This window comes from Moschus berezovskii, chromosome 11 (assembly GCF_049115385.1).
Source record: "Moschus berezovskii isolate FMDL1 chromosome 11, NW_MosBer_1.0, whole genome shotgun sequence".
NCBI classification, from domain to species: Eukaryota; Metazoa; Chordata; class Mammalia; order Artiodactyla; family Moschidae; genus Moschus; species Moschus berezovskii.
In genome coordinates, this window is record NC_142470.1 from 58,119,444 (window position 1) to 58,187,188 (window position 67,745).

Below are 67,745 nucleotides of genomic sequence, written 5' to 3' on the forward strand. Positions count from 1 at the left end.
GGCATAACCAAAAAGTAAATAAACAAATAAATAAAAATAATGAACAATTAATAAATAAAAATGTAAAATACATGAACAAATTCTTCTTTAATAGTGTAAAAATTTGTATGAGTCCTTTTTCTCTGTGAATTCCAATCTACTTCCTCAGAAGAATTTCTGAGGAATTGTATACTGATGTAATATATTTTATATTTTATCTTGAAAGTCTTTTATTGATCACCTTATCATTTATTCTGTACCAAAATATGCATATAAAATGAAATATATATATTAGAAAATGTTTATTATTACTGTAAGTTTCTCAGAGTTAGCAAAATTTCCTTTGGCTTTCTCAGGCGAGTTTATTTCCCTTGGTTCTGTCTCGTCACAACAAATATTTGGAGTGACGGACATTAAAGCCCTCAGCGTGTCACAGCTCTCAGGTCTCGAACAGACTGTGTTATAGCTCTTAGACAAATCGGTGTTATAGCTCCACGTTACAGCTCTGTTTTATTTAGATAATAGCAGGAAAATCCATCCTCGAGGCATGAGGGCATGTCGACCCAAAGACACGAAGAGAAGAGCACCCCAGCGTGCGGGAGAGAGAGAGAGCGCGCTTTGGCTCCTCTTTTTATATGTCATTTTTTCCCGCTGGGCCTGCCCTGTTTAAATTGGGCTAGCCAGGAGTGTTGTTTGTTCTACCCGAGGTCCTCACTCCGGTCCTTGGACCTTCCTTTGTTCTATTTTCACGGGCTTTTCTTTTAGCCACCGCCATTCTGGACTCCTGTTTCCTATACTAACTACCTAACAGCTTGATTTATTAATATAATAATCAGTATACAACTGATCAAAATAAATATTAATATATTCTAATTTTTTATACTTATCCATCAGAAAAGGAAAAATATATAAACATACACATGTATACATATTTTTAGGTAGTTAGAATAGGAAACAGGAGTCCAGAATGGCGGTGGCTAAAAGACAAGGAAGGGAAAAACCCGCGAAAATAGAACAAAGGAAGGTCCGAGGACCTGAGTGAGGACCTCAGGTAGAACAAACAACACTCCTGGCTAGACCAATTTACATAGGGCAGGCTCAGGGGGAGAAAAAAACATATAAAAAGAGGAGCCAAAGGGCTGGGGGTCTCTCTCTCCCCTGCGCGCTGGGGTACTCTTCTCTTCACGTTTTTGGGTCGACATGCCCTCATGCCTTGAGGATGGACTTTCCTGCTATTATCTAAATAAAATAGAGCTGTAACACAGAGCTGTAACACTGATTTGTCTAAGAGCTATAACACGGTCTGTTCGAGACCTGAGAGCTATAACACGGTCTGTCCAAGACCCAAGAGCTGTGACACGCTGAGGGCTTTAATGTTCGTCACTTCAAATCTTTGTTGTGACGAGACAGAACTGAGGAGTATACACTCTCCTGACATATTGATACACTAGTTTAAGATCCATGAAAGAATATTACTTACTGCTAGGAGGGACAGGCTATATTACTGATCTATTTTTCATTTTTATAGATATAAACACTAAGTAACCTTGTTTATATAAGCAAGTAAATAGGGAAGGGATTTTGTTAGGGCAATTTTACTACATATCTTCAATTCTTTTTGAGTTAAATGCCCCCAAAATAAACAATCAAAAACCACATAAGGATATATTATCAAAAAAAAAAACCTGAAAGCTCCACTAAAGGCCAAACTAATGGGGGAGCTAGAGACGGAGCTTCCTGTTATTTAAATTCTTCCTTCTACCTTCCCCTTCCACACAGCTTGGTTGTTCTAAATTCACTATGCAAATGAATTAATCCATTTCCCTATCAACGAAGTTGAACATCTTTTCATATGTCTACATTTCCTCCTGGGTGAATCACTCACCTATACTCTTCTTCCTAGTTTTCCTAGCCATTCCAAAATGGCTGTTTATAGTTTTCTTATTAGTTGGTGCTCTTTTTCATATGTCTTGAAATGTTTTTACTTCTACAGTTTGTCTTTGAAATTTACTTGTACAGTATTTTTTAATTTTTATGTAGTTGAATCTATCAGTCTTTTCCTTGGTGGTTTCCAGATATTATCTAGAACGGTAGGAATGTGAGTTTCAACAGCCACTTGGAAAATAACCTGGCTGTAATTACTAACATGTAAAAATATACATATCCTTTGTCTCAGCAATCCCACTTTGAGATAATTTTTTCACAAAAAACAAAAATACTGCTTCACAAAGGTATATGTACAAAGATGTTACTTTCATCAGAATTTTGTGTAGGGCAAAATTGAGAAACAAGTTGAATGTCAACCGGTAAGGCAACAGCTGAATGAATTATATGGTAGAATCATACTATAGTATGTTTCATTGTTATAAAAGAATGATTTTACAGAACACTGTGAATGTTCTTAATTCCAAAGAATTGCATGCTTTAAAATGTCCAAAATAGTAAATGCTAAGTTTATTTTACCAAAATTTTTTAAAAAGAGAAAAAAAGTAAAACGATTTCTATTTTTACATAGTGTCCTGGAGAAATGGCCATGAAAATTGTTAAGAAAAAAATCCATGTTTCAGGTAAAATGTGTGTGTGTGGTGTGTTCATAGAAAGAGGTATAGATGGATACAAACCAAATTTTGTGGTTAATTACCTCAGTTCAGTTCAGTCACTCAGTTGTGTCCGACTGTTTGCAAGCCCATGAACCACAGCACGCCAGGCCTCCCTGTCCATCACCAACTCCTGGAGTTTACCTAAACCCATGTCCATTGAGTCGGTGATGCCATCCAGCCATCTCATCCTCTGTCGTCCCCTTTTCCTACTGCCCTCAATCTTTCCCAGCATCAGGGTCTTTTCCAATGAGTCAGCTCTTCACATCAGGTGGCCAAAGTACTGGAGTTTCAGCTTCAGCATCAGTCCTGCCAGTGAACACCCAGGACTGATCTCCTTTAGGATGGACTGGTTGGATCTCCTTGCAGTCCAAGGGACTCTCAAGAGTCTTCTTCAACACCACAGTTCAAAAGCATCAATTCTCCAGCGCTCAATTTTCTTTATAGTCCAACTCTCACATCCATACATAACCACTGGAAAAACCATAGCCTTGACTAGACAGACCTTTGTTGACAAAGTTAATTACCTCAGGGAGTGTGAAATATCTATCTTTTGATATGTAACAAAGAAGCGTGAATTCAGAGCTCAGATCCAGGCTCAAGTCCACTACCTGGGTGAATTACATGTCAGTTTTTTCATGTATAAAACAGGAAGAGAAACAGCATCTGTCTCATTGGAATTGTAAGGCACAGAACTGGAATTCCTCGTCGGAATTGTAAGGCACAGAAAAGATGCTAGAACGGTGCTTGTCACAATAAATTATAGATGCTGTCATCATTAGAGTATTGTCTCCATCAGTGTTTTCTCCATTGTACCCTATGCATTCTTCCATCTTTCACTACTTAATAGGATTGTCAAAAGATTTGATTATCAGAAGAGAAAAACAGAGAAACAAAAACAGGTTACGGGAAGCCTCACACCGAGGGGAGTCACATAGTACTGGACTGGCCAAAAAAGTTCATTTGGGTTTCTCTGTAAGATGTTACAGCAAAACCTGAACAAACTTCTTGGCCAACCCAATATTTGTTTCAGAACCCATTAGAGTTTCCCAGGTGGCACAGTGGTAAAGAATCTGCCAGCCAATACAGCAGACGCAAGAGACACGTGTTTGATCCCTGGGTCAGGAAGATCCCCTGGAGTAGGAAATAGCAACCCACTTCAGTATTCTTGCCTGGAAAGTCCCACAGACAGAGGAGCCTGGCGGGCTGCAGTCCACGGGGACTCAAAGAATTTGATGCAACTGAGCACATGAGCAGAGCAGAGTTAGTTTGCTTCTGAGGCAATGTCTGAGTTTTGGTCCTAAAGAACTGGCACCATTTTGGAGATAGCTGGCCTAGATTTCCTCCTTCTTTGCCTGTTATCACATAGAAGGTAGTCTGGAGCTCTCTTCTCAACATCGCACCTTCACTATTGCTTTTTGATACACACAGTATCATCTCCCTCTCTTTTCCTGCCAAATCAACAGCTTCTTGCACTACAAATACTTTCTCTTCCTTACTGGTACTCTCTCTTTGACTGGCAGATGGATAAGACCTGGAGTCATTATATCTGCTGTCTAGGTTGTCTACCCACCGGTTTTGCCTCTTTCGTGGAACTCCTGCTACATTAATGTTCTTAAGGTTGAGATCTGGAGCCTTTAGGTGATTAAATTTTTCTATGTGCTTTACATTTCACATTCAACAAATTTCATTCACGTTGAATATGAAATAAACCAGCAACTCCTGGTTTATTTAGCCTTGGAACACTAACTTACGCATGCATACATGCATGCTCAGTGGCGTCCAACTCTTTGGGACACCATAGACTGTAGCCTGCCAGGCTCCTCTGTCCATGGGATTTCCCAGGCAAGAATACTGGAGTGGGTTGCCATTTTCTCCGCCACAGGATTGACCCAACCCAGGGATTGAACCCATGTCTCCTGCAGCTTCTGCACTGCAGCCAGATTCTTCACCATTGAGCCACTCAGGAAGTCCACTAATGTATAGAATCAGAAATTTCACTCCTCTCAGAACAGGATGGCAATGAGCTCCCCTGTCAATAAAGAGCTTTCAGTGTTATTAATTACAATTCTGGTGACTAAAAAAAGCAGCAGCTCTTTTCATTGATTTTACATGATCCCTGGGTTTGTCTATTTCCCCACCTCTTTGTGCCATTCCTTATATTCATCCTTTCGTCTCTTTCTCTTTCTCCCTCTCTGTCCTTCTCCTCACATATACATTCTTAAACACCTTCTATGAATCAGACTCTCAGTGATAAAGCCTGAGCAAAACCAACCACCTTCTTATTGTCATGGGACTTACAAATCTAACTGGGAGTTGAGACATTCATCAAACAATCCCCAAATCTGTAATTTCAAAGAGCACTGAGTGTCATGTAGGAAAGCACAGGACCCTGTGAGAAATCTGTGTAAGTGAACATTTCGTCCAGAAAGAGGCAGCTGAAGGCTACATCCAGGAAACAGCAGCTGAACTGAGATGGGAATGATGGGGAACAATTAGCCAGACATCTCCCCTCATATAGAGCTCTGGGTGGGCAGAGACCAGGACTGTCAAAGCACCAATCCTGGGTCCGCTGGACAGAAATGCTCATAAATATTTGTGGGAAGAAAGGACCGTGTGAAAAATATAAATCAGTGGAAATGTGCTCTGTTTTGTTCTGAGTGTAAACAATTAAGAAATTTAACTGTTAATAGTTCTAAGAAATTCAAAGCAGAAGACAGAGAGGAGAAAGTGGCACAAATGAGGTTAAAGAAAGAGCAGCTAAATCACACTGAGGCCTGTAAGGGTAGGTAAGTATTTGGGTCTTTATCCTCACACAACAATTGGAAGCCACTGAAGGGTTATTTTTTTTTTACTGCTGTGCTAAAGACTTTACTTGCATGATTTTGTTTAATCCTTGATGCAATTCTATGATAGCACAATTATTACCCCAATTTTACAGTCTGAGGACTCTGAGGTATAGAGAAGGTAAGTTGTTTGCTCAACACTGTTAATAAGTGGCAGAGGCTTGACTCCAAAACCCCTACTCTTAACCATTAAAGTACAGATGCTAAGAACAAGAATGAGGAGGTAAGCAAGTATGAACAGCTGATTCTAATCTCCTTGGAAGGAATAGTCTCACTGTGGAGTTGGTATGGTAGCACAGGGGTATATAAAGGCTTAATGACCTAATCACTGAATTTAATCCCCTTGTTCTGACTCCATATTAATCAAATAACTTTCTAATTATATTCTAGATTCCCCTATAGATTCTTCTGCTGGAAGATCATGCACTGACCGGCCTACACAGGCAACTTGTTTCTGTTGGAAATTTTATTACACATTGTAAGCTAATTGGGATTCTGCTTTAAAAAAAAAGGTGAAATACTCTAAAACAAACAATAAATTATGAAGGTCTTACAGTTTATTTTTCCAAGAAGTTAGTTTGAAAAATATAAACCAATAAAACAGCATATATATTGCCTCTTTGTGATTTAGCCTTTTCTTGTTTCCTGCTTTGAGGGAACATGGATGTGGTCACAAAGTCTAAAGATAAGCCCTTTTTTTAAGTTCTTTGTCAGAATCCCTAATGCTTCCATTGTTTCCCAAACAGCAAACCGCACCCCCCTTGCCTCTCGCAAGGCAAGAGAGGATTATTCTTCCGAATTTCCCTAATTCTCTGAGCTATAAGCAGCTGGAGCTGCTGCAAGGGGTCTTATTCATCTCCCAAGGGTAACGAGCATCCTATCCTAGGAGCAGGCGGTTTCCTAATAACATCATTAAACCCAATGTTCACGCTCTCGGGGCCACCGCAACAGCAGCAGCCACCCCTCACCCCCACCCATCCTCGGCCCCCTCCCGGCCCTGCACCGTGTCCGCCGCCCCAAGGGCGGGAGGAAGTGATACGGGCCCACCCGCCACTTGTGGGTCTTTCTAAACGGGAGCCATGAAGCCTGTCCCCGACTCCCTGCTCCTCGCTGGCTCAAGTTTGGTTTTGTTCTTTTTTCTTTCCCTAGAATTCCTTTAATGGGCAAAATTGGCACACACGCATGTGGACATTATATAAAGTGAAAGCTTCGGGAAACAGACCATTCGTTTCACCTTGATCTGCTGAATCACATACAAGGGCGAAATAGGCTCCCTCCGCCCCCACCCCTCACACGCACCGATATTCAACAGTCTCTTACACAGAAAACTGAAACGACCCTCTAGACATCGACTCTTTTTGTCCCCTCCAAGACATTAAAGTCAGCAGGTGCAAGGTCAGCCTCGTGAGCAGCCTCCTTTCTCGGAGGACAGGCTGGAGCCAAAGAGGCCGAGTGCAACCTCTGCCGTAGGGTCTGCAAAGGGTAAGGCCTCTCTCCGAAACTCTAGCGCGGGGAGCGGCAGCCGTTGAAATTGATGCCAGAACTCTCGTTATTCCGTTTTCCGGCCATTTTCATCACAGAACCATTATCTAAGACATTGCTAGCAACTGGACGACCCCCCGCAAGACTGCCAGCCGCCGGCAGCGCGCAGGGAGGGGAGGCACAAGGCCGCGCGAAGGCTCGTACGCTGACCAGCCAAGATGGCCACTTTCACGTGGCTGTGGGCCACCGGGCTCCCCGTCACCCGGGCATCCCCAGGCAGGGCAGTCGGAAAGACCCTCGGGCAGAGCCAGAGGACAAAACGCCCGTCGATTCCCTAGGCCACCGCTGGGGGACGCGACCTTGTGGCCAGACAGCCGGGCCAACGGTCGGGAGGGAGGTGCCATGTCACAGCACAGGGGAGCAGGCCCATAAAGTCCTTGTCTGTCTTCCTCCCCGTGGCTCACGGAAGCGTACGGTGACCCTGTATTCTTGTCTTTCCCCTCACCGCTTGTTATTAGTGCTTAAGATGGCGAATATTCGCAGGAGGGGCGCGTCACCCCCGCTCCCTCCCCCTGCCCGGGACAGTGGTTCAGCCCGAGCTCCTCTCTGCGCACCGCCCCTTCCCTCTTCCCGCGTCCCCGCGCGAGTGGCGCATTGGCGCCGGGCGCCGAGGGGCGGGGCTCGGCTCGGGCGCGCGCGGGCCCCGTGTATAAATACTGGGCCGCGCCGCCCGCCGCCTCGTTCGCTCCGCGCCGCCCGCCTGAGCTAGATAGACCGCCGTCTTCTGCTCGCGCACTTCGCCGCCGCCTTGCCGCTCCTTTTTCTCCTCTACGCCACTTTGACTTACCACCACCGCCATGAACGGGCAGCTCAACGGCTTCCACGACGCGTTCATCGAGGAGGGCACGTTCCTCTTTACCTCCGAGTCCGTGGGGGAAGGCCACCCAGGTGAGGTGACGGGCCCTGGAGCGAAGTGAGGGGCGGGGCGCGGGATCGGGCCTGCCTGGTAGGACCCGCTAGCCGCGGTGTCCACGCCAGTGACCCTCTCCCGGCTGGTGGTGGGAAGAGCGGCGGCCGCGCGCCTTCCTCGTCGCGCCGCCGGTGCCGAGCGCGTGGCTGCAGCTCCCCCCGCCCCGCTCCCTCCCCCGCTCCTCTTCCCCTCTTCCCATCCGGCCGCGCGCCCCGGCATGCGGAAGATTCCAGAAAACGAGAAGGGCGGGGGCCGCGGCAGCTCGTGCTCCTGCCGAGGAGGGCACTATTTCCTCCTCTCCGCCCTGCGCGCCGAGCCACCTCGAGTGGGCGACCCTGCCCGCGTGCTCGCGTCCGGCCCACGGGAGCGCGCGCCCCGCATTGCAGCCGCAACCACGTGTCTGCCGCATGTGGCTTCTGGGCGAGGGAGCCGGCCGGTTTGCAGAGCGCGGCCTGGGCCTCGGGGCGTCCGCGCTCCCCATTAATTCCTTGGCTACCGTAAAGGATACGGCATGCCCTTAGCCGGTATATGGTCTGGCGTCAAGGTGACAGCCTCCAACTAAATATAGCGCTTGTCGGAGGAGCCCTGCCTTATTTGGATCGCGCGTGAAAAGGACAGGAAGCATGAATTGAGTGCGAGACGCCATTGCCATGGGGCTGACCGTTAAGCAGGGTTTTACTCCACACGTCCTACGGGCTTTGTCCAGCGGTCCGCCATTACGGGGATCAATTTACACGCGAAGGAGTGAAGCAATACCAAGGAACTTTCGGTCTCAGCCTGAAAACCTCGTATGGTGAAGATCACTATTTTACTAGTCTGATCCAGACCTTCCTTAGGATGACCGCAATGACAGATGTCGTCTGATGGCTTAAGGAGCCATTTCTCTCTAGTAAGCCTACTGTGCCGATGGTGAAACACCACGAGCAACCTAGTGGTCTACGCGAGGACAGACCCTGAGGTCCTAGTGAGTGACGGTCAGATGTGGTGTGGCGGTTTTGTTTGTATTCTCAAATAGTGCTGGGAACGTGTGTGTTTGACCCATCTTTTATTAAGTTAAAGCCGCAGGCATTCGGAAATGTTGGCCTATGGCATGAGTGCGGTACACGTTTTACTTAAGATTTTTTTGAATGGTTATAGAAAATTTAGGAAAGTAATATTTGGGGAGCTGTATAGATGAGGGGGATATCAAAGATTCAGAATACATTTGGGTATTTTCCAGCCTATTCAGCTCTTGATCCTGGATTACTCAACACAGAATCAAATTGTTGCCGATAATCAAATTGTTATCCCCTTTGTTCGTGAAGTGTTCTTGCTTTCATCATTTTATTCTTTAAGTGACATTTTCTCTCACTTCCCTAATTGGTGTTCCTTGGAGGATCATGGAGAAATTGATAAACAGACCACACTTTGCGTTAGATTTATATTGAGAATTTTAAACTTGGGGGATAAAATGTAAGTATTGTTGACTTTGAAAATTAATACGGTAAAGGTAAATGTTCCTAGTTTTGCTTTTGGTTGGAAGAAAGCCACTTTTTCTTTCTACTTTCATTTGAGTCTCTGTTATGTGGCTGTTCTGTATAACAATGAAAATTGTTTAGCCTGGGAACTTGAGTTTTTCAAAATGTTTGAAATAGTGGAAAGATGGTACTGATGTCTTTGTGAAAAGGTGTAAAGCGCATATATCACAATGAGCTTAAATGTGTTAAACATGCTAGGTGTTTTGCTGGCTTACCTGAATTGGTGATCTTGTACAGCAATATTAAAAAACCAAGGTGTCAAGTTTGGAAACGTGTCACTGTATCCAGCATTCTTCAGGAAAATGGTTTCTGCAGAAGGAATGCTTTACTTAGATGGCAGTTATGTATGCTGTTGAAAATGGTTAAATTGATAAATTTTTATGTTAAATAGATTTTGCCACAATTTGTAGGGGGTGGGGTGCTGTGCCAAGCAGCATGTGGGATAGAGCCTTTGCCCCCTCCTGTGGAATAGTGGAGTCCTAACCACTGTATGGAGGGAATCCCTGCCACAATTTTAGAAGAAAGCATTCACAAAGATCTTAATAGCTGTAGTTATAGGGAGGGAGGCATGGCATATTTATGTTAATAGTAGATTAAAGAAATTGAGCCAGGAATTTTTTTCCCCCCCCAGATAAGATCTGTGACCAGATCAGTGATGCTGTCCTTGATGCCCACCTTCAGCAGGACCCTGATGCCAAAGTCGCTTGTGGTAGGTTCAGAACACTTCTCACCTGAAGATAACATGAAAATTTTTATAAAGTGATGTTTGAGTGTGAACATCTCTTTTATTAGAAACTGTTGCTAAGACTGGAATGATCCTTCTTGCTGGGGAAATTACGTCCAGAGCTGCTGTTGACTACCAGAAAGTGGTTCGTGAAACCATTAAACACATTGGATATGATGATTCTTCCAAAGGTATGTTTTAATGAGTTGGCTTTCTAACCTCATTTTTCCAGATATTTTTTTCAGTTCTCTTTAGCTCTGTTTTCTAGAGTGTTCCTGGGAATATTTAGTTCCACCCGTATACTTTTACTGTCCTTTTGTTCTGGCCCTATGTTTTTCTCTAAAAGTACTACATTTAAGTATATTTTATTTCTTTTGCAGCATTTCGAATTCCAGATAATTGTTGTAAATATTAAAATATCGCTATGGCCCTTAAGAAAACACACATTGTTTTGTTTATAGGGTTTGACTACAAGACGTGTAATGTGCTAGTGGCCTTGGAGCAACAGTCACCAGATATTGCTCAAGGTGTTCATCTTGACCGAAACGAGGAAGACATTGGTGCAGGAGACCAGGTATTTTGGTATACATCTGTTTACATCTCTTCTTCTAACAATACATTTTGAAGCTTGGATTGATTGCATTGGTGACTTTTCCTTTTATAGGGTTTGATGTTTGGTTATGCCACTGATGAAACTGAGGAATGTATGCCTTTAACCATTGTCTTAGCACACAAGCTCAATGCCAAACTGGCTGAACTACGCCGGAATGGCACTTTGCCTTGGTTACGCCCAGATTCTAAAACTCAAGTAAGTGATGAACATCGTAAACCTACACCCATTACACTGGCACAGGACATCAGTAAGGTTGTTTAGTTAAAGCTAAGAGAAGAATAGCATTTGTTCTCTGTACTGTACTGTATTATAGGGTAAGGAACCAAGAGCAAAGCTATTGTTTGTAGACTGATGTTCTCATGTTTGGCTTTCAAGGTGACTGTGCAGTATATGCAGGATCGAGGTGCTGTGCTTCCCATCAGAGTCCACACAATTGTTATATCTGTTCAGCATGATGAAGAAGTTTGTCTTGATGAGATGAGAGATGCCCTAAAGGAGAAAGTCATCAAAGCTGTTGTACCTGCAAAGTACCTTGATGAGGACACAATCTATCATCTACAGCCAAGTGGCAGATTTGTTATTGGTGGGCCTCAGGTAAGGCCTTACAATTTCAGTTTTGCTTTTTTTTTTATCTGTCATGGTTACTTGGAAAAACCTGGCTACTTTCCACCTTTTTCCTAGGTTTTTTGAAGCCTGCGTGTGAATCTTCTGAGGATGTTTGCCAAGTGATACTGAATAAACATTTAACAGGCAGGCCTGATCTAGAACCACTGGAAAGGATTGGGCATAAAGTAACTTAAATTTTGTAAATTTCAGGGTGATGCTGGTTTGACTGGCCGGAAAATCATTGTGGACACTTACGGTGGCTGGGGAGCTCATGGAGGAGGTGCCTTTTCAGGAAAGGATTATACCAAGGTGGACCGTTCAGCTGCTTATGCTGCTCGTTGGGTGGCAAAATCCCTTGTTAAAGGAGGTCTGTGCAGAAGGGTTCTTGTTCAGGTATATATTTTTCTATTACTGGGTTCACTAAAAGGTGTGTAAGTGGGAGGATGTTTAGCAGTTAACTGTTTGTCTTTTTTTTATACCTGTCTGTTACACAGTGTGTGAGTCTTTTGCTCACTGACTCTTAATGATATTTAAATTCTTTCAGGTCTCTTATGCTATTGGAGTATCTCATCCATTGTCTATCTCCATTTTCCATTATGGCACCTCTCAGAAGAGTGAGAGAGAGCTATTAGAGATTGTGAAGAAGAATTTTGACCTCCGCCCTGGGGTCATTGTCAGGTAAAGATGGTAAAGCCTATTGCTAGTGAAAAACATTGAGGGTGTGGGTGTGTATATAAACTTGATAATATTCAAATCTCAGAAGGTGAAGGTGTGAAGGAAAACTCAAGTGGGGAAACATCTGAATTCCTAGAATGTGTTGATATCATCTTAGAAAATTGCCTCCAGTAGAGGCTTAAATTATTAGGAAGAATTAAAATTCTAGTGCTCCATGGCTTAGACTAATCACCCTAGTAGAGTTCTCCACATTTGATACAGACTTGTGTTCCTGTTACCTGAGGGGTGTTTACTTAAAAGAATTTTTAGTACAAATAAATGGGATGTACATGGCTGTTACAAAGAAAATAACCATGGTAGGGTGTGGGCATGGGACCTTGGTAAGTATTCCATGACTTTAGACGAGCTTTTGACACTTGAAATTTCTCCAAATAATGACAAGTTTTCATATTTGTTGAGCCAGGGACGGAAAAACGAGAACTATAGTTACTGATAAGGACTGTGCAAGGAGTTTTGGACATCAGGGAAGTAACAAACACTTTTGCCACAAACTTCTTTCCTAGCATACCCCAGAGAACTGAACTCATTTGCCAGAAGTCTTGAAAATGAGTCTTGCTGATTGTTTTGCTTTACTTTAATTGAATGCTACATATTAAGTTACGGACTTGTATATTCCAGGGATCTGGATCTGAAGAAGCCAATTTATCAGAGGACTGCAGCCTATGGCCACTTTGGTAGGGACAGCTTCCCATGGGAAGTGCCCAAAAAGCTTAAATATTGAAAGTGTTAGCCTTTTTTCCCCAGACTTGTTGGCGTAGGCTACAGAGAAGCCTTCAAGCTCTGCGGGAAAGGGCCCTTCTTCCTAAATTTTCCTGTCCTCTTTCAGCTCCTGATCAGTTGCAGTCACTCTATAGTCAATGACATGAATTTAGCTTGTGTGGGGGACTGTAAGTTGGGCTTGCTATTCTGTCCCTAGGTGTTTTGTTCACCATTATAATGAATTTAGTGAGCATAGGTGATCCGTGTAACTGCCTAGAAACAAATCAACAGCATTGTAGTAAATAATGCTTTGAAATTGAAACTTTGTGCCCCATCACCCAACGTTCTAAAATCCTAATTGCATTGACTTTCCCACCAAATGCTGAAAATGTCCTTGTAATGTGCACGTAAAGTACTTGTAGTTCCATTATAGCTTCTTGTCTGGCAATGCCACAGCCCTGTCAGCATGAATTTGTAATGTCTTGAGCTCTATTATGAATGTGAAGCCTTCCCTTATCCTCCCTATAACTTGATCCACTTCTAATTATGTAGCTCTTTGTCAGGGAGTGTTCCCTATCCAATCACTCTTGCATGTAACGCAAGTTCCAGTTGGAGCTCTAGCCTGACATAAGAAAAAAAAAGGCAGTTACCATTAAACCATCTCCCTGGTGCTTATGCTCTTAATCGCCATCTCTTAAACAGCACCAAATCAGAATCTCTCCACTTTCAGCTGTCTTTTGGAGGACGTACGTAATAAGGTTTTTATTTAGTAAACCAATCCTATGCATGGTTTCAGCACTAGCCAAACCACCAATTCCTAGCTCTAGAAAAACAGGCACTTGGCACCCTTGTGATGTCATACAGAGAAGTCACAGGGCAGTACCCGAGGGTCTGTAGGTTGCACACTTTGGTACCAGATAACTTTTTTTTTTTCTTTATAAGAAAGACTGAGTACTCCACACTGCACAAGAACTCCTCCCAGGGTTTTAACTTTGTTTTATTTTCAAAACCAGGTCCAATGAGCTTTCTGGACAGCTGGTGTAGCTACAGAGAAACCAGCTTCCTTCAGAGAGCAGTGCTTTTGGCGGGGAGGAGGAAATCCCTTCATACTTGAACATTTTCTAATTGCTTATTTATTGTATTCTGGGGTATGGCGTAAGTACAGAGAAGCCATCACCTCAGATGGCAGCTTTTAAAAGATTTTTTTTTTTCCTCAACACCATGATTCCTTTAACATGTTTCCAGCATTCCCAGGTAGGCCAAGGTGTCCTACAGAAAAACCTTGGGTTGGACCTACAGGGGTTCTGGCTGGTGTTAACAGAAGGGAGGGCAGAGCTGGTGCAGCTGGCCATGGAGAAAGCTGACTTGGCTGGTGTGGTACAGAGAAGCCAGCTTGTTTACATGCTTATTCCATGACTGCTTGCCCTAAGCAGAAAGTGCCTTTCAGGATCTATTTTCGGAGGTTTATTACGTATGTCTGGTTCTCAATTCCAACAGTTTAATGAAGATCTAAATAAAATGCTAGGTTCTACCTTACCTGTGTCCATTATTATTATTTGTATTCTGGTGGTATGTGGGATGGTTTCCCAACCAGGGATTGAATGTGGACCTCTGCTGTGAAAGCACTGAATCCTGGCCATCTGGGAACTCCTCCCTCCATTATTGTTTCAGTATGAGTATGAATTAAACATATTTTAACCCTGAGTAATTGTAATCCCACCCATGGTTTAGGGAAATCACTTCAACCTTAACTATAGGCCTTTAAAAGGTTCATAAACCGAATTCCTGACACTAAAAGTTCAAGGTTTGTCCAGCACTGCCTTTTTTGGCCAACACAGTGGGCAAAATTCACGTCTTTACTACAACAGCCATTTCTGCACTATCATCAGCAGTGCTTTAAGAAGAGTGATACTGTAAATTTTAAACTAATTTTCATTGTTTGTAAAAGCAATTTAATGCCTTACGTTCCCCTTCTGCATAAATGGGTTAAAGGCTAAAAGTTACCTAGTACAGTTTGAACTGTTCTTAAAACAGTAGTGAGGGGCTGGTGAGGATCCATCATACAATGGATAAACTAAAGACTGCAATGAGGATGTGTGTTCTGAATTTGTGGCAGTTAGCAACCAGCTCTTGAACCATCCTTTCTTGAGCTACATGGCCCATGTTTACACCAGCAAATACGAAATCAAATGGTTGAAATGCTTTACTCTTGCAAATGAGGCCCAAGCAATGCCTGCTTATATCTGTTTGCCTGGAGGGTTAAAAGTTTAGAAACAGGTTTGGGAGGAAAGGCAACGTTAAATCTTAGGGGCGTATGAACTCTTTTGACCTGCTGTGAAACTTGAGAACTTCAACTTTTCATGACATTGAAAAGCTCCAGAATACCAAAAAGCTTTTAGATGGACACTGCTGTTTAACCATGTTGGTCAAATAATGAGGGTGAGGATGTAGCATCTGTAGGCTGGTGAAGCAGCACCAGAGAAATAACGGCCTTGAGGTTTGGTTCAGCATTTATTAGGATGATGCCTGTTGTCAAGGAGCTTGCAGACTAAGAGTGACAAAGGTGGCTTGTCCTCTGCCTAGACCCAGGGTAGAGGTTGGGGGTTAACAAGCCCAGGGAGGCTAGCAGGTGCAAAGGCATGAAACGGTGACGGTGGTTAAAGCTTGAGAGTCAAAAGCATAAAGTGCTAATGAAAGGGAATGTGAAACGCGTTTAAGTTGAAAATCATAGTTTCCTAAGGGGGATGACACTGGTCAGGGACAAAACTCCTAAATGCTGGCCTATAGTAGGAAGCAAAGCCTTGTGCCTAAATAAACACTGATTACCAGGGTCTGAATACTGAAACCTGGAGAACCCAGATTTTCTCCAGTGAACAGCTTTTCTTAACAGTATTAAGTACCCACAACATCCATTGTCAATTGGAAAATGAAAAGTGGTACACAGTTGGGGGAAAGTAACATCCTTGCCTGTACAAAGATACTGTAAGAGTTCCCTTGAAAATGAACTACTTTTATTTTCACCAAGTAAAAAGGAGGGTGGGGCAGCAGTTATGGGGAAGGACACAGTGCCAAGGTATATTGTGTCTCTGAAGGGATCTGCAACAGGACTGAAAACCAGTTTCCCACGCATGGTTCTTAGCAAAGTGCCTGTGCCACAGCTATCTCTAACCCACAAATTGCCTTGTGTGAATCACAGGAACTTACTGCCAGGCTCCACTTGGATCCGTTGAGTGCGCTTAGGCCCAACCTGCCCAACTCCCTGGCAGCCCTGTTCTGATCTGTCTCTAACTGGATTCCAGTATAAAGGCTGAAAGGACAGAGGTAGGAGAGATGAATTCAACAGGTCCAAAAAGTAAGGTAGAACTGATGATGGGCCTTGAAATCTTAAGAAATGGAAGGAAAATGGAAGAATCAAACAGATGCCATTTGGTGATAAAGAAGCAGTTGTGAATGAACGCATCTTCTGTTTATGACAGTTAAAAACTCTGGGATAACCAAGTGGAGCTAGATAAACAGCTCTAGAGCACAGGAAAGAAATCTAAGCAGCGGCATCCCTGGAAACCATGGAGTGGACACAATCATCCCAAGTGTGTATGGTAAAAAGGCAGACGCCTAGGAAAGAACCCTGAGATTGGATGGAGTGGAGCATGGGAAAAGACTGAAAACAAATGCAATCCTTTATCAAAGTAATGGACTGCCAGCCTGCTGCCGCTGGTCTCTGCCTCCACACAGAGTTCCCAAACAGGGCCTGTTTTTTGTTTCTGTTGCTAATTATGCATTCTTACTTCCTAGCCCAGTGCCAGGCCTTTGAATTTTCACAGAATTGAGGATCTTCCTGAATCACATCCAAATTTTATACATCTTGACTGTAAACATCCCCTGATTTCATTACACTTGGTTAAATCTCACTTTACATCACCTCTTGCTCATTGAAAGCTAGAATAATGCTAAATACTAAGCTTATTTTTTAGATATATACCACTATTAATCATCTAAATTCTGTTATCAGTTTAACTTTCTGCTATTCTATGCTCATAACCCCTAGTGATAACCCCTAGTGAAAAACTGGCTGTATAAGTAATAGGAAAAAAAAAATCAAAATTGCAATGAAGAGAAAATTACGGTGCATCTAAAACCTGATCACCATCCTAATCACACTTTATAATCAGACAAGTTTTAAGCTATGTTATTTCAGAATTACTGTCAGTGATGGTGCAGGACTTAAGCCAAACAGACTTGAGGTTCAGCTCATCCCTTATTAGGTATATGTCTTTGAGTGAATTATACTACCCCTCAGCCTCAGTTTTCCCAACCACAAAATAGGGCTTATGGCTCTTAAGGAATAAGTGTAATAATGCTGGCACAGGGCTTCACACAGTGCCTGTATATGGCAAGCACTTAAGAACAGCAGCTGTTATTTTCATGGAACATTAACTCTCATTTGGCAAGGAGCAAGTCACTTTAAACCTGATTCTGACCCCTTGAAAGACATTTTCACATTGTTTTTTAACCCCACTGCCTAAGCCCCTCAACCTTGGAACTGATAAATCTTATCCTTGCTTTATTTCCTTGGTCCCTCTAATCTATCCCTTCTGAATTTATTACAGCTATGGATATGGAGGAAAAACAAAAAATCTGAAGTAGTTTTTTCACATGTCCACTGCCTAGGTAATGGTCCTGTGACTGGCTGCTGCCACAGCTGTAATCCACATCTGACATCCATCAGAACTCTGAGTGGACAGGGTGGGAATCCGGCTCGGGAGGGTTAGGATTTGAAGAATCTGTGTTTACAGGACTCGGCTCTCCCACTGGCTCAAAGGGTCGCAAGTTGGCGTAAGTCACCTCTTGGGCCAGCTGCTCCAGGGAAGGGCGGCCTAATGCCAGATTTCGAAGTGAGATACAAGTCATGAGAAAGCTGAAAAAGATTGGAAAAAACCAGCTGTCCAAACTCCCATTTCAACACAGGCAATCCTGCCAAAGCCCTCAGAGGACACCTGGTCATCTGGCCTCTCACACACAGATAAGAATCTCCCCCCAGACACCCCCATCCCAGCTGGAAGGGCACTCCACTCTTCACACAGTCTGACTGAGGATTCCAGGGTGGGGTAGGAATAACCCACAGGAAATAAACTGAGTCAGAACAAGACAGCGCCCATCAGACACACCATTTTCTCTCCCAACCAATCAGGGAGAGGAGCAAGGAGAGAGGAAAAAGGGAGAAGTTCAGCACTGGGATTGTCCTGGGAAAGAGTCCCTACTGTTAGTTATTCTCACCAGAGAACAGTGACCCAGCCTGCAAACATCCAATGACAAACACACGTACTATTGGGTAAAGCTTACCTGCGGCGAAAGATAAAGAGCTTTCGCAGCAAGAAGCGGACAAGTCGTTCATGGAAAGGGGCATTTCGCCGGCGTTCAATCTCCTGGAGCCTTTGCTGGCGTCTAAGGAAGGTCTGGACCAGTGGTGTTGGCTCAGGGCCGCCTTTGACTTCCCCTTCGAGCAGAGGTTGCAGCTCTGGAGGCAGAGGCCCTGTTTCTGTCCGGAAGAGGGCAAAAAGAGGAATCACTGAGAAAAGAGCATTCTCTCTTCTAGAACTCCTCTTTCCCCAGATAGACACTTCAAATTCATTCGTTAAGTGGGCAGATCCTCGATCATGACCCCAACTTCCTGTAAAGTGGGCTCTCTTAGCCCAAATCTTCAGACACTCACCACTTCCATTCTCTACCTTCTCCTTCAGTTCTTGAAGATACGCCAGGTCTTGCTCTAGTGCAACCTCTGTAGTGTTGACATAGATGTACATGTAGCAGGAAGGACTGGACGACACTGTGTACACCTTATGGTACTCACCAGCAGGCAACTGACAGGGGGGAAGAAATGGATCCCTCATCCTCTAGCCTTTCCCTAGCCAGCCTATGGCCTCCCTCCACTTCCCACCTCCATCTTTTTTCTTGTATTTTTGGAATCCAAAGGAACTGACCTCTAGAATCCTGAATGAGGTTCTTTATAGCCCCCAGGACCCTTGCTTTTTCAGTCCCACTGTACTGTTGTTATTTAGTCGCTAAGTCATGTCCAACTCTTTCGTGACCCCATGGACTGTAGCCCACCAGGCTCCTCTGTCCATGGGACTTTCCAGGCAAGAATGCTGGAGCGGGTTGCCACTTCCTTCTCCAGGGGATCTTCCTGACCCAAAGATTGAACCTGCATCTCCTGCAATTGGCAGGTGGATTCTTTACCAACAGCCACTAGGGAAGCCTCCCACTGCGTTACTGTTACGTAAAAGCATTTTGCATTTATACTAAATCAACTGCACTCATCAAAAATTTTTTATCATTGTTAATTCAAGCCAAACACCTGCATTTTTTCTCCCTCCTGAAGAGTCTGGTTCTTCTGTTCTGCCACCAGCTCCACGGTCACCTCCCCTTGCAGCAGCTGGATGCTAGTGTTGCCCAGGTCTTCGCTCACGAAGTTCTCCAGGTGAAGCCCTGCCAGGGGCAAGAGTTCCCATCCCACGCCAAGGTGGCGTGAACTCACTCCGAGTCAGAAGAGAGAAATCATACCTTCACCACCACCTCCACCTCAGGTTTCAAAAACCAGCCTCCACCAGAAGCAGACCCTCCCGGCTCCATCACACACTGTGTCCCTGGCCTAGGGGGCCAGAAGGGAGACAGCAAAGCCTTTGTGCTTTCTTCCATACCAGGGAAATCTGCAATGAAGACCACTTCGGTGTGGTTGTCCAGGCTGCTCTTGATCTCCTGTAGTTTAGTTCGCCAGGGAGACAGGTCCATCAGCAGTGGCTGCAGCCAAGGTGTACGCTGGAAGGGGGACCAGGCAGCCCGCACAATGTCCACACGAGGGTCAAAAATCCTTAGGGAAAGAAATCATGTTCTAAGGAGGCCACAGCCACCTACATACCGGAATTTCCAGTTCTGTTCATCACTGTTCCCGGATAGAACAAACAGGGTTTTCCAGAAAGAAGAAACAGCCTATGTCAGCATGTTACTGCCAGCTGGGGACAGAGACAGAAGAAGGGAAAGAGATTCTGGAGCACTGAGAAGAATGGGGGTTAGTGGCCGCCTGAGGAGAGTTAACAGCTTCTAAGAGAATGAGTTCCCTTTTCTTCGGGATGACGGTGCCCTCTGCTGGATGCAATCAGCTATGCCCACAACCAGGTCAACAGGGACATGCACCAGAGGACAGCCTTGCAAGCAAGACAACACTGAGTAGCACAGGCTAGTCATCTTGGCCAAAAAAAGCTGGACTTCACGTTTTCCCCCTTCTCTGCTCCCCTTGCCCACCTCTGCTGGAAGCGGTCATTGATGGAGACCCAAATATCAAAGTAGATCTGGGGCTCAGTGACATTGTACTTGGGCAGCAGGCGGCTCAGGCAAGTGGCATATTGCTTCAGCATGTCTGCATGGTCCTTCCAACGCCGGCTCTGTGTGAATACCTGCCCCAAACCCCCACATTAGTCCCACCTCGTTGTTATTGAGCTTCCAGACAGGTCATGCAGTGCCGAAGGCACAAAAAGATCCCTGCCTGCTGCCGGTTTTGACAGGGAAGAAAAAAAAAAGAGACCCAAAAACTATGTGGAAGAATTTCTTTCATCACTGGGCTAGTGGTACTCACCTTTCTTAAGTCTCATCTCACTCAGTTGAGGAACGTGAATGACACTGCCCCATTTCAACCCCCACAAAAGAAGGTTCCACCTGGCTCCAGAGAAAGGGCAAAGTGGACCCACAGAGACCAGACCCCAAAGCTCAAGGGGGCCTCTGAAGGCCAGGAAGTTAGTGGCATCTCACCCCAGGGTTGAGGTAGCCCAGCTCGCCGGTGCGGCCATCACGGTAGGTGATCTTCACGTGCTGGTGGGAGCGGGAGTGCACCATCATGTCCCAGGAGTAGCCGTATAGCCCATTGGTCCAGTTGTTGTACCCCTGAGGAGGCAGGGCGATGGGAATCAGCTCCATGCTCCTCATGTTAACGCCGTCCTCTGCCCAGAGAGGTCCCAGACCTGCCTGCTTCTCTCCTGAGCACTGTCCCCTCTGCCACTATCCAAGCGGACCCCAGCCCACATGCACCTGTGTGAGGAAGTGGGAATAGGGCAAGAAGAGCTGCTCCAGGAGGTAGAGCAGGGTGAAGGCAGTGCTCAGCTGGTGACGCAGCCCTGGCTTCTGACTGCCTCTGGCCCGGCTCCTCTTATACATGCAGGAAGTGCTGGGCTGAGGGGCAGTCTTGAGAGGTAGCAGCTCTTGCAGCTTTTTCGGGCAGTGAGCTACCAGCTTCCGAGGCCACTCAGGAGAGCAGAAGAGAGGGCTGCTGGCCAGCATGACGTAGGGGAACATGCCTAGAACAGCAGGGAGGAAACCAGCACTTCAGGAGTTTGGCTGGAAAACGTGGCTCATCCCCTCCACACCTCCCCTTCTCCTAGGCATCCTCTCCCAGGTATTTCACTTATGATGAAAGAAGTTCTCAACTGGAGCCTATTACTTCCCACAGAAACTTATTACAAAACATACTAGCTGAGCCAAAAAGCCCTGGGCCGCCTTCCCATTTGTTTCCATCTCTCAGAAATGACGTCCGGCTCAGCTTAGCTCCTGTTCCTGTCACCATCTCCCCCTGCCACATGGGCCTCTGGTTCGTCCCTCCCCTGCATACCTGTGGCTTCCTGTTTCCCACCAGATTATAGGAACTGACCAATGCTGAAAAGCTGGGAATTCATGCAGTGGAAGTAGGACACGAAGACGAAGCCGATGGGTCTTGAGGCATCAAAGAAGAGCAGGAAACCAGCTGAGAGGTCGAGCAGCAGTCCGCACCAGTGCACCACCAGTAGACTCGTCATCTCCTCGGACAACACAAGTCTGCAGACACCAGGGTCAAAGCTCAGGCACTAGCACGCATGGAATACTCACAGTTGAGGCACCTCTGCTACCTTCTCCATGCTGCATGATCCACCCTGGCAGGTGGGTAGAGAACACCACACAAAGACATCCTCTGGGAGGGTTTTCCAACCCCTTTTCTTTCCCACATAATTTAAGAGTGTTAGTTGCTCAGTCATGTCCAACTCTTTACGACCCTAGGGACTATAGCCCACCAGTCTACACTGTCCACGGGATTTTCCAACCCAGGTATTGAACCCGGGTCTCCTGCACTGCAGGCTGGTTCTTTACCATCTGAGCCACCAGGGACTCTCACATATTTCAGGTGTCCAATTTCTTTCAACATGCCCTAAGTACTAAGCAAGGGCAGAGCTCCCAGAGCAAAATTTGACTGAGCAGTGTGTGTGCTGTGCAGGGCAGGTTCTTCCTGGAGGTATACCAGAAGAGAAACTTTAAAAGGGGAACACCTGGCTGATATAATGATGTCAAACTTCCGGAACTGGGAGGTGTCAGAGCAGAGGGAAGAGTACAAAGTAAGATAAGAAGGGGGTTCCCTGGTGGTCCAGTGGTTAAGAATCTGCCTGCCAATGCAGGGGACACGGGTTCGATCCCTGGTCTGGGAAGATTCCACAGCCATGGAGGAACCAAGCCCACTCGCTGCAACCACTGAGCCCACACACCTGGAACCCGTGCTCTGCAACTAGAGCAGCCACAGTAATGAGAAGCCCACACTCCACAGCTAGACAGTAGCCCCTACTTGTCACAACTAGAGAAAGTCTATAGCAACAGAGACCCAGTGCAGCCAAAAGTAACATTAAAAAAAGGAAGGCAAAAGGAAGAAGAGATGGGAGGAAGAGAGAAGTCAGAGAGAAGCAGTTATTAACAATGGTTTTGTTGGGGAAGGGGAGCTGACTGTTCATCTTCTTGGCACGCTAGTTGAGGAATCTGGGCAAGAGGCTGGGGCAGCCACCCAAGGACAGAGGCCCCACCACAGCAACTGCTGTGACACTGACTCACTCTCCAAGTCACCTAGTGCTGGCACTTCCCTTTCCTTTATTTCTTTTCCCTTTGTTCCGGCCCATGCTGTAAGTCTCCCAGGGGCAGCTAAGCCTAGATCTTCTGACATCATCAACTCTGCCATCTGCTGAAGAGGGAGATGAGTGGACAGAGTGAAGCATGCAGCAAATTTAGGCAAAGTGGGAGCAGCAGCTGTGACTGTAGACCTGAAGGAGGTGAGCCCCCGAACCCTGCACCTGGCCGCTCTAGGCCTCTGCCCTGCTGCTCACTTGAAAGGGCTGAAGAGCCAGTGCCGCGACAGGTATTCCATAGAGTAGCCTTCCACCCAGTCTGCGTCCAGCTTCTTTATGCCCGCAATGAAGTACACGATGAAGATCTGCAAACACGATATGCAAAACGAATATTCAAACAAAGTCAGAACCTCACCCTCCACAGACAGTCACAAATCAGTTCTGACCTCAGTCCAGGGCCTGAGAGACGAGATCCACTCTATTCATTCATCTCAGATGTTCACTCATCTAACATCCTACAGATATCAGGCACAGTATTAGGCAAAGTCAGGACGGAAAACTCAGGCTTCCCTGGTGGCTCAGATGGTAAAGAATCTGACTATAATGCAGGAGACCTGGGTTCCATCTCTGAATTGGGAAGATCCCCCGGAGAAGGGAATGACAACCCACTCCAGTATTCTTGCTTGGAAAATTCCATGGACAGAGAAGCCTGGCGGACCACAGTCCACATGGTTGCAAAGAGTCGGTCAGGACTGAGCAACTAACACTTTCATTTTACTTTCACTTTTGAAGGAAAAGTCATGAAGGAAAAAGAAAGTCATGAAGCACAGAGGTTACTCTTTCCTCATGAGGATTCTAATCTAGTGGGAATAAAGCTCTATCTTTGTATGACAAGGTGAGAGACCCCAGAGATTAGGAAGTAGATTAGAGAACAGGGAGAAGCCAGGCCAGCTTTCCAGCAAAAAGGGAAAAAGAGGGATGTCCCTGGTGGTCCAGTAGATGAGAATCTACCTACCAATGCAAGGGACATGGCTTCAATGCCTGACGTAGGAAGATCCTACATGCTGAGGGGCAACTTAGCCCATGCGCCACACAACTAGTCAGCCCACGCTTTAGAGCCCACAAAACTCTCTTGCCTAGAGCCCATGCTCTGCAATCAGAGAAACCACCACAATGACAAACGGGGGCACAGCACTGAAGAGTAGCCCTGCTCTCCACAACTAAAGAGAGACTCATGTGCAGCAACGCATGCCCAGCATAGCCAAAAATAAAATCAATAAGTAAAAAAAAAAATTAAATAGTTGAATTTCAAAAAGGAGCGGGGAGGAGGAGAAGATTCAGGGAGGCCAAGCAGAGTGAAGTCTGGCAGTGGGCGGCCATGCTGCCAATGGCTGTGAAGAACACCCCCTCTCTCCTGCGATCTGGTACCTGGCCACGCAACACAGCATAGTTCCAAAGGGGCACATGGGCGTTCCGCTTCCGGGCACTCAGCAGGCCATCCACGGACCTGCAGTGACGAGGGAGAAGGGTGGAGGACGGGTTCTTAGTCCAGTCCCATTTCCACCTTGCTTTTTAAATGTAATCATCTCTCTATTCCAGGATATCTCTGTAATGATCTCTCTATTCTAGGATGTCTCCCACATCTTCTCAGTTCTCTGGGCTATTCTGAGGCCCTTTCGAATTATTTGAGCACCCTGTAACGATTATTTCAAGTCATAACAGAAACTACTAGTTGTGACAACTAGTGAGTTATAACAACAACAAAAAATTCAGTGTTTAACATCTGTTAGTTAGCAAATTAGTCTCTCCTCATAAAAAAAAAACAGGAAAAAGACTACAATGCTAGCACCAGAAGAAAGGGGCTGTAGACCCTCCATTCCCCACCCCATGGCCACAGGGCAGCTGGCAGTAAGACTAGCATACATTGACCTCCTGTTACCTCCATGAGGGAAGGTGTACTTCCCCCTGCTCCACCTGCCACCCCATCCACTGCATGGGAGAAAGGCATAAAGAATCACTGATATGCAAAAAAAAAAAAAGATTACAGTGCTAAAATAGGACTAAATTTGAAAAAGAAGGAATTTCAGGGAATGTTTGAAAAGCTGGCGTATCAAAATATACATAGTGCATTTAAAGCAAAGTTTCAGTTTTCAAGACAAACTGACATTTCACAGACCTGGATGCTAGGATCTAGGGCCAGGTTACCTAGGCTGAGAACTGACAAAACCAGGCTACTTAGATTAGATGTATTCTGGGGAGGCAGATGCAAAGCAGGTTTTCAAGAAGACACAGAATGAGCAGAGAAGCCAGGAAAGGGGCAGGTTATTATACTTGCGCTCAAGAGCACTGGAGTCTGCCACTAGGGAGACCTGGAGTCTCATTTATGCCTCTTAACTGCTCGGTGACCTTAGACAAACCCTTTATTTCTCTAAGCCTTAATTTCTTCATTTATAAAATGGGAACGTCACTATGGACCTCAAAGGGTTATAACATGGACAAAGCAAAAGTGTTTAGTGTAGTGCTTGGCATGTGGAAAGCCTTCAGTGAACAATCGGTATTTCTTCAAATTGTGCAAAAATCACAAAAATGAGACTTTCTGGGGTATTCTGTCAAAGAGTATTAGTCACTCAGTCATGTCCAACTCTTTGTGACCCCATGGACTGTAGCCCATCAGGCTTCTCTGTCTATGGAATTTTCCAGGCAAGAATACCAGCCATTCCCTTTTCCAGGGGATCTTCCTGATCCAGGGATCAAACCTGGGTCTCCTGCATTGCAGGCAGATTCTTTACCATCTGAGCCACCAGGAAAGCCCAACTGCCTCTCAATTCTTTATGATGAGAGCTGGCCACTCTGAATGAATGTAAAGGTTTACAAAAAGGGGATATCTGCATAGGTGTACTGACGATTGACATGTAATTAATGACTGATAAATCACTAACGAATCCAGTGTTTGAGTTTTTCTTCCCACGCCCATGTTACTGACAGCTCATACTTGCTTTTCACTTAGTAATAGAAAGATTCGTTAAAGATCATCAGCTCTGTCACCCTGTCTCCAAATCCCTTTTCCATCTCCCCGGAAAGATGGTCACGTAAGCCAGAGGTGGGGGAGAGTTGCCTCCTCCAGGGACACCACTGCTGAGCAGCCCTGGTGGGCCCTCTCCTTCTGACATGCCTCTGAGCCACAGCAATGTCTACTCTTGGCTCTAATTCTGTCCCTCACAGAGAAAGTCTGCTCCCTCTTCCACATGACCACCCTCGAAATATTTGAAAATAGCTATGTCTGGCTTTAGTCTTCTCTTCTTCTAAGAGGATTACAGGAAGTGGACAGATCAAGGCAGCTGGGGAGATAGGGAAAGAGTGAAGGGGTGGGAATGAAGCCATTGTGCTTGTGGTCGCCCTCAGAGCTCCCACCTCGCTGACCTTTGCCCCTCCGGAGTCCATCCAAGTCACCTTTACTTGTTTACAAGTTACGTTTACTCTGTAAAGCATGGTTGAAGATATGTTTGCTGGGATAAGTGCTAGGACCTTACTGGGCCCCTACCTCTGGTGACCATCCTGACACAGCCAACCCCTCCCTCGTTCCTCCCAGACTCATACCAGTAGTGGTGTGCATCCACAAATGTCAGCTGAAAGGCCAACAAGCCATACAGGTAAGAGTGGTTGTTCCACGACGTCTTGTCCAGGAGAAACACATACCAGTATGGCAGCAGGAATAACACACAGCTTATCCGGTAGCACAGGCCCAGCATCATGCCCAGTGCCCCTGCGATTGGTAGGGGAGAGGATTAAGAGGTCAAAGGGTCGCCACAGGCCCAGCTCCCCTGGGACAGGCTATGGGTGGGGTTAAGAAAATCATCAGATGTTTTATAGTCAGATAAAAATAAATTTCAACTAAATGTTATTTCAATATTTTAAAAAGAGTTAAGGGGTCACAGCTCAGATGACACACAGGTCAGCAGGATGAAATTATAAGTTATAGAAGAAGTGAAATAAGAAAACCTAGAGAATTCCCTGGCAGTCCAGTAATTAGGACTTAGTGTTTTCAATGCCAAGGGCCTAAGTTCGATCCCCAGTCAGGGAACTAAGATCTCACAAACCATGTGGCACACCCAAAAATAAAAATGAAACCCAAGACCCTGGTTATTCACCAGCATGCTTCAGATTTCTGGGTTTTAGGAAGGTCAGTCAGTACTCCCATTTCTCCTGCAGTTTCTCTCACCCAGAAACATGATGGTGTAGACCAGATACATCCAGTCAAGTGGCAGTGGCTGCAGGGCGTCCAGCAAGGGGAAGCGACACACCTCCAGGCCATCCAGGTATCTTCGGTCTAGGGAGCTGAGACCCCGCTCCTGGGGAATGTCCAGCACCATCATCAGCCCTGAGAAGGCAGAGGGGAAGGGTGCCGAAAGGCCTCAGCAAAGGCAACCATGGAACATACTGGAACACAGTCAAGCACACCCATCTCCAGAAAGAATTCATTCAACAATAATCATGCTTGCCAAGTCGCTTCAGTCATGTCTGACTCTTTTTAATCCCATGGACTGGAGCCCTGTCCATGGGATTCTCCAGCCAAGAATACTGGAGTGGGTTGCCATTTCCTCCTCCAGGGGATCTCCTGACCCAGCGGTCGAACCCGCATCTCCTGCATTGACAGGCAGGTTCTTTACCACTTGTGCCACCTGGGAATTGGTTGAGTGCCTACTCTGTGCTAGGCATTATGCCAGCTGTAGGATGTCAGCCACTGTACCTCGCTGAGCCAATTCCCCATTTGTGAGAAGGGGCTCATAATATTTTGCAGGGTCTCAGAGAAGATTAAATGAAAGAAGCGTACAAAGTTCTATCGAAGGTATTCAGGTTTTGATAGTCATGTTTGTAAGGTCTGTCCTATTGGCTACACAAAGTGCTCTGGGGTGATGCGCCCTCAACCTCTTTTACTTCCTGGCACAGCAGTATCTGGCCAGCACACTGGGGTAAACAGAAAGGCTACTCAGGTCAGGAAGCCAGCTCCAAATTAAGGCATTTCTCAAACCCAGGACAATTCGGTTTGGCCTGGTTAATTATTTGCTGGAGGTCTACCCTGTGGTTCATAGGTCATTCAGCAGCATCCCTGATTTCCGTGTAGATGCCAGTAATCACCTCTTCCCCTCCCCTCACACCTAGTTGTGACAAATACAAATGTCTACAGACATTGCCAAATGTCCCCTGAGAGCAAAATCGTCTCCAGTTGAGAACCACTGGGTTAAGGAAAGTAATATCTTGGCATGTCTGTAACCCATTCCAAACATACATGCTGTGGCCTATGAGTTAGAAAGGTCTGGATTAGGGAGTCACAGCCTAAATGGCTGCTCTGTCACCCCTGCCATTTCTCTGAAGACTAGTCCTTAGCGAAGTTATTGGAAAACTTCATTCCACAAATAGAATGGGTTCCTGTTCCTCTGTCTCTGTATTTCCTGTAGCCTTGGATCAAAGCACTTCTGATCTCCAAGCCCTAATCAGAGGAGACAAAACTGGGTTACAAAGAGTTCTTCCAGGATATTAGTCACTTCAGCTTTTAGAAAAAGGAAGGTTAGCCCACTAAGCAAGTAAGTATCCAAGAAATGGACAAGGGACAATAGTCATTCTCTCACCCCCAACCACGCTGGCACCTCCCAGACACTGGACTTACCGAAGAGAAAACGGAAGACTGCCAGGCTTGCAGGATCCGTGGGTCTATTCAGCAGGCTCACCAGCCTCTCCCAGCTGGACACATCTGTCCACTCAAAACCCAACAGTTTCCCCATTCGGCTGCCCTGACGGGGCCCTGAAGTCTGTGCAGCCTTGTCTTTCTTTACTTTGTCTGCAACCAATAAATGGAGAGAGTTGCACGTGCACGTATGGGAACGGAGATATTTTAAAACAGACGCCTTCTCAAATCAGAGAAATCTCCGTCTAGGGCTTCTGCCTACCTGGGTTCTCCCACAGATCTCTGAATGCTCGAAACATCCCTGCAGTGCAACCCCTCCTCCAGGATCCCCCAGTGCCCTAGAACCTTTCTCAGACTGCAGCCCCCTAATCGCAAAGCGCCCTGAATGTCATCACCCACCCCGAAACAGAAGACTGCAATCTCTCTCTACAAGACCCTTCCCACCCGACGCTCCCTTCCCCAGGTTCCGCAGGGCATCCCGCCCCAACCCCTCCGAAAGCCGCACCCCTCTCTATCCGCCACAAGGCGGGGCTCTGAGCCCACCTGAGCCCCGCGGGGCCCGCGCGGGCCGAGCAGAGACCTCCATGGTCTAGAGGAGGTAGATGTGCCACAGCAACAACCCCCGAGCCTGGGGGCGTCGCAAGGGGCGGCTCCCCTAAGCCCCGCCTCCCCGACACATCAGCACGCGCGAGACCGGCCGGAAAGCGCCGAGACTGTCGTAAAGGGCCCTAGTCCGCCGCGCCGGACTCCCTGCTTGGCGGTAGAGGGCGGAGCGAGGGATCTGGGGGCGGGGCAACGAGGTCGCGAGGGGGCGTGGTCAGGCCCCGCCTTCGTGGGTGACCGAGGTGTGAAGGTGTACACGGACCTGTCTCTTTTCTGTCAAGTACCTAGTCTCGTCACTGAGGCCTCCCGAGTCCTCTAAGCTCTATCAACCTAAAGAAGACTCTGGGCGCCCACGACCTCCCTGGGTCCCTTCCCGCCCCTATTAAGTCGCTGCAGATGTGTGAACGGTGCGGGTGCAAAAGTCAGACTCTTCCAGAGAGTTTCCCGCCCAGTTGAGGAGGCACCTGGGAGGGCTGTCCTGGCCTGAAACCAGAGATTTGAAAGCAGCAGGAAAAACCCGAACGACCTAACTGCAGAAGGAATGCAGAGTAGGGGCAGTAAATAGAGTATGTTTGGTTGGGCTCCCCTGGTGGCTGAGAGGTTAAAGCGTCTGCCTGCAGGAGACCTGGGTTCTGATTCCTAGGTCAGGGAGATCCCCTGGAGAAGGAAATGGCAACCCACTCCAGTATTCTTGCCTGGAGAACCCCATGGATGGAAGAGCCCGGTGGGCTACAGTCCACGGGGTCGCAAGAGTTGGACATGACTGAGCGACTTCACTTTCACTTCGCTGGGGAAGGTGAGCCTTGAACAGCTTTGTAACATTATTTCTCTGCCCTGGAATTAACAAGTAGGATCAGAGGAAGGCATCTTAGTGCAGGGGTTCTCACACTTTTTAGTCTCAGGACCCCTTTATGTTGCTACACACATTACTGAGAACCCTAAAGAGCTTTTTATGAATAATAGGTTTTATTTTTCCGTATTTACCCTATTGGAAATTTACCCAGAGAAATGTTTGAAATATGCATTGATTCACTAAAAGGAAAAAAAAAGTGATGAACCCATTACTTGTTTACATAAATAACATTTTTATGAAAAAATTTATTTTCCATACTAAAAAATACATGAGAATAGTATTGTTTTACATGCAGATCTCTTTAATGCCTGGCTTAATTGAAGAAAGCTGGATTCTCATTTCTGTTTCTGCATTCCATCTGTTGTGATTGAAATATATGAAGGAAATCTGGTCTCACAAATACTGTTGGTAAGAAGAGAAGTATGTTAATAGGCTCTTTAGATAATTGTGGATATTCTTTGACACTACACCTAAACTTACAACGGGTTGTTTTTTTAAAGGTTAGTTAAATGTGGGGGCTTCCCAGTTGGCGCTCGTGGTAAAGAACCTGCCTGCTAGGGCAGGAGCCATAAGAGACAGGGCTCAGTTCCTGGGGTGGGAAGATCCACTGGAGATGGTCACGGCAACTCACTCCAGTATTCCTACCCGGAGAATCCCATGAACAGAGGATCCTGGCAGGCTACAGTCCATGGATTCTCAGAGTCAGACGAGACTGAAGTGACTTAGCATGCATACAATCAGATGTGGGATTGGAAAACATATAATGAACTTTACACTCTTATTGTATTAAAATCAAGCTTCCCTGGGTGTCTTAGATGATAAAAGAATCTGCCTGGTGCTCGCTTCGGCAGCACATATACTAAAATTGGAACGATACAGAGAAGATCAGCATGGCCCCTGCGCAAGGATGACACGCAAATTCGTGAAGCGTTCCATATTTTAAATAAATAAATAAAAGAATCTGCCTGCAATTCAGGAGACCCGGGTTTGATCCCTGGATGGCCAAGGATGCCTGGAGGAGAAAATGGCAACCCACTTTACTGTTCTTGCCTGGAGAATCCCATGGACAGAGGAGCCTGATAGGCTACAGTCCACGGGGTCACAAAGAGTCGGACACGACTGAGCGACTAACACACACATTAAAATCATTGGTATATCTTGCAGAGGGAAAGGATGAGTGGGAAGACAGTTAGGGACTTTGGAATCAACATGTACACACTGCTATATTTAAAATGGATAACCAATAAAGACCTACTCTATAGTATAAGGAACTCTGCTCAATATGATGCAGTGACCTAAATGGAGAAAGATTTTGAGAGAGTAGATGCATGTATGGGCTTTCCTGATGGCTCAGTTGGTAAAGAATCCACCTGCAATACAGAAGACCTGGGTTGGGAAGATCCCCTGGAGAAGGGAAAGGCTACCCACTCCAGTATTCTGGCCTGGAGAAATCCGTGGACTGTAAAGAGTCAGATACCACTGAGTGACTGTCATTATCACTTTCACTTCACAGGTGCATGTATAACTGAATCATTTTGCTGTATACCTGAAACTAATACAACACGGTTAATCAAATATAAAATAGAAAGTTTTAAAAAAATTGTTGGTATATCTTGCACTTGAATGGATCTTTTACTCCTGACAATTTTATAAAATCATACAGATGGTCATTTGGAAAATACTGACCATCTAAAAACGAAGCTGTGCAGCTCTTCTAAACGTAAAGTTCCTAAGTGTTGGGAAGCTGCCAGGCACACAGTGGCAGACACGAGTTTTCTCAAATTTCAATTTTCACTTGAAAGCTCAAATTTTACCATTGGCAACAAATACCATCTATTGTTTTCCTTGAATGGACAGGTTCCTTTCATTTTTGATAAAGTATTTGCTAAATGCACCAGTTTGAATAATCACAGTTCTTCGGTCCAATGTCCTTCCAAGTAAAATGGTACTTCATTTTAAGAGAAAAAAGATAAAAACAAAGATGCTTGACATCTTATTAGGATATTGCAAATTTGGCAATTCCCTGGTGATCCAGGTGGCAATTTCACTTTCATGACCTGGGTTCAGTCCCTGGCCTGGGAACTAAGATCCCACAAGCCCCACAGAATGGCCCAAAAATAAAAACAACGGTGAGATTCTAGAAATTCAAGGCTCTGAAAACAGCAAATGCTGGTAAGGAAATGGAGCAACAGAAACTCTGCTTACATTGATGGTAGGAATACAAAACAGTTGGAAGACAGTTTGGCGGTTTCTTACAAAACTCAACATACTCTTACCATATGATCCAGCAATTGTGCTCCTTGGTATTTACTCGAATGAGTTGAAAATTTATGCCCACGCAAAACCTGCACAGGAATGTACCTCAGCTTTATTTATAACTGTCCGAACTTGGAATCAACCAAAATATCCTTCAGTAAGTAAATGGATAAAATAAACTAGCACATCCATATGATGGAATATTCAGTGATAAAATGAAATGAGCTATCAATCCACAAAGACATGGAGGAATCTTAAATGCATATTGCTTAGTGAAAGAAACCAATCTGAAATGGCTACATACCATGTGATAACCTGGAAAAGGCAAAACTTTGGAGATAGCAAAAAGATAGGTGTTTGCCAGAGGTTGTGGGGGAGGAAGGGAGAGATGAATAGATGTAGCACAGAGGATTTTTAGAGAAGTGAAAGTATTCTGTATGATACTCTAATGGTGTCATGATGAATTCATGTTGCTATACATTTATCAAGACCCATAGAATGTATAATATAAAGAATGAACCCTAGGGACTTTTCTGGTAGTCCAGTGGCCAAGACTCCCAATGCAGGGGCTTTGGGTTCAATCTCTGGTCAGGGAACCACAGTCCATACACTGCAACTAGGAGTTCGCATGCTCAACAGAGATCAAAGATCCAGCGTGCTGCAACTGAGACCCAGCAAAGCCAAATGAAAAATAAATTAAAAAGATTAAAAAAAAAATAAAATTTAAAAAATAGTGAACCCTAATGTAAACCACGAACTTTGTTATTGATATCAATATTAGCTCATCAGTTGTCACAAATATATCACACTAATACAAGATGTTAGTACAGGAGAAACAGGGAGAGCATGAAGGGTGTATGGAAGCTACTACTCAAAGAAAAATCTATTAGTTTGAAAACAAAGGTGAGTTGAGTTCACAGTTTAATTGCACAAGTGTTCTTTCTTAGAACAACTATGAGACTGTCATTGTATTTGGGTATACAGAAGCATTGTATTCATATTTTCCAGTTCTTCACACAAAATAGTAAAATGATCTGTACGCCAGTGACAGGAATTTATAAAATTAATAATTTTATACTGCTTCACTAACAGCATTCATTTTATAAAAATTTTTTTTCCCTTGTTCTTTAATCTTTTTTTTGGCTGCCTCTCCTGGCATGAGAAACTTCCCCGACCAGGGATCAAATCTGCACCCCCTGCAGTAGAAGCACAGAGCCTTAACCACTGGACTGCCAGGGACGCTCCAAGAGTGTTCTTACTTGACATTGGCATTTTTTAAATGTGGTAAGCGCATGGCGGAGAGGAATGCAGTGGCTACTACTACAATTGGGTACCGCGGTCTCACTCCTGCTAAGTTGCCAACAGTTTTGCCCATTTTTCTTTGCATTATCAGTTCAAATGTTAACACAGTTAAAAAGGCAAATAACATCTCAGTATTATTATAGTAAGTTTTGCCCCTAAAGACTGCAGGGGTTCATGGACCATGTGCTGAGAACCACCATCCTAAAGGAAAAAAATTGGCAGGGGTAGATGTGGTAGAGATTATTGGGCACAGATGTGTCTGGCAGGTGGATTCACCAAGTGTTCCTGCTGTTGAAGTCTGGCCCACTTCTAGGTCATCCTGATACAACACTTTGGAAGCCATAGATCTATTAATATTTAGGGGATGCATCTCTTAATCCACTGTCAAATCCCAGTGCAGGTGAATACATTGTGGATTGGGAAGTTTAGGCTAGATTTTTTAGGATCACTCAAAATTAGATGGCTCTGGACTTCCCTGGTGGTCCAGTAGTTAAGAATCCACTTGCCAATTTAGTGGATATGGGTTCAATTCCTGGACTGGGATGGTTCCACATCCCTCAGGCAACTGGGCCTCAGCATCACAGCTACTGATCCTGTGTGCTGCAGCTACAAGAACCACTACTAGAGAGTAGCCCCTCCTCTCTGCAACTGGAGGAAGTCTGAGAGCAGCAATGAAGACCCAGTGAAGCCAAAAATAAATATATAAAAAATTTAAAAATACTAGATGGCTCCATTTTTGTTTTATTTATTTTTTTAACTATTTATATTTTATTTACCATCTGAGCCACAGGGGCTTCCCTGGTGCCTCAGATGGTAAAGAATCTGCCTACAATGCAGGGGACTCCGGTTCCAGCCCTGGGTTGGGAAGATCTTCTGGAGAGGGGCGTGGCAACCACTCCAATATTCTTGCCTGGAGAATTCCATGGACAGACGAGCTTGGTGGGCTACAGTCCATGGGGTTGCAAAGAGTCAGACATGACTGAGTGACTGACACTTTCACATTTTTATTTTGGCTGTGCTGCGTCTTCCTTGCAAAACCTGGGCTTCTCTCCAGTTGGGTGCACAGGCTCTAGAGCAAAAGGGTCAGTAGTTGTGTGTGAGGGCTTATTTGCCCGAGGCATGTGGGATCTTAGTTCCCTGACCAGGGATTGAACTCATATCCACTGCATTGGAGGCAGATTAAAAATCACTGGACCATCTGTTTTGTTTATTTTTAAATTTTTGGTTGCACTGTGTGGCATCCGGGGTCTTAGTTCCCCAACCAGGAAAGTCCCTAGATGGTTCCATTATGTTCAATGCTGATCGTATGTCTTGTGCGAAGAACTGGACAAGTTACAGAGGAGGAAACTAATGATTCAGTTGTGGTCTCTGTCATAAAGGAGTGTAATAATAAAAGTATACAGGAATAATAAAATAATAATAGAATATAGGAAATCATAAGTTTTAAATGAGGTTCAAAGTGCTACAGGAGCACTGAGGAAGAAATGAATTACGACTAGAGAAATCAGAAAAAAAATTTTGAAACCTTGGGCCTTAAAGAATGAGTACAATTTTGAGAGGAGAGGGAAGTCAAAAATTCTGAGTAGTCTGGGTAAACTGAGAGCATTCTCTCTAGAGAAATGCAGTTAATAAATGAGATGTATTAACTCTTCACCTCTCCATCCCATGATTTTAACTTGTTTTCGTTCAAGTTGTTGATTTCTGGTTTACCCTTTCAGGACCAAAATTTGGAGACTCATGGCATTTAGCATTCACTTGGTGGTTCAGACGGTAAAGCGTCTGTCTACAATGCGGGAGACCCGGGTTCGAGCCCTGGGTTGGGAAGATCCCCTGGAGAAGGAAATGGCAATCCACTCCAGTACTATTGCCTGGAAAATCCCATGGACGGCGAAGCCTGGTAGGCTACAGTCTATGGGGTCGCAAAGAGTCGGACATGACCGAGCAACTTCACTTTCACTTTCACTTATCCAAAAATACTCCAAAATTTGTGGTGGCTCAGTGATAAAGAATCTGCCTGCAATGCAGGAGATGTAAGTTTCATCCCTGGGTCAGGAAGATCCCCTGGAGGAGAGCATGGCAACCCACACAGTATTCTTGCCTGGAGAATCTCATAGACAGAGGAGCCTGGCGGGCTCCGATCCCTGGGGTCGCAAAAGAGCCGGACACCACTTAGCAACTGAATAACAAACAAAAGGAATTTCTTTATGGTTCTTTCCTAATGAAAAATTATATTTCTGTCTGCACTGTAGAGAAAGAAGGCCCCTTTCAGATGTTTCAACTCAATACCCTAAACTTTTAGTGAGTGCCTACTAAGTACAGGATATATGTTATTTTCTACCAGGGGTACCAAGGTAAAGACATAGCTCCTGCCTTCACAGAACTTAAGTAGTAAAGTCGCTCAGTCGTGTCCGACTCTTTGTGACCCCGTGGATGGTAGCCTACCAGGCTTCTCCGTCTATGGGATTTTCCAGGCAAGAATACTGGAGTGGGTTACCATTTCCTTCTCCAGGGGATCTTCCCGACCCAGGGATTGAACCCGGGTCTCCCGCATTGGAGGCAGACGCTTTAACCTCTGAGCCACCAGGGAAGCCCCTACAGAACTTAAGAGTCTCGAAAAATTCAAACTGGGAGATTGGGATTGACACATACACACTACTATATATAAAATAGCTAAATACCACAGGGAACTCTACTCAATACTCTGTAATAACCTCTATGGGAAAAGAATAAAGAATGGATATATGTATAACAGATTCACTTTGCTGTATGGCAGAAACTAACAACATTGTAAATCAACTATATTCCAATAAAAATAAATTTTAAAAAAATGTCTATGCAGGGGACTTCTCTGGTAGTACAGTGGATAAGAATCTGCCTGCTAATACAGGGGACACCAGTTTGATCCCTGGTCTGGGAAAATTCCAGGGCAACTAAAGCCCCTGGGCCACAGTTATTGAACCCGAGTGCTGCAAACTGCTGAAGCCCTTGTGCCTAGAGCCCCTGCTCCACAACAAGAGAGGCCGTCGCAATGAGAAATGTGCACCACAGCAAAGAGTAGCCCCCACTTGCCACAACTAGAAAAAGCCTGCGCGCAGCCACAAAGACCCAGCACAACCATAAATAAATACATAAGTTTTTATGTATTTTTTAAAAATCCACCTTCCAATGCAGGGGACTTAGGTTCAATCTCTGGTTGAGGAACTAAGATCTCACATGCTGTGGGGCAACAAATCCCTTGCTGCAACTACTGATCACACAAGCCATAACTAGAGAGAAGCCCTTGATCTTCCAGGAAGATCCCATGAGCCAAAATAATGACCCACCACAGCCAAATATTTTTTTTAAATGTGTATGCAGTTTATGAGGCTTCCCAGGTGGCACTAGTGGTAAAGAACTAGGCTGCCAATACAGGATAAGATACTTGGGTTTGATCCCTGGGTGGGGAAGATCCCCTGGAGGCGAGCATGGCAACCCACTCCAGTACTCTTGCCTGGAGAATCCCATGGACAGAGGAGCCTGGCAGGCTCAGTCCATAGGGTCGCAAAGAGTTGGACATGACTAAAGTGACTTAGTACACATACGTGCACACGCAGTTAGTGGTAAAGCTTATTGAAGATTTTATGAAAGATCCAGTGTGATGGTGATCAAAAGAGGAAGAAACTGAATTTCAGTGGGGACATTTGGAATGCTTCATGGAAGCAATGATGAATGAAGCAGGATATTCACTTGTCTCAATGACACAAGTCCAGTTGAGCAAAGATGGTTTGTTTTGGGAAGGACAGGTAATTTAGTATGGCTAGGGGGCTGGAAGGTGAGTCTCTTGAGAGATAATCTTCAAAAAGCAGGTTTAGAACAATCTTGGAATGCCAAACTAAGGAGTTTAGGCTTTACCCTGGGGGTAGGGTGCAGCATTCTCAAATTGGTGTTTTAGGCTTCCCTGGTGGCTCAGAGGTTAAAGCGTCTGCCTCCAATGCGGGAGACCCAGGTTCGATCCCTGGGTCGGGAAGATCCCCTGGAGAAGGAAACGGTAACCCACTCCAGTATTCTTGCCTGGAGAATCCCATGGACGGAGAAGCCTGGTAGACTACAGTCCACGGGGTCGCAAAGAGTCGGACACGACTGAGCGACTGAACAGACAGACAGACAGACAGACAGGAAGATAAGGAGCAACCATAGAAGGAATGGATGGGAGAGGATAGTCAGTTTGGAGGTGGATCGGAGAAGAGATCATCCTGGCATTACCTAGGAAGCAGAAGTGGGTATGAAAAGGATGCGGTGTATTTGAGACACATGACTAAGACTTAGTGGCGTCCCATATATGCAGATGACACCACCCTTATTGCAGAAAGCGAAAAGGACCTAAAGAGCCTCTTGATGAATGTGAAAGAGCGAGTGAAAAAGCTGGCTTAAGACCCAGCATTCAAAAAACTAAGATCATGGCATCTGGTCCCATCACTTCATGGCAAATAGATGGGGAAACAATGGAAACAGTGACAGACTTTATTTTCTTGACAGACTTTATTTCTTTCTAAATCACTGCAGACAGTGATTGCAGCCATGAAATTAAAAGACTCTTGCTCCTCAGAAGGAAAGCTATGACCATCCTAGACAGCATATTAAAAAGCAGAGACATTACTTTGTCGACAAATGTGTGTCTATGGTTTTTCCAGTAGTTATGTACGGATGCGAGAATTGGACCATAAACGAAGCTGAGCACCGAAGAATTGATACTTTTGAACTGTCATGTTGAAGAAGACTCTTGAGAGTTGCTTGAACTGCAAGGAGATAAAATCAGTCAATCCTAAATGAAATCAGTCCTTAATATTCATTGGAAGGACTGACGCTGAAGTTGAAGCTCCAATACTTTGGCCACCTGATGTGAAGAACTGACTCAACAGAAAAGACACAGATGCTGGGAAAGATCGAGGGCAGGAGGAGAACGGGATGACAGAGGATGAGATGGTTGGATGGCATCGCCAACTCGATGGACATGAGTTTGAGTAAACTCTGAGAATTGGTAATGAACAGGGAAGCCAGGCATGCTGCAGTCTATGGGGTTACAAAGAGTTGGACATAACTGAGCGACTGAACTGAACTGAACTGATTCTCTGTATAGGATGGCTTAGGGGTTCCTAACTTGGGACAGTGGTAGAATGGGAGTACTATTCAGGAGGAGGAACATGGGAAAAAGATAAAGGGTTTGGTTTGGCTGTCAGATGTGTCTGTGGATTGTCCGGGACATTGGAGAGGCAGCAATGGCAATTAGAGACAGGTATGGCATTTGGAGGGGGGCGGTTCTTCTCAGGTAGCTCAGGGCTTCCCACGTGGCGCGAGTGGTAAAGAACTTGCCTGCCAATGCATGAGACTAGAAGAGATGAGGGTTCGATTCCTAGGTCAGGAAAATTCCCTGTAGCAGGGCATGGCAACCCACTCCAGTATTCTTGCCTGGAGAATCCCAGGGAGAGAGGAACCTGGTGAGCTACAGTCCTTAGGGTTTCAAAGAGTCAGACACGACTGAAGTGAGCTAGCATGCAGGCACTCACAGATTTGGGGATCATCCTTAAATGGCTGTTGAGACTGTAAAGGCGTTGAGTACCCTTCCTTAGGGAAAGCAAGGTTTCTAAACCTTGGCAGTGTTGACATTCGGTCTGTATATTCTTTGTCTTTGGGGTGGAGGTCGTAGGCTATCCATGACATTGTAGGAAGTTAAGCATCCTTGGCCTCTACCCACTAGATGCCAGTAGCACCACTCCCCCCATCAGTTGTGTCAACCAAAAATATCTCGAGACATTGTCACATTCCCTGGAGGGCAAGATCAACCCCGCAGAGAACTATTGCTCTAGGAGAGAGGGTGGAGTCAGAAAATGGCCAAGGGCAGAACCTTCCAGTTCTAAGGGCAAGGTCAGAAAGAAAGAGAGCACCTTGGGAGAGATGGGGGTGACTCGTTTTGTAACAGTCTATAAAGAAGGGTTTGGAGACAAAAGAGGCCTTGGCAGCGGTGAGAGGTTTATGATCTTTCAGGAGCAATTCCAGTTGAGCCTCCTGAATGTGCTTCCTCCTTGTTCTCTAGCCTTTCCCCTGAAAGGTACAGGAGTCAACTGCCCACTAGGGCCATAAATGAGATATATGCCAGTGTACAGCAAAGTTTGCCTGATTGCTTTGCAGGGTGTTCATATTCCTCTTCCCTTCTGTCATTCCATTTGTTCTACTACTCTCCTTTTTCATTTGTAATATGCCTTAGCAGAAATAAAGACATATATACCCATACTATTTAATGCTAACAATAATCCTGCAAAACAGCTTTCATTCTTGTTCCCATTTTGCAGATGAAGAAACCAAGGCTCCCAGAGGGAAGTGATTTGCCTAAGACCTCACAACAATCGGCTTCCTAGGTGGCTCTAGTGGTAAAGAACCTACCTGCCAGTGCAATAGACATAACAGATTCTGGTTCGATCCCAGGGTCAGGAAGATTCCCTGGAGAGGGAAATGGCAACCTACTCCAGTATTCTTGCCTGGAGAATTCCATGGACAGAAGAGCCTGATGGGCTACAGTTGCAAAGTCGGGGCTGCAGAGTCAGACACAGCTGAATCGACTGAGCATACAAGGATGCATGCCACAGCCAGGCAGCAGGAGAACAGACGCCCAAATCCGATCACACAGGGACTGAGAAGGCTCTTCAGCATACTCCAATTGCTTCTTTGGCTGCAGCTCCTACCACATAGTGTCTTTTCCTTACAAAGTGACTGACATTCCCCTCCTCCTGGGATACAGCCTTCCTTGACTAAAGGAATCAGTGAGTTCTGTTCTCTTGTTCCCTGCCCACAGCGCTATTTCTGCTCATTGAGTACCATTCAGTGCCTTACCTTGTGAGGGTGGTAGCCAGATGCTCTTCCTTTTTTTTTGGCCACACCAGCTTGTGGTATCTCAGTTCCCCAGCCAGGGATTGAACCCAGACCACAGTAATGAAAACCCAGAATCCTAACTACTAGGCCATTCGGGAACTCCCAGATGGTTGTCTTTGGGTCCTCGTTACTGTGCGGGCTTTTCTCTAGCTGTGCCTCCTGGGGGTGTCTCTGTCTCAGTGCTCAGGCTTCTCATTGCTGTGGCTTCTCCTGTTGCAGAGCATGGGCTCTAGGACTTACAGGCTTCCATATTTGTGGTTCCCGGGCTCTAGAGCACAGGCTCAGTAGTTGTGGCTCACGGGGCTTAGTTGCCCCAAGAATTGTGGAGTCTTCCCAGACCTGAGATTGAACCCACATCTCCTGCATTAGCAGGCGGATTCTTCGCCACTGAGCCACCATGGAAGCCCCCAGATAGTTTTCTGATAAAGGATAACAATGCAGTGTTTGTACAGGTGAGGCTAAGCCTGCAGCAGTTCTGAAAGGTGAAGATGAGGACACAATTCTGTAAGGTGAAGATGAGGACGAACGGGTTACAGGCCCAACCATAGGCACTGCTGAATCTCCCTGACAGTTGCTGGATCTAGGCCAAGGGTCAGTTCCCTCAGGGACATCAATGTATGTCCAAGGCTTGCGGTGGCATACCAGACCCGATAGCTCCTCAACTGTTGTAACTCTCCTTACAACAAGAATGTCCAGGGAATTCCCATCCAGGGAATCCTCTTCCATTTCTTCCTGTTCCCCTCAAACATCCTACTCTGGTCTTTGTTTGTTGGCATCTCTCATGTTCCCTTATCCGCCAATTCACTTAACATCTGGAATTCTGAGTATCACAAAAGCCACTGACAGTTTTTTAAGTACCAGGCACAGAATGGAAGTAATCGAAGCTTAGAGATTACATAAATCTGTCCAATGTCACAAAAATGTTAAAGTATAGATCAGTGTGTCTCTAGAAATATAATTTGAGCCACATTGGTAACTAAACATTTTCTATTAGCCAAATTAAAAGAGAAAAGAAACAGGTGAAATTAATTTTACCAATATTTTAAAAATTAACTCATATATCCTAAGTGTCTATTAACATATAAATGGATAAAGAAGATGTGGTATATATATATATATATACAATGGAATATTACTCAGCCATAAAAGAGAATGGAGTTTTTCCTTTTAAAACAACATGAATGGACCTCAAGGTTGTTATGCTTAGTGAAATAAGTCAGACAGAGAAAGACAAATCCTGTATGATATCATTCATATGTGGAATCTAAAAAATATTAATACAATAAACTACTGAATTTAACAAGAAGCAGACTCATAGATATAGAGAATAAACTAGTAGTTAGCAGTGGGGAGAGAGAGGGGAGAGGAGCAATTTAGGAGTAGGAGATTAAGAGGTATGAGCTACTATGTACAAAATAAGCTAAAAGGATATATCATACAACATAGGGCATACAGCCAACATTTTATAATAACTATAAATAGAGTATAACCTTTAAAAATTGTGAATCATTATATTGTATACCTGTAACATATAATATTGTATATCAACTATAATTCAATAAAAAATAAAGCACTTGGGACTTCCCTGGTGGTCCAGTGGTTAGGAATCTGAGCTTTCACTTCAGGGGGTATGAGTTTGATCCCTGATTGAGGAACTAAGATCTGGCATGTCATACAGCATGGCCAAAAGTATAAATAAATAAAGCAAGTTACAAATTTTTTTAAAAAAGGAAAAAGATCCAAAACATTATTTCAATTTTATATATTGATGAATATATAAAATTAATAAAGCGATATTTTCATTCTCTCTCTCATAATAAGTCTTTTAAAATCTGGCGTGTTTTACATCTCACCTCAGTCAGACGAGCCACGTTTCAAATGTTCAACAGTTACTTGTGGTCAGTGGCTACTATACTGGACAATGATATATCAACAGGGACTTCTCTGGTGGTCCAGTGGTTAGGACTTCTAGTTTCCAATTCAAGGGATGCAGGTGTGATCCCAGGTTCAAAAACTAAGATCCCACATGCTGAGGGGCAACTACTGAGCCCGCACACTCTAGATCCCGTGCTCCTCAACAAGAGAAGCCTGAGCACTGCAACGGAGAAGTCCCCGCATCCCGCAACTAGAGAAAGCCCACTCGCCCCAGGGAAAATCCAGTGTAGCCAAAAAATTTAATAATAATTTTTAAAAGAAAGAAAAGATAGATCAAAGATACTGACCCACTTCTGCTTGGCTTCATTGTTGCCTTTCTAAGAATGATGAGGAGTGGGGTACTGCGTTCTTTGTGAAAGCAGGCTGATACAATCCATCAAAATTCAGGTGTGTGCATGCAGTCACTCTAGTCGTGTGTGACTCTTTGCGGATCATGGACTGTAGCCAATCAGGCTCCTCTGTCCATGGGATTCTCTTTTTTTTTTTTTTCCATGGGATTCTCAAGGCAAGAATACTAGAGTGGGTTGCCATGCCCTCCTCCAGGGGATATTCCAACCCAGCAATGGAACCTGCATCTCTTTATGTCTCCTGCACTGGCAGATGGGTCCCTTACCACTAGCACCACCTGGGAAGCTAGAATAAAGGGTCTCCAAATGCTACGGAGGTCCAAAGTTTATTAAGCTCTTTAAGAAAACGTTTGTCAAAATAAAAAAAGCATTTGTCAAGAGAAGCTGCCATTTCCCTCTTGGAACTGTTACTTCTGGGATGGGACAGGAATGTTTGTTTCCTTCTGAACGGGTCTGTTATTGTTCTTCTGTCTTGATAAACACCATCCGGGAAGGGTGGATTTTCTCTGGCCTGCAGCCAGGTCAGTGGAAAAATCCTTTGCCCTGGGCCCCCTCTCTGGTCCATAGGGCAGTCATCTGCTCATTTCTGTTGTGGTTCCCTAACCCTCGAGGTGGCCCCCGAAGGGACGTGCAGGACGGTTGAACTCTAGAACAGGAGAGTTGGTGACCCAGCGTTTTCTGATTTGAGCAGTGGGCACCCCTTTGTTCCAGGCTGTGCTAGGTACATGTGTAAGCTTTTCTTTTACTCCATACCACCACCCTCTGAGGTCAGGATCAGCACCTGCAAAGACCAGAGAGGTGAAAAGGTTCACTCAAGGTCTGCAGCTTCTGACACCAGAGCCCAGGATCACAGCATTTCTGCACTAAACAACTTGGGAACAAGGGTTGTCCAGTAAGAAATGTTCATATCTGCGTTCTGTTTCCACATGAACAAGATCTGACAGAGTGTTTAGGGTTGATTTCATTCTTTAACAATTGGGGATCAGATACTGAGGACATTAAAAAAAGTTTTTTTGTTTTTTATTTAAGTGAGGGACTTCTCAAGCCGTGCAGTGGTTGACTCTTCGCTTTCACTGCAGGGGGCGCGGGTTCGAGCCCTGTTGGGAAACTAAGGGCCTGTATGCTGCGTTTGCGGCCAAAAATAATAATAATAATAAAATTTTAAAAAAGGAGACGGCTGCCCTTTCTACATCAGGAAACCTAGGAGGGCTGCCTGATCTTTTCTTGTTCCTAAGTTAGAAGAAATGTGGTGCCCGGGAACCCTGTCGCTTTAAGCCTAAGCCCCGGCTCCGGAGGAGACTGGGAGGGCAGCGCAGGGTGCCCGCCTACCTGGAGAACCTGAGCGAGGTGTGGCCGCAGCCGCTGGGATGCGAGGTGGGCGGGGGCGGGCTGAAAGTTGGACAAGCAGGAAGTGAGCCGACGGGCGCCTCGGAGGAAACAGAGTAGTCAACGAGTTCAGCTGCCGGCAGGCCCGAGCCGCCTGGAAACATGGTGAGAGAGCTGGAAACGAAGAAGGGGCAGATTTCAAGGCCAGCCAGAGGGGGCTGGGGGCCGGGGATTACCCAAGGAAAGTTTGTTGGCAAAGTCGAACGGCTGGGCCAGAGGCTGCCAGAGAGGTCTCTTCTTTGACAGCTTGGCTGCAAATAGGTCTGAGCTGCCTGGGTGGGTGTTCCTGCTCCTTCTCTGCTCCCTCCCTCTCCTGACCCCTGAGCTGATCTGGAGTGGGCTTCGGGTGGCTGGAACCTAATTCATCTCCTCCTCCAGCCGCTGCCGGCCTGCGGGTTTTGTGACATTCCTGGGCTGTGCCTGTGCGGTTCTGAAGGTAGAGCCCAGCCTATCGGCTGGAATCCCCCTCTGCTTCTCACTTTATCCCTGTACAGAAACCCGAAGAATTTGTCTCTCTACTGAGTCCAGGGAATCTACTACCTTGGGGGAAGATAGCTGAGAGTTTGTAAAAGACTCAGAAATTGGTTCTCTGTGATTATCAATAGTTTCGACCCCCGCCCCTGATCTGTTTCTGGAAGTCGAGTGGGTCAGGGAGGGAGGAGCTTAACAGTGTTTTCCCCTCCTTGTTCAAAAACCTTATCATGAAGCCTGGGGACGAGGCTACAGCCTGGGAGCACTTGCCCTCCATTTCCAACGCCCAGGCTGTCTGTATTTTTTTATACTTGCCTGAGCAGGCCATGGCCTGGTGCTAAGTGGTGGGGAAAGCAGAAGTTTGTGGCCCAACTGTTCTCTCTGCTGGGGCCTTGTGAGGGACTTGGAGCCTGGTTGCAATAGCTCTGGGTCACAGCCATCAGGTTGCCCAGGAGGCCGGAGCAGCTCTCCAGCCACTGTCTGAGAGGAAGGGTGGGCTTGGTGAGGGTGGTCCGCACTCAGCACAGGCATTTTTAATGAGGACTCGTGGGTCCTGGGAATTTTGTATGTAGCAGTGGAGCTGTGCTTTGGGAGGTACTGGCTCAGCTGTCTCCTCTGACCCTCTCTGAGGAACAAGCAAGCAGTGGAGAGGGGTTTGATGGTTGCTTCTTGTTCTGTCAAGGGCCCTGAGAATCCACAAAGAAGTTGGGTCCTGTCTGTCTCCTAACATGGATGGCTCTCACCATCTGGGGCTTATAAAGGCATTTGGTTTTGATTACCCGAGTTCTACAGAAAAACATTTTCTTTGCAAACAATTCAAGCATTGCAAAAAGCTAAAGTTCACCTCCGGCCTCCCCCTCCTCTGGCCTCTGAGGCTGGGTCTCAGTCCCTCCAGCTCTTGGCCTAATTAACCCCTTGTGTGGCTGCCCAGGAGGCCAGTGGCGATGGAGGAGATGACCGTGTGCGGAACCTCCGGAATGAAGTGGAAGGGGTCAAGAATATCATGACCCAGAATGTGGAGCGGATCCTGGCCCGAGGAGAGAACCTGGACCACCTTCGCAACAAGACAGAGGATCTGGAAGCCACAGTGAGATGACAGGGAGCCCCTCACACTACCCACCGGGGGGCCCCACCCCACTCCCTCCCAGGGGATGAGAGGAAGAGGGGGAAGGAAGATTACTGGGGGCGTGGTGATCATGGTGGCAGAGTGAAGGGGGAAGTCTGTCTCTTCATGTGTGCTGGGAATTGACTTGAGCTGAGTCCCCACTTCTGATTCTGCTGTACTCCACTGATTGGAATTGGGCTTAAGGACAGATTTGGGGGTGCGGGGGTGGATCCATGGAGGCATTTTCAGAGACAGACGGCTCAGTCAGCCTGTGCTTTCTTAGGTTTCTCTCCTATGAAACTGACTTTCCCTTTAAAGGCTGCCCTTGACTCTCATTTGGATCTGGCCATCCCAGGGCAAAAATATTGACCCCAGAACATCCTCTTAGGGCCGCTGGCCTTCCCCAGGGTTTTTAGGCAGGCGGTGGAAAACTGTTAGAGTCTTGCTGAGCCAGCTTTAAAAAGAAGCTGGGAAGAGCAGTAAAAGTCTTTGATCCCAGGCTCTTCTGCTAGCTGAAGGCTAGAATAATATCTCTCACACATCTGGCTAGATATTCTCCTGTCTCTCCAGCTAGAGGTCAAAGCCAGTTGCTCAGGGAAGGAGTGACTCTAAAGTTCAGCAGAGGGCTGGAGCCTAAGATTCCATGTCCACAGGGAGAGACTGGCAGTGGCTTTCGGAGTCCTGCATATAATCTTAAGTATTGCTCATTTAACTTCTGGGGACTTAGTGTTTCTGTCCTCAGCCTGATCTGGGGAGCAGGGCCCAAGGAAACAATTTTTGCAACTCATGTTGGGAGAAGGAAGAACACTTGCCTTCAACTCCAGCCCCTGTACTACCCTGACCCCCTCCTCTGGCTTCGGCAGCCCTCAGGGGGCCAGAAGTCATAGAGCCAGGAAGATATGTCCCCCCTGGAGCCTGCAACCCCTCAGCCCGATTGTCTGCCCTCCTAAGGGCAGGTTGTGCTGCCCTTGTCACAAGCCTGGGGGGATGCATGTGTCAAAAGCCCAACGTGGAGCACAGAGCAAGGGTGAGAAAAGAAGGGGGAGGGCGGGGGACCAGAGGGAGCCCCACGAATTCTAAATTTGAACTTGGCCCACCAGATGGTTCTGAAGGTACATTTGTCAAGATAGGGGGACACAAGCTGTCTTACTTAGCAATCTGTTACCTCCACTTAGCACTTCAATATTTAGATGGACGGCATGTGGATCTCTGTCTGCCTTATCCCCAACAGTCAGAGCACTTCAAGACGACGTCACAGAAGGTGGCTCGGAAGTTCTGGTGGAAGAACGTGAAGATGATCGTCCTCATCTGTGTGATTGTTTTTATCATCGTCCTCTTTATCGTGCTGTTTGCCACCGGCGCCATCCCAACTTAGGGAACCCCTCCCTCCCTGCCCTCCTCCCTGGCCGCCACCTTCCGTGGTGCACGCCAAGGGGGGCCCTCTGTCCTGTCCTTCACGTGGAATGCTGCTCGGTCCTGCCACCCCGCACTCTGAAGCCCCCTGTCTGCCCCAGGGAACACCTTGGTCCCCAGAAAGAGAGAGCTGGACTGTGGCTGCATTTCAGGGGTCCTCAGAGTTGGCTGGAGAGACCCAGAGGGCCTAGCACATGGCTGGAAAACTGATGGAACTGAGGGTGGCCAGTGGGCAATAAAGACCTTTCAGTATCCCTACGTGCGTGAGGTCCTTTCTCCCTTTCCACTGTGCCTTTGGCCCTTCTATTTCGTTTCTCCCCAGGACACTCCCTGGCAGAACTCTCCCATTGGAGGCCCAAGATGTTGGAGGGGTAGAGAGCATAGGATTGGAGAAGAAAGACGGAAACTCTGTTTGTTTGTTTTTTTTAATCACTTCTCATTCCATCATGGGTCTCAAGAGCAGGGGTTTTCTGGAATTCTTGGAGTATGGAAAATTCAAGGCCTTCCCAGCATTTTAGGGTGGTATATAAGACTCCTAAGTGTCCTCTCTGCGTCTTGCCATTGTCTTTCATTCTTTTTCTTTTTTTTAAAATTTTTTGGCTGCGCTGGGTGTTCATTGCTGAGTGGGCTTTTCTCTAGTTGTGGCAAGCAAGGGCTACGCTATAGTTGCAGTGTGCAGGTTTCTCATTACAGTGGCTTCTCTTGTTGCAGAGCATGGGCTCTAGGGCCTTTGGGCTTCAGTAGTTGTGGCTCCTGGGCTCTAGAGCACAGGCTCAATAGTTGTGACACACAAGCTTAGTTGTCCTGTGGCATGTGGGATCTTCCTGGATCAGGGATTGAGCCCATGTCTCCAGCATTAGCAAGTGGATTCTTTACCACCAAGCCACCAGGGAAGCCCCTTGCCATTTTTTAAACTACTTTTTGCTGGAAATGTTAGCTGAGACATGCAGTGTTCCTAGGCAGAGCATTTAGAAATCTAAATCCTCCCCTCCTCCCACCCTCCTACCCCACCATCATTGGCATTTCTCTTCCATGGCCCTGTTGTAGTCAGGAAGGGAGGGGTGGGGGAGGGTGGAGGAACTAAATTGCTCTTCCTTCTCCTGTGGTTCTGCAAGTTCTATTTGCCTTTTGTCTGCCACTGTCCTGGAACTTAGCAGAGCCTCTGGGTCTTAGCAGTCCTGAGGGGGCAAGCATCTCTCACTATGTCCCGTGGCTGGACACAGTGTCACAGGACAGGGCCTGTGGCTTTCCTTCCCCTCCTGGACAATAGACCTCTCTGTCTTTGGGCCTCCCTCCTCCCCACCAGGTCCCACTATCATTGTTACTCTTTCCAGTGCCCAGTGCATCTTGGTTTGAGGGGAGGGTTCTTGTCATCTCTGCCCTGTTTGGGGGAAGAAGTCTGGAAGGGGCAGGGTTGGGAGACAGGATTGGGGACTAGTACTGGCCAATCCAGTTCTAGAAGCATGCTCTGAAAACTAGGAAGGGAGGAAAGCACTGAAGAGCCCTTTTGGGTGCAGTCTTGGTCACCATCATGTCCATCCTCTCCCTTCTCCGTCCACTCCTAGACTCAAGGTCCAAGCAACTAGGGTGAGTGGGACCTAGACCTTCCAGGGTGAGGGTGGGCTCTGTGCTCACAGGGGCCTCACCCTGGGAGAGGGAAGTCAACACCCCCTTCCTCAAGATGGGCCACATTTGAGATGTTAGGTTGGTATGAGGCTGGGTAGAGAACTGGTTGGTGTTGGCTTCTGTGCAGCAGTGAAAGGAGAGGCTGAAGATGGACAGATTCAGCTCAGGAAGGTTCTGGACAGACAAACACGCCAGTCTCCCTCATCTTCCAACTGAGGAAGCGGGTCCTATTGGGGCAGGGCTGCCATGGCCCATGCAGTGAATGGGAAATAAAGAAAAAGCTATGGGGTCATACAGAGTCGGACACGACTGAAGTGACTTAGCAGCAGCAGCAGCAGCAGCACTTTCCCCACTGGAGTGTGTCTTCTTTTTTAATTGAGGTGAAATTCACAAAACATACAATCAACCCTTTTCAAATGTACAATCTGAGTTTCCCTGGTGGTTTAGATGGTAAAGAATCTGCCAGCAATGCAGGAAACCTGGGTTTGATCCATCGGTCAGGAAGATCCCCTGGAGAAAGGAATGGCTAACCACTCTGGTGTTCTGGCCTGGAGAATTCCACGGGCAAAGGAGCTTGGTGAGCTACAGTCCATGGGGTCACAAAGAATCAGACAGAGACTGCAACTATCACACACAAATGTACAATCCAGTGTCAGGCAGAGCATTCATGATATTTATTGTGAATAAACTTTATTCAGTTTCAGAACTTTGGAGGGGTGGGGGTCGGTTTTTCATATGGGTGAGTTGCACTCACCAAAGTAGCAGAGACGCTGGCTGGGCTCTTCGCTGTGTCTCCGGTTCCCTAGCACAGCGTGGGACAATGGCGCGCCTTCGAGCTCCTATTGAATGAATAAATGATGCCTGTCCAGGTGAACTCCTCTACCAGATTTGGATGCAGTTCCAGAGAGGACCGTTTGAGCCCGCGTTCCCGAGCCCACTCCACTGTGACCATTTCATACACAGGACTCCTGAGGTGTAGATCTGGCACCAGGCTGATTAGGTGGAGCCCCCATTCACGAGGCTGGGGAATCCTCCCGCGCCGGGCTCCGCCGGCTCCGCGAGAGGCGCTGCGCCCGGATCCCGGGAGCCATCGCCGGCCGCTTTCGATTTGAACCGGCCTCGGTCGCCGCTCGGAGGAGGCGCGCCCCCCGCCCCCTCCGGGCAGGCCCCGCCCCGCCCTCCGCTTCCTCCCGGGCCCCTGGCACTGCGGCCACTTGGGCAGGAGAGCCGGAGCGGGCGAGGCGGCTGCGGCCATGGTGAGGGCCCGGGGCGGGGCGGGGGGCAGAGGGCGAGCGTGGGGGTGCGGGGCGGCAGTCCGAAGTCCACGGGCGGGGGCATCCTTCGCGACCCGCGCCCGTTCGCCGGCGAAACGACGACGGCCGGCGGGGAGCCAGGACCCGTCCGGACCCTTGGCTCCCCGCGCGCATCCCGGGAGGGAAAGTACGGCGCTTGCCGGTTCTGGCTGCCCCGTGCCCAGTAAGTGAGCGGGACTTGCCGGAGCCGAGCAGTTACGCACCGGCTTTCGGAGTGAGACTCCGTGCTGAGGTCCTGGTGGCGGCCACTTACACGCTCTGTGACCCCGGGGCAAGTCACTTAGCCTCCCTGAGCCTCTTTTTCCGCATGGTGAAGTGGGGTCAGCCGTACCTGCCTGGCTGGGTCCTTAGGAGGGTGAAGGAGATACAATGGCAGAGATCTGTCTGGCCCTCAGAACCTGCTCCAGAGAAGCGGTGGGTAATATGATGACCTCTGCAGCCCTTCCTGGGGCCGTGAGGAGCCAAGTCTGGCCCAGGAGTTGGAAACCTGAGCAGATGGGGTGGTAGAGGCCAGGCCAGCCCTGTGGCAGAGTTTTGGAGGGCAAACTCCTCCTGGGAAAAGAGAAAGGAAGGTGTTTACAATAAAATTTCCACTGAAGATACAGCATATAACTTCAGTGGGGCATAGCTTGACTCCCTTCTAAGCCTTACCTAAGGGACACATTCTTGAGTTGAGTCATCCCCTACTCCATGCTGTAGACTCTGGCCTCTGTCCCTGTTTGTCATTTCCAAGGCAAAGGTGTCAGAAGCAGGTGGTGTCAGTCGCTTCTCCCCTTCCCCAGAACTCATGGGAAGTTGTGTCCAGCAGGAAGCAGGCTTAGTGCTTTAAAATTCTGCCATGCAGGGACTTCCCTGGTGGTCCAGCAGTTACAACTCTGACCTCCCAGTGCAGGGGGCAGCGATTCGATCCCCGGTCAAGGAACTAAGATCCTTGCATGGTGCAGCCAAAAAAAAAGATCTTGCCATGGAGAAGCAGCAGAGGTGTGATGGATGTGGTCTGGCTGGGGGTTGAGACACCGAGATGGCCTCATCTCCAGGGAACTGGAGGCAGGAAGAGGAAGCCAGGCAGGAAGGTAGCGAGTTCTAAGGCTGGGCCAGGAAACCGAGGGAGGCCTGGAGAATGGGACAGAGCCTGGAGCCCATTTCCCAGCATGCAGAGCAAGGAATCAGGCAGGGTTAGGATGGGCTTGCAGCTGGCCCTTAGCACTTGGTGAGGAGAGGAAACTCCTGAAATGAAGGCTGAAGATGGGATCATTTATTGGGGAGTACTGGGAAACTGGGACTCTCGCAGGTTCATCTCAGGCAAATAGTGGATCGGAGCCTGAGACTTGATCTCTCTCCCAGACATCTGGCCCCTTCCCTTCTGTGTTTTCTCTCACTCCTGCCCCTTTGTCCACCTAGCACTTTCCCATTCTTCTTCCCACCTGGCCCTTCTTCCTTTCCCTTCTTTTCTTCTCTTTTTTTTTTTTTTCAATGTTTATTTATTCTTCACTGCTCTGGGTCTTTGTAGCTGTGCTCAGGCTTTTCTTGAATCGGGGAGAGCAGGGGCGCACAGGCTTCTCGTGGTGGCTTCTCTTGTTGCGGAGCACGGGCTCTAGGGTGTGTGGGGTTCAGTAGTTGTGGTGCGTGGGCTTGGTTGCTCTGAGGCGTGAGGAATCCTCCCAGAGCAGGGACTGAATCCGTGTCTCAGCCGCTGGACCGCCAGGGAAGCCCTTTCCTTTTCTTGGCTAATTCATTCAGTTAGCAAGTGCTGCTTGGGCATTTCCCTAGCTAGTCATGGTGACGGGTACAGGGAGTAGAGTAGGAACAAAACAGTGATGGGAAAGGTAGAAGCTGAGTGGGGAATGACTTGATTCATTCGTCTTGTATGTGGTCCTCACTTATGCACTGTGCAAACGATTCGGGTTTTGGAGCCACGGGCCTTCCTCATTTGCACAGAAGTTGAGTTGGCAGCATCAAAAGGTCTGGTGGGTCTTTAGCCAGTCAGCTAAAGCATTTGACCTCCCTTTACCACCATCCAGTTTAACACAAGGGTTAAGAATGTGATCCTTGGCGTCTAAGTCGGTTCAACTCCCAGATCTTCTATTCACTGACTCTGTGACCTTGGGTGGGTGATTTAACCCCTCTGAGCCTCGGTTTCTTATAAAACTGGGATAAGGGTACTTTTCTCAGTGTATTGTTGTGGGGCTTTAATGAGATAAAGTGAACAGTCAGCTAGCAGCTCAGTGCTTAGCTCAGAGTGTGTGTCCATTGATTGGGAGCTGTTATTACTGTCAAGATGGAAAACCTTCTCAACAGCCTGCGATGCCTGATGGAAATGCACTAGATGTAGGTTATTGAAGGCCCATGTCAAGTTCTATATATAGGTTAGAAACAATTATGTGCACAAGTTGGCCATAGGGAAGAGCTTGCTTGGCTGTGTATTTTGTAAACATACAGTTTTATTTAAAAAATTTTTTTTAGATTCATTTATTTATTATTTATTAAAAAAATTTTTTTTGAGCATGGTGGGTCTTTGTTGCTTCACGCAGGCTACTCTCTAGTTGCGACATGCGGGCTTCTCATTGCAGTGGCTTCTCTAGGTGTGTGGGCTTCAGTAGTTGCGGCTAAGAGGATTTATTAACCACAAGTATTGTGTGGTTCCTGGGTTCTGACAGCTAAAAAAAAAAAAACTAGGGAAAATTGGGCTATAGCAATATATGAAGTGTTAGCCCCTCAGCTGTGTCCAACTCCTTGAGACCCTACGGACTATATCCCACCAGGCTCCTCTGTCATGGAATTCTTCAGAAGAATTCTTTACTGGAGTGGGTTGCTATTCCCTTCTCCAGGGGATCTTATAGCAATAATAATGGCTGTTATTTATTGAGCATTCAGGAATTGTGCTAGGCATTTTATTTCTAATACATCACATGCCTTAGCTAATGTGGGAGATGTTATTGTTACCACTTTATAGATGAGGAAGCGGAGGGTCGGCTAGGTCATGTCCCCAGTCTTTAGTCGCTCAGCTGTTGAGCAGCAGAGGCAGGATTTGAAGGTGCTGGGGGCTGTAATGCAGGGTGCAGCTCTTAAGTTCTGAGCTCAGGTGTGAACTGACCCAGGAAGGAGTTGATACCCCAGGTCACTGCCTGGATGGGTCTCTCTAAGGATGACAACCATGACAGCTGGCCTAGGGTTTTGTAGGCACTAACCAGGAAAAAGGGCAGAGAGGAACGTTTGAACGGGAGGTTTTTCGAGAGCTTTGTTTTTCCGAGGAACCAGCTGTTTCTGGCCGGAAAAACCTGAGGGGAGATTTGAGAAATGAAGGAGGCATGTTCTGCACACAGGAGAACCATCTGCCGATTTCCTGTGTAACTCCAACCCTCTGTCCCCTAAGCCCCGCCCCTGCCCCCCCCCCCCGCTCTCGGAAGTGTCTTTCACCCTTCCTTCCTGTCTCACTCACCCCTCCTCTCTCGCCTTCCACCCTCCCCCAGCCTCCAGACTTCTCCACATACCCTTGCTGATGGCACTTCTACATGCCTTCTAGTGGCTTCCGGCCTGAGTTATCTCACTTTCGTCCATGCCAGTCTACCACCAACACAGAAATTCTCCTCCAGGCTCAGAAACCTACACTAGTTCTTGATCCATCCATCTCTCCCTCTGCAAGAGCATCCTTGTTCTTTTTGGCTACCTCACACTGCATGTGAAATCCTAGTTCCCAGACCAGGGATCAAACCTGTGTCCCCTGCAGTGGAAGCGTCAAGTCTTAACCACTAAACCACCAGGGAAGTCCCACTTCTTGACATTTTGCTGCTTTCTCAGGCCCCACCCTGCCCCTCCACCCTTAGCTCTGTCTGGAGTATGTTTCTGTCTGCCTGTGGCAGGAGTGTCCAGGCTCCACCTCACCTGGTCCATCTCGGTTCTCAGGAATCACGTGTCTGTCGGCAACTCCAGCCCTCCCTATTTGTATCTCATGGTGTGAAGTCATCACGCTCCTCTGATTGTGTCATATGCATCTCTTTCCCCCAGCCTATAGCCATCTTTTCAAGAACAGCCCCAACTCATTCAGAAAATATTTTCCGTGCATCCACTGTGTGCCAAGTGTTACACTGAGTTCTGTGTGGCAGGAAGCCTGCCCCCTGGTCTCTTCCGTTCCATTCCGTTCCGTCGCTCAGTCGTGTCCGACTCTTTGCGACCCCGTGGACTGTAGCCTACCAGGCTTCTCCGTCCATGGGATTCTCCAGGCAAGAATACTGGAGTGGGTTACCATTTCCTTCTCCAGGGGATCTTCCCGACCCAGGGATCGAACCCGGGTCTCCCGCATTGGAGGCAGACGCTTTTGGTCTCTTAGCTCCTTTTAAATCCCGCAGTTCTTTATTTTAATCACTGCCAGCAGAGACTCGTGCATATAGTGTCCTTTCTGCTCTGCTTGAGAGAGGCCTAAGGAGGCCCAGAGACTTGAACCTCAGGCCTGTGTGTTCCCTGGAGTGAATGTGTTCTTTTAGGCCTGGGCCCATCTAGGATCCAGACAGGCCTGGCTTTGCTGTTGGGGAATGGAGACTGCAGCTTGCAGTGGGAGGCACAGCCAGCTCTCCAGAAGAATGTGACCCAACATCACCCCATGCTGGAGAATAAGATAACAACAGCTGTAGCATTTAGAGTAGGAAAAAAACTGACGTGCAGTGTTCCACAGTCTCTAGCAGTGGTTCTCATTTTTAAAAAAAAAAAAAAGTTTTTATTTATTCATTTATTTTTCTTTCAGCTGCACTGGTTCTTCGTTGCTGTGTGTGGGCTTTCTCTAGTTGCCAAGAGTGGGGGCTACTCTTGAGTTGTGGTGCGTGGGCTTCTCATTGCAGTGGCTTGTCTTGTTGCGGAGCACAGGCTCCAAGGCACGTGGGCTTCAGTACTTAAGGCTCATGGGCTCTAGAGCGCAGGCTCAGTAGTTGCCCCAGGGCACGTGGGAGCTTCTTGGACCAGGGATTGAACTCATGTCTGCTGCATGGGCAGTCAGATCCTTTACCAGTGAACCACAAGGGAAGCCCTGGTTCTCATTTTTGAATCCTTCCCAGGTTTTTGCCTTGGACTATTTGAATGTGAGACTCCAAGTAACGGAGTGTAAGTCACTCAATTGTGTCTGACTCTTTGTGACCCCATGGACTATACAGTCTATGGAATTCTCCAGGCCAGAATACTGCAGTGGGTAACTGTTCCCTTCTCCACGGGATCTTCTCAACCCAGAGATCGAACCCAGGTCTCCTGCCTTGCAGGCGGATTCTTTACCAGCTGAGTCTCAAGCGAAGCCCAAGTAACGGAGACTTGCTGATTATTCATATAGTCGTAATAATAGTGGTGATGGTAGTTGACTCAGGAAAAGATAGAGATGAGTACAACTTCCCAGCTTTCTTCATGATATTTCCTCATTCCCCAACTATGGCTTCCCCCAGTCCAAATGCACCCTTCTATTGTGGTTTGCTGGCCCCCCTTTCGAAACAGGTTGCTTTTCTAGTTCATGAGTAAATATTGACCTACTTGGGTTTCAGATGCCTGCCCCCGAAACTCCTGCTGGGTTAGAGAAATACACTGGGGTAACAAACTTGAGCATCAGAGTTGCATTTGGATAAGTTATAATTGGCCCACTCACTGACTCCCTGCGATGGTCAGCATCGTGCGCTGGCTTCCTGGGTCCCCAGGCTGCTGGCAGACAAAGGCAGGGCACTGACCCCTGCCCTCCCCCTGGGAGCTTGTGGTCCAGTTGGGGAGAGAGGACTCATATACTGGGAATGCTTGGAGGTTATGTGCAAGGCAGCTGCGAGGATCCTGAATGGGGATTCTTGCCTGAGTAGGAGGTGGCCCTCTGTGACCACCAGATCCCTTTCCTTTTTCTGGTTTTAAGTGGAATTCAGTCAAATGCTGAAATGTCTGCTGCAGACAATGGGCAATATAGTCTGGCAGGAAAGTGAGCTTGGCCCATGCTCTGTGGGGAGGAGATGAGAACACGGTTGGGCTCTGGGGGACTGGGCTGGGAGAGGAGGGAGTTGCTGTGGTTTGTTAATCCGCTGGGATTCATCTCCTCCTGGCAGCGTGTCTCTGGACTCCAGCCTCCTGCCATGGGTCTCTCCCGATGCATGTATCTGAAGCCCAGTTTCTTCCTTGCTTGTGACCCATGCTTTCTTCCTCTTCCTGACCTCTCCCCCAGCTTGGACCCTGTATCTCCCTTCCCAGTCCTCTGAAATGAGCCGGGTTCTTTTGTCAGATGAGGCTGCTTCCCGGGCTGGGAAATCCAAGAGCTGAATCCCAGAGTAGACCTCGGCTACAGCTGAAAAGCTGAAAAGCTGGATGCCAGAGGCCAGGAAGGCCAAGGCTCCCAGGCAGACTGGGAGTCAACTGTGAGCATTGATTTGGGAGCAGGGTCAGGCCAGGAGGCAGAACTGGCCTGACCAGTCAGAAGCTGGGGAAGGGAGGAAGGGAGATCTAATCCGAGTGTGTGTCTGTGGGGTGGCTGCTGCTGCTGCTAAGTCGCTTCAGTCGTGTCCGACTCTGTGCGACCCCACAGACGGCATCCCACCAGGCTCCCCCGTCCCTGGGATTCTCCAGCAAGAGCACTGGAGCAGGTTGCCGTCTCCTTCTCCGCCTGTGGGCCTGGGCAGAGGCTGTGTAAGGCGTGGTGGTCCAAAGTGACCTCTCCAGCTCTGTGGGCCAGATCTCCTCCCTCTCTGGCTATGGCCAAGGAGCTCAGTGGCTTGTCCTTCAGCACCTCTTTAGGCCGGTGGGAAACCACAAGGCAGGTGCACACTGAGTTGAGGCCATCCTAGAACAGGTGGGGCTTCCCTGGTGGCTCAGACAGTGAAGAATCTGCCAGCAGTACAGGAGACTCAGGTTCGATCCCTCGGTGGGGAAGATGCCCTGGAGAAGGGAATGGCAACCCATTCCAGTATTCTTGCCTGAGAATTCCATGAACAGAGAAGCCTGGCGGTCTGTTGTCCACGGGGTCACAAAGAGTCAGACATGACTGAGTGATTTTCACTTCACTTTGAATACATGAGCTGAGTGTCTGCTTTGTGGGAGGGTGGGCAGGTCCTGGGAAGGTCTCATCCTGGGGCACCTTAGACGAAGCTGAGATGCTGGAAGTCAAGGCTGACCTAGGACCTGCCTTGATGGGCATGGAGGGGAGCCAAAGGCAAGCCATAAACCCCAAGAGACCAGCCCTTCATTCAGCACATATCAGACCCTTATGTGAATAATGCTGTTATAATGCTGTTCCCTTTACTCATACACTGCGCACACACACACACACACACACACACTGGGGGCAAGGAGGCCTCTGGGTCTCATGGGAAGATGAGGGCCACGTGGGGGCATCACGTAGACCTACACATGCACACACACACACACACACACACACACACACACACTGGGGGCAAGGAGGCCTCTGGGTCTCATGGGAAGATGAGGGCCACATGGGGGCATCACGTAGCCCTGACCTTGGGCTTGGTGCCCAGGCAGGGAAAGAGTTGGAGCGATGCCAGCGGCAGGCGGATGAGGTGACAGAAATCATGCTCAACAACTTCGACAAGGTCCTGGAGCGTGACGGGAAGCTGGCGGAGCTGGAGCAGCGTTCAGACCAACTCCTGGACATGGTGTGAGGCCTGGGGAAGCAGGGAGGGGGAGGGAGAGGGAGAGGCTAGAAGGGACCCTCGGAGGGAGCACTCAGACTGTGCCCAGGGCTCTCCCGGCCATGGGTGGGGCCTGATGCTTACCCAAAGGCCAGTGTGGGTTTCTTGAGGGCCCCCTAGCCCAGCTGGCAATGGGTGGGGAGGCCTTGTGAAGGATGAAGGCCTTGGTTTGAAGCCGTGGATCATCCTAAAAGGCTGAAGACTGGTGTTGTTAACTGGGAGTGAACCCGCAGGGCTATGAGTCGAGGGCTACACCAGGCGTCAGGCTGGGAGGGTCCCAAGGCAGGCTTTATGGACAAAGGGAGTTGACAGGTTGGGGAGGCTGAGCAAGGAGATAAGGAGACCCCTTGTGGGGATGAGGTTGGTAGGAGCTGGTCTGGGGCTCTGGGGAAACCCCTAACTCCCACCCTGTGTCTGGGGGGTGTCTGCAGAGCTCAGCCTTCAGCAAGACAACCAAGACTCTGGCCCAGAAGAAGCGCTGGGAGAATGCCCGGTGCCGGATCTACGTGGGGCTGGCAGTGGGCAGTGCCCTGCTCATCCTCCTGATTGTGTTGCTGGCCATCCTTCTCCCACAAAGCAGCAAGGGCAGCAGCACCCCACAGGTCCAGGATTCAGGCCCTGCCTCGGTGCCTGGGGAATGACCCAGCAGGGCCTGGAAAAGAGGCCAAAGAGCCACACTGGTCAGTTCTGGTCTTCAGAGAACCATGGAGTTTGCTCCCCTCTGGGCCACCCCAGTGACTATGGAGGGCAGCCTCAATGTGTGCACCTTGGTTACTTCCTGTCATACCACAGACTGGCCCTTGAGGGCAACCTGCTGCCCTGGCCATGCCAAGCCAGCCCCACCTGGAGCTTAGTAAAAACCACTGTTTGGGTAAAAACTGGTGTATGTGTGTGTGTTTTTGAGGGCTTCCCAGGTGGTGCAGTAAAGAGCCCGCCTGCCAATGCAGGAGACAAAAGAGATGTGGGTTTGATCCCAGGGTTGAGAAGAGTCCCTGGAGGAGGGCACAGCAACCCACTCCAGTATTCTTGCCTGGAGAATCTCATGGACAGAGGAGCCTGGTGGGCTACAGTTCCTGGGGTCACAGAGTCGGACATGACTGAAGCAACTTGGATGTGTGTGTTTGAAGATCCTCAGATTGGTTCATCCTGCTCTGCCTCCACCCGCATGGCTGCTTAGAAAACAGAAAGTCCCAAAGGACTTCAGCCCTGGGAGGTGGCTTTTTCTTCTTCCTTCCCCATTGATCCAGTCTTACAGACAGATCCCTTTAGGGTGCAGGTATAAAGATAAAACAGCCCCAAACCAGAACCCTCAATGGGTGCCCTCTAAGTCTGTCTTCCGGAGGATGAAATCTGTTATTCTTCTGAGTTTGGGGCTGTTCAGAGGACCCATAGGATGACAAAGAGGAAGGCAGTCCCATGATCTTTATCTCACAAGGCTTTAACCTTCAGAGAGGCTCTTCCCCCTTGGGTTCCTCCTCTAGTTTCTGCCCCCAATTTCTTCCTCAGGCTCTACACCAGATTACAGATGCGGCATGTGTGTATTTTCAGTTGTTTAGTTGTGTCTGACTCTTTGCTACCTCATGGACTCTAGCCAGGCTCTTCGGTCCATGGGACTTTTCCCCGAAAGAATGTTGGAGTGTGTTGCCATTTCCTACACCAGGGGATCTTTTCCCAACCCAGGGATTGAACCAAAGTTTCCTGCATCTCCTACATTGGCAGGCGGATTCTTTACCACTGGGAAGTCCATACAGATATAGCAGGTGGCAGGAAAAGGGAAGGGCTTTTTTCTTGTGATGCTGTAAGGTGCAGAGTCACAAAGGATGGCCTGGAGTTTGCCCTGTGGGAAAGAATTCAGGCTTTTCAAAGCTCTAGGACTGCACAGGGCCAGGGAGGCAGTGCCTTCAGGACACCAGGAAAGAGCAATGGGTAAAGGCCAAGTAAGAAGGAAAGGTCCTACCAAGACCTGGGAAGCAGGGCAGCCACTGCTTAAGCTACTTGACTGCATCTCAAACTCAAGTGTAGGTGGGAAGAGGAATTCAGGGTCAAGTGTGTAACAAGCAGTTCCTTCTTAGGGGGAGTGAGGGTTACTGACAAAAAAACAAGAACAAACTCTCCAGTTGTGTGGAGCTGTACCCTCACAGAGCATGTTACTTCCACTAGGCTCACCACCATCAGCCTTTCCTGGGAAAGATGGAGGGAAGCACCAAGTACTGCACTTAGGTCTGCAACACTGCTTAGAGGTCCTATGGAATTGGACTTGGGTTTTTACATATGTAAAAAGAAATAATGATACTTCTTGTTGTTCAGTCACTAAGTTGTATCTGACTCTTTGTGACCACATGGACTGCAGCATGCCAGGCCCCGCAGTCCTCCACTATCACCCAGTGTTTTCCCAAATACATGTTCACTTAGTTGGTGATGCTATCTAACCATCTCATCCTCTGCCACCCTCTTCTCCTCCTCCTGCCTTCAATCTTTCCCAGCATCAGTCTTTTCCAATGAGTCAGCTCTTTGAATCAAGAGGCCAAAGTATTGGAGCTTTAGCAACCAGTCCTTCCAATGAATATTCAGGGTTGATTTCCTTTATAACTGACTGGTTTGATTTCCTTGCAGTCCAAGGGACTCTCAAGAGTCTTCTCCAGCACCACAATTCAAAAGCATCAGTTCTTTGGCACTCAGCTTTCTTTATGGTCCAACTCTCATAGCCATACATGACTACTGGAAAAACCATAGCTTTGACTGTAATTATACTAGCTAATGGATAATTGTGAGGAGTATTTATATTCATACCCTGTGTACAATGTAATGGTTCTAATTGCCAAATAAATGATAGCTAGCAGCCAAATCATTTAGTACACACACATATACACACACACACAGAGCCGAATCATTTAGTCCACACACACACATACCGTAGGTGAATGCTAGCTAGTAGCCAAATCATTTAGCACATACACACACACACCCCCAGGCCTAGATCAGTTAAATTTGATCTTTGAGACTGAACATCAGATGTGGAGTTTTTTGTTGTTGTTGTCGTTTTTCCCCCTAAAGCTACAGCCTCTCCTTTCCTCCTCCAAGAGATTCATGGGTGCCAGGGATGCAAACTACTTATTAAATTCAAGCCACTAATTTTACAGAAGCTAGGGGAAACGCTGAGAAATGGGGTAAAAGATCACACAGATAGATAGTTCGCTGAGCTGGTAAGGCCTCTACTCGGGTAGGGGAGTTTACCCCACCTTAACACAACAGAACTGAATAGGAAAGTTTTGTTTGTTTTGCGGGAGTCGAGGTGGCGTCAAGTGTCTAGTCCTGAACCGACGAGAGCGCAGCGGGTGCTGAAGTGCCCGGCGAGGATGCAGCAGAGCAGCGAGAAGCCCCGACTCCAGGCTTCCCTAGGTTCGCAGAACCCTGACCCCTGAGTCAGCGCCTCCCTCTCTCTGAGAGGCCTGTAAGATCTGACCTGCCGAGACCCTCTGAGCCGTAGAGCGGATGGAGGACCCCTATAGCCCAAACAAACACTTGGCTTCTCAAGATTACGCGAACCGCTCGTGTCTCCCAGAAACCTACCCTAGACAGGGGCTCCAAAACGACTGTTTTCTGACCCACCTCGGTACCTGCCATTGGCTTTAGCCCTTGGTCACCTGACTTACTCGAGCCAGTGAGAGGTGACAAAATGAATACTTCCTCTTCCTATGTGGCGAAAGAGCCACTGTGCCCGCCTTTCGGGGACTCTGATTGGTCGCCCTCCCTCAACTCGCTAGTTTATTGGCCAGCGCCGCGAGACTGAGGTCCGGCGGGGTCTGAGGGTTGTGTCAGACAGCCCGGCTGCCATGGCGTCCTATTTCGATGAACACGACTGCGAGCCGTTGGATCGCGAACGGGATCCCCGAACAAACATGTTGCTGGAGCTTGCAAGGTGGGTGTGCGGGGCTGGCAGGTAGGGCCCACGCAGCGGGTGTCTGGGCTGAGGCTGGCTGGAGAACGCGGATTATCTGGGGCAGCAGTTTCTGGGCAGAACGGAGAAATAATCTGCAGAGTTAATTCCGCAATGAGATTCGGCGGAAAGTCGATAATTTGGGTCGTCCGTGGACGGACCAGGGCAAGGGAATTCTGGAAAAAGCGATCTGGAATGTGGAATAGGGGGTGTCCGGACTGGAGGGCAGTGGGCTTTAGGAGGTACTGAAGTAGTCGGGTCATGGGGACAGGGTAGAGGCCATCTGACTGTGAGTGGGTATATCCGTTAGGCACTTCAAGCACGGAAGCCACACTGCCACTTGGAATCCGGCTTTATCAGGTCATTCCTGAGTGGCCCGTATAACTTCTCTAAGTTGTCTCTTGTGTAAAACTAGAATAAACAGCCTGCATGCTTGGGGTTGTCTGATGGCCTGGGGTTGTCTGATAGCCGCTGTAAGCCATTTCCCACTGTGCTTTTTTATCTAGTGAGCACTACTGAGGGGTAGCTATTAGTATGACTAGTCGGGCAGAGTATTTGTTAATGTTTAGTGGATTATGGGGGCAAAGATTCTTTGGTTCTGACCTTGCATCCTTCTTCCCAGGTCCCTTTTCAATAGGATGGACTTTGAAGACTTGGGGTTGGTAGTAGATTGGGATCACCACCTGCCTCCACCCGCTGCCAAGACTGCAGTTGAGAACCTTCCCAGGACAGTCATCAGGGGCTCTCAGGCTGGTGAGAACACTCTTTCCACTAATTCTTTGGGGCAGGTCTGCCAGACTGACCAACTCTGGAAGCCAGATTACAGTCTGGTCCTTCAGTTTTCCAGGTCAGGCTGGGGCAACTGTGTCCTTCAGGAGTGGGAGCTGGGAGGTAGGGCCTGTGGCAGCTCTCCTGATTAGCACTCCCTCCTCAAGAGCTCAAGTGCCCCGTGTGTCTTTTGGAATTTGAGGAGGAGGAGACCGCCATTGAGATGCCTTGCCATCACCTCTTCCATTCCAACTGCATTCTGCCCTGGCTGAGCAAGGTACTGTTTCCTTTCTCCCAGCCCTCACACTGCCTTGGGCCTAGTCCTCAAGCCTCTTTCTGTTGATGGACCTTTGGGGTGGGGTGTGGGATCAGAGATAGGAAAGGGGTAAGGGTAGGGAATTGGGAGCTGGGGATGGTTGTTTTGAGCTTATGAAAACCAGACAGGCTGGTATACTACACTGCTTTTCCCAGACCAATTCCTGCCCTCTGTGCCGCCATGAACTGCCCACTGATGATGACACTTATGAGGAGCACAAACGTGATAAGGTAGGGGGCTGGGCAAGTGGAGGGGGTGGTCACAGGGCTCCCTGAGTCCCTGTTCCTGATGCTCTTAATGCCCACCTTAGAAGGCCCGAGTAGGCTCACAGTCCATGACTCTGGCCACCTTCCCAGTGACTGTGGTGAGGGGCAAGGGCCTTGACAGTGTTCCTGCCAAAATGCTAGGGGCCTGAAAACAGTGAGCCAGCCCCACGATGGCTGCCCTGTCCCTTTACCCACAGGCCTTTGGGGATAGCCCCCGACCAGTGTGCACTCTTTGCTTCAGGCTCGCAAGCAGCAGCAGAAGCACCGCCTTGAGAACCTCCATGGAGCCATGTATACATGAGGCGGCTAGGGCTGGACACTGGTCCTCTGCAACATGTTCCTCTTGCATCTCGAGTTCTCATTAAAGGTTTCTTCACTCATCCTGCTGCTGCATTGCTCTCAGGCCTGGGCAGGGGCTCTGTACCCTCCACTGGGTCTCTACTGGGATGGGGTCCTAAACTGTAGAAGGTCCCAGGCTGGGTATCCCTCCCTACCAAGCCTGCTGGCCCGAGGATAATAGGGCCCAGGTCAAGAACCTGGCTACCAGACCAGCCATAGCCTCGGTCTACGTGTCTGTGGTTGGAAAACAAAATGTGTCATGCAGGGCACCTAGTAGTGAATTAAAAATGGTAACCGAAAACTAGCTAACATTTCTCCCTCCCCACTGCGATCTTTAGTCAGTATTAGAATCCCCAGGGCTTTCTTTAGCTTCATTGCAGATTGCTTTAACATTTTCAAGTTATTTTCTGTAGCCCGTCCTTTGTCACATTCCCTAGTATGGAATCAGTCTTCAAGCCAGACAATTGAGCAGGGTGAAAAAAAGTGAAAGTGTTAGTTGCTCAGTCATATCTGACTCTGCGACCCCATGGACTACAGCCCACCAGGCTCCTCTGTCCATGAATTCTGTAGGCAAGAATACTGGAGTGGGTAGCCATTCCCTTCTCCAGGGGATCTTTCCAGCCCGGGGATCGAACTGGGGTCTCCTGCATTGCAGGCAGATTCTTTACCATCTGAGCCACTAGGGAAGCCCCTGAGCAGGGTAGGAAGTGTGAAATAATCAGGTCAGCTCTTCAGACTGTTTAGAGGCCCAGAAAGGGCTTCAACGCCTTCAGGGGTACTTGGATAGCACTTGGCATCCTTTGTTCTTGGCAGCTGTGCTCTCGATGGGCACTCAGGACCCTCCCTGTGGGCAGGGGCTTTCTCCCATCCTTTGTTCAGGGGAAGCCATTCTGCATAAGGCCCTCTTCCATTCTTCAGGACAGACTACAAACATGCAAATTAGAATTCTTTTAATAGATATATATATAAAAAAAAAGTACTAAAATACCCACGTGGTTCTGCTGTGTTATTTGCCCTAAAGAAAGGGGCAGAGTGAAGAATCCCAGTGCAGCTCAGTGGGCCCATAGGGGCCCTTCCCATAGACTAAGGAGTGCTCACCCCCACCCCGGAGACTGGTAGCCCTCTCGCTATTCCCAGCCCCCAAGTCCTGCAGCAGGAAACCCCAGTGGTCCAACCTTGGCACTGAGGGAGTAGAAGGCACCTGAAGGGCTGGCTGGGTGAATGACACGTGACCTTTAAAACATAAAGACAACACTGCGGTGTGGGGAGCGGGCTGTGTGGCCTGGGCAGCCTGCCAAGAGGCCCGCTCCTCTATGGCACAGGTGTGGGACGGCCCCTCCTCCAGGAGCGAGGCAGCCTGTGTCCCAACAGAATACTTTTCGTAAAATTGTTTTTTTTTTTTGGTACAAAAGAAATGCAAAGGAGATGCAGGGAGCTGTGGAGGCAGGACCAGCCACCCTCCCCAGACCTCAGATCATGGCAACGCTCTCAGGGCTACAGTTGAGGTGGGTGGAGGTGCTGCTGCTCCCAGAGGACTTGCAGGCCCGGCCGGGGGTGGGCTGCAGCGCGGCCACCAGTGTGTCCGAGGAGACTGCCCCAAACTCGTAGCTGAAGGTGCCATAGAAGATGAGGATGTCAATGACGAACACCCACTCACACAGGGCTGCCCCGTGCTGCAGCTGAGAGCTCTCGTGGATGAAGAAGACCCCACCTGGGAGGGGGCTAAGGAAACATGTGGGAGGAGGCATGGGAGGCTGGTGACACCCTTCCCGCCTTCCTGAATATAGGCTGGGGCAGAGGACCAAGTCTCCCCTCCCAGGAGTAGGGGGCAGAAGACCAGACTGGGCAGGGTGTCTGTTCCCCCCGCCCCCCCAGCATCCTGGGTGGTAGAGGGCCTGGGATACAGGAGGAGTTCTGGCCACCCCATCCTGGAAGGATACTGAGGATCAGAGTGACAAAGGCGATGGTTGCCAGCACAATCCGCAGGTAGGCCACAGCCAGGTCCTGGGGGGCTGTGGCCCCATGGTAGGAGAGGGCACAGTGCAGGCAGACGAAGAGCAGGCCGGCAGTGAAGGCCACACCAGTTCCGACATAGTGCAGAGACTTAGCATGGTCCACCTGGCCCGGAGAGGGAGCACAGATCAGCCCCTCCCCTCCACGCCTTCATCCCGCCCCCCCCCCCCCCCACCTCGCTGTCCCTCTAGAGGAAGCTGAAAGGCCGGCAGGCGGGTGTACCTGGAAGTTTCCCACCACCACCAGACCCGCAGCATTGGTGCAGCCTGTGATGAGCGTCGTGGTGTTGACCCAGGAATGACGGCTCTGCTCCAGGAGCTGCCCATAGCGCAGGAGGCAGATCAGGGCCACTGGGGGAGAAGAGCACAGGGGGGGCTGGCTCTGGCGCCTTCTCTGGCCCCAACCCAGCCCAGCTAGCTTTCCCCAGATGCCAGAAGGGAATGGACGGGAAGGGTGTGTGCTATACCAGGGTGGCTGTGTGGGAGTCAGCCTTGGGCCTTCATGGAGTGGCAGTGAAGTGGCCCTGCTGGCCTTAGCCCTTGGTGCGGTGGGCTGCACAAAGCCAGGGCTTCCTGGGGAGTGGAGGGGAGGGTGGGCTGGACTGGGTGGGGTGGTGGTGGGGCGCCGAGGGCACAACTCACCCATGAAAGCACCCAGGTTGCCAATGAGGCTGAAGAGGCAGCTCTCAGGGGGGTACGAGCCACACTTGCTGAGAGGAGGGGGCGGGGACAGAGTGAGAGGGGCAGAAGCACTGGAAAGCCCCCTGCTGGCCCACTTGCTCTCTCATGCCTTATCTGCACCTGTTCCTTTGCAGGTCAGACCCTGATGGATAAAGGCCAGTGTCCCTTACCAACAGGTGGCCCCAGGCTGACCACACCTCCCCCTAAGGCAGAGCGCTGGGTGTCTGCTGGAGTTGGGAGAGCCCAGGATTGCCTAGTGGACCCCAAGGCTCCCTGGGATCCCTGAGACTGTTAAGGTCCACAGTGGGTCTGACTTCCCTTATGCCAGGGCTTAGGCTGGGCAGAGAGCTGGAACCTAAATTTAGGTGCCTTCACTGACTAGCTGAGGGACCTGGATGGATGACATAGCACAGTCTCAGTTTCCTTGCTTATAAAGTCGTGAAAACAATAGCTGCCTCAATGCTGGGAAGGTGAAATGACCTTAGGCATGTAAAGGATTCGGTTCAGGGCCTGGCTCATTGTAATTGGTAAGCAGTATTGTCACCAGGGCTTCCCTGGTGGCTCAGAGGTTAAAGCGTCTGCCTCCAATGCGGGAGACCCGGGTTCGATCCCTGGGTCGGGAAGATCCCCTGGTGAAGGAAACGGTAACCCACTCCAGTATTCTTGCCTGGAGAATCCCATGAACGGAGAAGCCTGGTAGGCTACAGTCTACGGGGTCGCATAGAGTCAGACACGACTGAGCGACGGAACACCATTGTCATATGTGTTCTTAATGGAATTATTATTTCTGGGACCCAGGGACATGCTTTGGCTTGAGACACTTGGTTGGGAGTCTAGCTGGGCCTTGGGTCTCCGTGACCTGCCAGGTTTCTAGGCCTCACCTGATGAGGGGGATGTCATCCAGGGTGCAGCAGGTCTTGGGGCCCCCTTGCTCTGTGGGGTCAGGAGAGCAGGATTCGTTGTAAGACCTGGCGGGTAGGACAGAGCATAGCCTGGGGGGAAGGGGTTCCCTCTGGTCTCTAGGAGACACCCTCCCAGATCTCCCTTGGCAGGGGCAGAAGAGCCCACTTCCCAGGACCCCCCGAGACAGAAGCCAAAGGGGCAAATGACGGTGGGAAGCAGGTGGTGGGCACGAAGCCATGCCTGGGGAGGGGGCAGGCGCTGCCAATGTCAGAGAAGAGCAGTGAGGCCCAGTGTCTCCATCTGGCTCGAGGCAGCCCCGGCCCAAGAGGGAACAGAGATGAAGGGAGCTTTAGAGTGAGGCTGTCTGCAGAGTGCGCCATACCAGTTCTCCACGGGGCACACGTGGTGGTTCATCACGGCCATGGCATACCTGCGGGAGCACAACTGTCACCCTGCCCATGACGTGCCCAGCCTCCCCCACTGACTCTTTTCCTTCCTTCAGTCTCATTCTCCTTTCTGGGGACTTGACTTGGGGTGGTCCTGCGGCCCGACGCTACTCTAGAGAACCCACAGCCTGGTCCCAAACTAGAGGACCTCTGGAAGTTGCCCCGACTAGAAGTGTGTCTGTCTGCGCCACCCCGCTGGACAGCAGTGGTGCCAGCTTGTCCCAAGGGGCTGTGGGCCCAGGCACCAGGCCAGGCTCTGGAGACAGCCGGAGTGACCCTGGGTACCACCCTGGAGCCTGCCACGGGACAAGGGGACTTTCTGTGTGCCGTCCGGCTCCTGTTGGGTCCTGGCTGGGCCCTGTCTCTCCTCCCATTTTGTCCCCTCTTGCCTTCCAACCCCATCCCCCTCCGTACTCACACAGTCCATAGGCCAGTGATGGAGAATGCTGACAGGCTGACAGGAAGGAGGATCCAGGCGGTCATGAGGGGGGGAAGCCAGGGTGGTGGTGATGGGGGCGCGTAGGACAAGAGGTAGCAGGAGAAGAGGGGGAAGGCCGGCAAG

The 67,745-nt window shown here is 48.3% G+C and overlaps 6 protein-coding genes and 1 non-coding gene across 13 annotated transcripts in view; 5 read left to right on the forward strand and 2 right to left on the reverse strand.

The window, feature by feature from the left end:
- The first annotated feature begins 7,635 nt into the window (after positions 1-7,635).
- Positions 7,636-14,304, forward strand: MAT2A (methionine adenosyltransferase 2A). Its single transcript, XM_055399604.2, has 9 exons — positions 7,636-7,852; positions 10,023-10,100; positions 10,184-10,306; positions 10,577-10,689; positions 10,780-10,923; positions 11,104-11,322; positions 11,545-11,727; positions 11,879-12,012; positions 12,688-14,304. The coding sequence occupies exons 1-9, from the start codon at positions 7,762-7,764 to the stop codon at positions 12,788-12,790; spliced, it is 1,188 nt and encodes a 395-aa protein (XP_055255579.1). The 5' UTR covers positions 7,636-7,761; the 3' UTR covers positions 12,791-14,304.
- A 1,458-nt stretch (positions 14,305-15,762) lies between these two features.
- Positions 15,763-29,039, reverse strand: GGCX (gamma-glutamyl carboxylase). The gene is made up of 15 exons (XM_055399603.2): positions 28,897-29,039; positions 28,336-28,506; positions 26,890-27,048; positions 26,268-26,433; positions 24,099-24,177; positions 22,929-23,035; positions 21,461-21,624; positions 20,845-21,110; positions 20,569-20,700; positions 20,065-20,216; positions 19,464-19,633; positions 19,121-19,251; positions 18,479-18,626; positions 18,109-18,304; positions 15,763-17,683 (listed from the first exon to the last, which is right to left on the reverse strand). The coding sequence occupies exons 1-15, from the start codon at positions 28,937-28,939 to the stop codon at positions 17,491-17,493; spliced, it is 2,277 nt and encodes a 758-aa protein (XP_055255578.1). The 5' UTR covers positions 28,940-29,039; the 3' UTR covers positions 15,763-17,490.
- A 1,605-nt stretch (positions 29,040-30,644) lies between these two features.
- LOC129540164 (U6 spliceosomal RNA) lies at positions 30,645-30,751 on the forward strand. The gene has a single exon (XR_008682615.1). It is a non-coding gene; the product is annotated as a U6 spliceosomal RNA (small nuclear RNA).
- Positions 30,752-43,898: 13,147 nt separating this feature from the next.
- VAMP8 (vesicle associated membrane protein 8) lies at positions 43,899-47,185 on the forward strand. The gene is made up of 3 exons (XM_055400800.2): positions 43,899-44,043; positions 45,341-45,496; positions 46,746-47,185. The coding sequence occupies exons 1-3, from the start codon at positions 44,041-44,043 to the stop codon at positions 46,887-46,889; spliced, it is 303 nt and encodes a 100-aa protein (XP_055256775.1). The 5' UTR covers positions 43,899-44,040; the 3' UTR covers positions 46,890-47,185.
- A 2,472-nt stretch (positions 47,186-49,657) lies between these two features.
- On the forward strand, positions 49,658-58,393 carry VAMP5 (vesicle associated membrane protein 5). Its single transcript, XM_055399461.2, has 3 exons — positions 49,658-49,809; positions 57,342-57,479; positions 57,947-58,393. The coding sequence occupies exons 1-3, from the start codon at positions 49,807-49,809 to the stop codon at positions 58,154-58,156; spliced, it is 351 nt and encodes a 116-aa protein (XP_055255436.1). The 5' UTR covers positions 49,658-49,806; the 3' UTR covers positions 58,157-58,393.
- A 2,886-nt stretch (positions 58,394-61,279) lies between these two features.
- Positions 61,280-63,183, forward strand: RNF181 (ring finger protein 181). Of its 2 annotated transcripts, none has more exons than XM_055399458.2 (5): positions 61,280-61,434; positions 62,075-62,205; positions 62,388-62,497; positions 62,692-62,766; positions 63,000-63,183. In XM_055399458.2, exons 1-5 carry the CDS (start codon positions 61,349-61,351, stop codon positions 63,165-63,167), a joined length of 570 nt encoding a protein of 189 aa, XP_055255433.1. In that variant the 5' UTR covers positions 61,280-61,348; the 3' UTR covers positions 63,168-63,183. The 2 variants fall into 2 exon arrangements, with proteins under 2 accessions (XP_055255433.1, XP_055255434.1); XM_055399459.2 differs by having other exon boundaries at positions 63,044-63,183.
- Positions 63,184-64,074: 891 nt separating this feature from the next.
- The window catches only part of TMEM150A (transmembrane protein 150A), a 4,501-nt gene continuing 830 nt past the window's right edge, over positions 64,075-67,745 (reverse strand). For 2 of the 6 annotated variants that reach the window (XM_088841331.1, XM_055399454.2), the window contains 7 exons: positions 67,602-67,745; positions 66,978-67,167; positions 66,716-66,802; positions 65,796-65,863; positions 65,377-65,504; positions 65,082-65,259; positions 64,075-64,852 (listed from right to left, as the gene is read on the reverse strand). The exon at positions 67,602-67,745 is cut by the window's right edge. In XM_088841331.1, coding sequence (XP_088697457.1) covers positions 64,611-64,852; positions 65,082-65,259; positions 65,377-65,504; positions 65,796-65,863; positions 66,716-66,802; positions 66,978-67,117 — 843 coding nt within the window. In that variant the 5' untranslated portion in view covers positions 67,118-67,167; positions 67,602-67,745 and the 3' untranslated portion in view covers positions 64,075-64,610. Of the gene's footprint in view, positions 64,853-65,081; positions 65,260-65,376; positions 65,505-65,795; positions 65,864-66,715; positions 67,528-67,601 lie in introns of those variants that run through there. The other 4 variants (XM_055399455.2, XM_088841333.1, XM_088841332.1 and 1 more) reach the window with 3 other exon arrangements.

What these genes read in the sequence shown, in the direction of transcription:
- GGCX (XM_055399603.2), bottom strand. Translation starts at nt 28,939, where the DNA reads ATGGAGGTCTCTGCTCGGCCCGCGCGGGCCCCGCGGGGCTCAG. An exon ending in ATTCCCACTTCCTCACACAG is followed by an intron (nt 20,701 to 20,844) that starts GTGCATGTGGGC and finishes CTGCCTCCTCAG; the next exon opens with GGGTACAACAACTGGACCAA. An exon ending in AGGAGGGAGAAAAAATGCAG is followed by an intron (nt 18,627 to 19,120) that starts GTGTTTGGCTTG and finishes CCCCCCTGTCAG; the next exon opens with TTGCCTGCTGGTGAGTACCA.
- VAMP8 (XM_055400800.2), top strand. An exon ending in CAGAGGATCTGGAAGCCACA is followed by an intron (nt 45,497 to 46,745) that starts GTGAGATGACAG and finishes TATCCCCAACAG; the next exon opens with TCAGAGCACTTCAAGACGAC.
- MAT2A (XM_055399604.2), top strand. Translation starts at nt 7,762, where the DNA reads ATGAACGGGCAGCTCAACGGCTTCCACGACGCGTTCATCGAGGAGGGC. An exon ending in ACATTGGTGCAGGAGACCAG is followed by an intron (nt 10,690 to 10,779) that starts GTATTTTGGTAT and finishes TTCCTTTTATAG; the next exon opens with GGTTTGATGTTTGGTTATGC. An exon ending in CGCCCTGGGGTCATTGTCAG is followed by an intron (nt 12,013 to 12,687) that starts GTAAAGATGGTA and finishes TGTATATTCCAG; the next exon opens with GGATCTGGATCTGAAGAAGC.
- VAMP5 (XM_055399461.2), top strand. An exon ending in CAGACCAACTCCTGGACATG is followed by an intron (nt 57,480 to 57,946) that starts GTGTGAGGCCTG and finishes GGGTGTCTGCAG; the next exon opens with AGCTCAGCCTTCAGCAAGAC.
- RNF181 (XM_055399458.2), top strand. Translation starts at nt 61,349, where the DNA reads ATGGCGTCCTATTTCGATGAACACGACTGCGAGCCGTTGGATCGCGAA. An exon ending in CATCAGGGGCTCTCAGGCTG is followed by an intron (nt 62,206 to 62,387) that starts GTGAGAACACTC and finishes TCCCTCCTCAAG; the next exon opens with AGCTCAAGTGCCCCGTGTGT. An exon ending in AGGAGCACAAACGTGATAAG is followed by an intron (nt 62,767 to 62,999) that starts GTAGGGGGCTGG and finishes CTTTACCCACAG; the next exon opens with GCCTTTGGGGATAGCCCCCG.